This window comes from Pteropus vampyrus, unplaced genomic scaffold (genome assembly GCF_000151845.1).
Source record: "Pteropus vampyrus isolate Shadow unplaced genomic scaffold, Pvam_2.0 Scaffold723, whole genome shotgun sequence".
Lineage (NCBI taxonomy): Eukaryota > Metazoa > Chordata > Mammalia > Chiroptera > Pteropodidae > Pteropus > Pteropus vampyrus.
Genome location: NW_011889504.1, coordinates 475,237 through 539,366, shown reverse-complemented (window position 1 = coordinate 539,366; position 64,130 = coordinate 475,237). Strand labels below are relative to the sequence as shown.

Below are 64,130 nucleotides of genomic sequence, written 5' to 3'. Positions count from 1 at the left end.
ATCAAAGAAGAGTTATTTAGGAAGCACCGATTCAGGCAGAAGCTCAATAATGTTCTGTTTGGGAGACAAAGGCAATGGGTGTTTATGAGAAAGGGAAGGGGATGATGACATCCATAAAAGAAAGGCATTTCTATGGGTGCAGAAAAAGTAACATAGTGACACTAATTCTAAACAGTGTTTTAACTGTTGGTCTGGTGGTCATCAGTCTGGTAGTCCTGTCTGCTTTTTTGTTATCCCTGTAAATGGTTCTTTGGGACACGAGATTGCTTTAGGCTCCGTCCAAGGGTTATTTTCCCGTTCAAGAGTTATTTTCTCCCTGCAAATGGTTCTTTGGGACATGGAGTTGCTTTAGGCTCCGTCCAAGGGTTATTTTCCCTGTCCAAGGGTTATTTTCTCGCGTTTTAACATCACAGAGGTTTGAGGAGTAAGATGCCACAAGGCTGTCCTTGGGGGCGGCAACTCTGTGTTAAAGTGGCTTCGTTTGTATTATTTTTCACACTCAGACTCCCATACCCACAGTGGGTTCAGTGACTCTTCACCCTGGGGCTTGGGCTGTGGGTGTAGGGTGGAGCTGTGGGTCCTTACTCAGGGTTCCCAGAGTGAAGGGCCAATAGGATACATACACGTATATAGACGAATATAAATATATATCATAGCCTGAATATGCGCTCCTCCTCATCCCCCAATTCATCTGTTGAAACTGCTCTCCAGGGTGATGCTCTTGGAGGCGGGGCCTTTGGCATGTGATAGGGCCATTGGGTGAAATCTTCATTAATTTAATCAGTGTTCTTACAAAGGTCCCAAAGGAGCCCTCGCTCCTGCTGCCCTGTGAGGACAGAGGAAAATGATGGCTTTCTGTGAAGCGGCAAGAAGGCCCTCATCAGACACTGAATCTGCCTGTGACTTGACTTTGGACTTCCAGCTTTGAGAAAAGTGAGAAATAAATGTTTGTTGCCACCCACTTGATGGTGTGATATTTTTGTTATAGCAGCTTGAACAGACTGAGACTATACAGATGTATATGTTGCATATATATACATGTTATATACCTATATCTATGTCTATATCTGTCAAATCTCTGTATAGAGAGAGATGCTTTGAATAGTTAGCACACTCAGTTGTGGGGCTGGCAAGCCTGAGCACACAGGGCAGGCTGGAGACCCAGAGAACTGATACTGCACCCTGATTCTGAAGGCAGACTGCAGGCAGGATCACCTCCTCCCTGGAGACCTCAGTCTTGGCTCTTAAGGCCTTCAACTGATTGGACAAGGCCCACCACAGTACAGAGGACAGTCTGCTTCACTCAAAGTCTACTGATTTAAAGGTCAATGACATCTAAAAAACAACTTCACAGCAACATCTAGACTGGTTGTGACCAAAGGCCTGAGCACCGTGGCCTGTCCAAGTTGATGCATAAAGTTCACCACCATGGTGACTCCCGAGTACCTACTCTCCACATCTCTGACTCAGTCTCCTGTCGAAACTTTAGTGTTCTTTAAAACCGTTTTCACATCACTTTACCATCTTCCCTGCACTACAGTTTATGAGATAAAAATTAATTTCTGAGTTCCTGAACACTCATGCTATTTGGAGGTCCATAAAGCTTTTTTCTCACAGAGTCCATGTTGTCATTTAAAGCTCTTTATTCAAGGCCATTGTTCTAACTTGAAATTCAGAGTTGACTATTATTTTGTAGCCATGTGCTACAAGGAAAACTGTGATAGGCAAATGTTGAGAACTGGTACTGACTTACTGGAGGGGTCATTTCAGAAACACTTAACAACCTTTAGGGCACAATTCTCACCCATTGGCAGGAGCACAAGCCATCAGCCAAGGTGAACCTGCAGTAGTGAGTACTGGCACAGTATTTGCCCCCAGGGAAATGGTAACTCACAGAGAACAGTCAGTCGATCACGCCTCAAAAAGACACCTACAGTGTAAGTCACCTTTGGATCTAAGCAACAGAAAAGCCATGTTAAATTGCTTAAACAACAAGGCACTTCATTGTTGGGAAGGGGCACATACTTTCAGGAAATTGGGATGCTTTTAGCAAGAAAGAAGGTGGCCATTGGGAGCTGGTCTGTGGGATCTGCTCCACTCCTGTGAAATTCTATGTTCATCATAGGATAGGGTAAATACCTAGTATCTTGCAGTTTGTGACTGGAAATGAATTAGAAGGCATAGGAGAGAGGCTTGCACCTATTGAGGGAGGAGAAAAATCAGGGAGTCTTATTAGAAAAAAAGACTGATGTACTGGTGGAGGCCAGAAAAAGAGGGATGCCCAACTCTTAGGAGCATCCTACTTCAAGGCCACCAGATCCCACCGAACTGGTGCCTGGGCTAGGGAATATGTCTTTTTTTTTTTTTCCTTTATTTTAATTACAAAGTTATATGTGCTTGTTGGAAAAAAATACTATCAATAGAAAAAGTTAGATGTAGAAAATAAAAATCTTTTATATGTTCTCATTTCATATTTCTAGTTTTAAATACAGTTCTTTCAGATTTGTCTACACAGCTTTAATAGGTGCATGTGCATATATTAAAAAAGTCATACTATATATATCTTCAACAACTTGCCTAATGTCTGATAGAATAATACTCTGCAGGAAGTTTTTTAAGGTTTTCAAGCATGAGGAATTAAGGTCCAGGAAGGCATTCCAGGTGACAGGAGGGGTCAGATCAGGGATGACCCACAAAACTCAGCAGTGATGTAGTGCCTTATTTTGTGCTGCTGTGGCCACTGAGCCCTTAAAATGCCGCTAATGCAGTTAGCACTGAATTGCTTATTTTGATTAATTTTCATTTGAATTTCAGTAGCCACATGTGGTTAGCAGCCACTGTGTTGCTCGGGTTGACAAATGGAAAGTGGCAGCAATGGCAGCAGCCTAAGAGCTAGGAAAGCAATGTGCCTTCTCATGCACATAGGAGAAGTGAAACCACGTCTTCCAGCCCAGAGGGGTGATCACTACCTGGGGTGGGGTTTAAGGAAGGTGGAGTTGGGTAAAGATTCGGAGGCATTTCAGGCCCAGAGATGCATGAATGATTTAGGATTTCCAGCTCTGTTATTAGTTTTGCTTTGGGCTTTCCAGTAGAATGGTGACTTTAAATGTTTTGGGTCTTTGTCTCCACACCCAGTTTTTCATGTCTAGTATCTGGATTTTTGGATTTAGAAAACCCCTATTGTGAGTGTTCCCTCACTTCGTCCCCCTCCGGAGAACCAGGGCTTGCTCATCATGTGGACTTGGAGGTGGGTGGGGGAGCACTCTGTCCAGGCCTTTTTCTTTCCCTCTCAGCTTGTGGCAGTAAATTTGGGTCGTGGTGGGGGGAGACTTTACTCAGTGCCAACAGCATGGCTCTAGAACAGCTTGGGCAAGATGGCCCTCACATCACAGCTCTGGCGAGACAGCCTTGCTCTAGTGGGATAGCTCTGGCTCTGGCTCTGGTGACACAGGCCCAGCAGAGGTAATGGTCTCTGATGGAAACTCCAACAGAAAAAAGGGCGCTCCAGTGAGGCCGGGTCAAGCTGCTTATACAGAGAATAGTGCCTGTCCTGGTCCCTGATCAGTCCACTCCCATGCAAATGAGAACTCCAAATCTACACAGTTTGACTGGTCCAGAAAGTACTCTCCAGATTGGTTGGAGCTGCTTTGATTGGTCAGTGAAGATGTAAATAAGGACATATAGCTGCGCAGCTCTGATTGGTTGGGGAAAGTATCAGTCCTATTGGTTGAAATAGTATCCTAGGAGCTCTCTTATAAGAGTCAAAACTGCCAGCAGGAGCCCAGTGCAGGAGGCAGGCAGCTCAGTGCAGCTTTTCCCTGAAACATAGAGAGCACAGGAGGCCACTGTTTAGCAAGGACTGCTGGACTGTCTGTAAATTTGAGCCCAGTCAGCCACCAGGAGCCCTTCTTGACAGGCACATTCACTCTCAGAGTCAACAACACCTATTGGAATGACTTAAACAAGTAAAACGCAACTAGTTCTACCAAGTGCTGGCAAGGAGGCAGAGAGACTGGGATGGGACTGGGGCCCTCACCCACTCCTGGTAGGGTGCAGAGTGGCATTGCTGCTTCAAGAAACAGTTTGGCGGCTGCTTATAAAACTAATATACTCTTCCCATGTGATCCTGCTATTCCACTCTTGGTATTTACCCAATAGAAATGAAAACCAACATTCACACAAAAGTCTGTGTGCAAGTGTTTGACAGTCACCACAACTGGCAGCCACGGAAATGTGCTTTGTGTAGGGAGTGGGCATCCACCCCATGTGAGATGTCCCAGCAAGAGCCAGGAGTGAAGCGCAGACAGATGAGACTGCAGTGGTGAGCCTCACAGGTATTGTGACGAGTGAGGGGCCTGGCACAGAAGGCTGCACGGCACAGCAGTCTGTTAATGACACTCTGGAAGAGGTGCAGGTTTAGCTGCTGCACTCAGGCCCACGGGTGCCAGGCTGTGCATGGGGACAGAGGTTGATTATGAAGTGGCTTGAGGAGAAATCTGGGGGTGTTAGAAGTGTTCTGTCTCTCAGCCGTGGTGGTGTTTGTGTGACCACATGTGCTTGTGAGAACTCATAAACCCTTACATGAAAAAGGTGCAGATTTTTACTGTATGTCTAGTAACCTGATTTACTCAAGTCACCCAAATAAAAACAAACAAAAATCCCCAGTTAACAGATCTAAAGGATAAACTACAATCCAAAAGAGCCCAACCAATTGCTGTACTAGAATATATATATATGTGATTAAGAAAGAATGGAAGGTACATAATTGTTCTGGGAGGAAAACACACTTCACAATTTGTTGTTTTGATCGTTCAAAAATGAAAAATTAAATATTTCTTAGAAGTCAGAACTTTTAAGTTCAAGTATCAATCCTACCACCAACTACTTGGGTGTATCCCAAAAAAAAGGCCTAAGTCCAACCAACTCTTGTTTCTTCATCTGTGAGGCTTCATTAACACTGCCTATCTCCTTCACAGGCAGGTTCTGATAATCATTTAAACGGGAGGATTTCTTTCAGGGAGTACTCTGAAGAAGCATTGTTAGTTAATTTAACTTATTGTTCAGTTTGTTTCTCTATTCATATGAGTAACGCATGTTTATGACAACAAAATGAAGATTCAAATGTACAAGAAGGTATAAAGGAGAAAGGGGAAACCCCTCATCCTTAAAGAAAAACCCTGGTCTTGGCTAGTTTGGCCAGAGTTCCTTTCCCTGTTGTACTTGGTGGCTCTGCTGTCTTTGGAGGTTGGCATTGGCAGTCCTTGCTGCTCCTGAGGTGCCCTGGCCCCGACAACACACAGAGCTTGGGCCTGGGGCCTGTTGTCCTGCCCTGGCCCTATAGGAGTGGAGGCCTTGTCTCTGGGCATGCCACATGCCATTCGATGACAATGGTACCAGCAGAAGCTGAGCCCTGATGCCAGCTCATCTGAAGCTCTGTTCCCAAGGACGCACATTCATCCATGTGCTCGATCTTTACAACAGCTACTGTCGTCCCAGTTTACAGATGAGAAAACAGAGGCCCAGTGAGGCGTAGTCACTGTCAGGGTCCCTGCGCCGACTGGGGTGCTGAGTGCCTCTCTCCACGCTCTGCTGAACCCACGCCGTCATCATACTGTGTTCCTGCAGCCACTGCAAGAGCCGGGACAGCAGGCCGCCTCGTCCTCTCTCCTGCAGCTCCTCTGGGGAAGGGCGGGTGCCTCCGAGCCCTATGTTTGGGCCTGGCACACACCAGGCACTCCATAGGTGTCAGTCAAACCAGCGAATCAGTGCCTCAGGCAGTAGAGCTTGTGCCTAATATGTGCTCACCATGTTCATCGGAGCATGTTCACAATACCAAGAGGTGGAAAAACCTGTGTGTCCGTCGATGGAACAATAAGGACAGGTGGTACATGTGCTCAGTGGAGCAGTATTTATCCCCAAGAAAGAAGGAAATCCTACCATTTACAATGGCATGAATGGACCTGGAGGGCACTTCATTGAGTGAGGTAAGTCTGTCAAAGACAAATACTGTGTGATCTCACTTATATGTGGGATCTAAAAGAGTCAAACTCATAGAATGAGAGTAGAGCAGCAGTTACCAGGGGCTGCGGGGAGGACAAAAGGGGGCTAATAGTCAAAGGCACAGTTTCTGTTATGAAGGTGGCTAAGTCCTAGAGACCTATCACACAGCAGAGAGCCTATAGCCAATAATACTGTATTGTGTATTTAATACTTGCTGAAAGGGTGGAGTTAATGTTTGGTGTCCTTATTGCACACATACAAGATAAAATAATAATAATAATTAATAATGAAGATGATGTTGGAGTGAGGCAGGGAAGGGGCAAGAGAACTAAATGTTAAATTAAGCTACATTCAGAGACTGCAACATGCTGACTAGCCCTGCAGCCAGGCCAGGAGGACACCTGCAGAACAAAGGAAGGTTTCTGTTGGGATTGCTAACAGCCCATTCTCCAAAGCTGTGAAAGGGAAACAGGAACCAAGAGTGATTCCCTATGGGTAAAATCACAGGGACCCTCATAGGCTTGGAACTGCCAGAAGGCCTTTCATGCTTCATATTCTTACCTTTTCATGCTACATACTCTTCTCCTTCCTCACTGTATGTCCATATCAAAGAAAATGGGTTAACAAAGTCTTTGAGCTGTAACTCACAGGAACTAAAGAATGACACATAAACTGCATTCCCTGAACTCGTGTTCACTGTCTTTCTCTACGTCTTAGTCTCTTACTTTCACTGTCTTTCTCAGTGTCTTTCTCTCTCGGTTTCTCTCACTCTCTGCCTCTGAGAGAAGACCACACTCTGTCAGTGGAGTGTTACCCCTTCTTTGATAAACTTTCCTTTTGACTCTAGCTTTGGCCTGTGTGTTGATTCTTTCTACACTCTCCACCAAAAGACCCTCTTCTTCTCTCAGTGTAGGACTTGGTCTCCCCCCGACTCCAGGAAATTTGCCCCATCCTGCATCAAGAAGAAACTTTAGGAGTCAATAAATGTATTTATGGCCTTGATGGTGATGGTTGCATGGGTGTATAATTACCTCAATAAAACTACTAAACAAATAACAGGTGATAGAGGGAATCTGCCTGCCAGCCTTTCTCTATACTGAGAGAGCATTCTGTACGTGGGTCATGCTCTTGATCTTCTGCCTATCAGCTCTGGGGGGATTCCCCAACCCACGGCCCTCCTGTTGTCTCGACACTCACAGAGAGTCATTGGGCACTTGAGTGAACATCAGTGGGTCCCTCCTCCTCACCATAGAGAGGCCACACTTCTCTAGCTGCATCCAGGCTCAGCTTTGAGAACACTGTTCGGTTTGGAAAATCCAGAGATGTAACTGTCAGTCTCTGCCTTTGCCTGTGATGCAATCTTGTTCACCCCACACCATGACCACATCCTTCCTGTCCTGCTGGGCTGCGACAGCTATAAGCTCATCAAGTTTCTTCTCGGGCTATCCCTGAGACTGGTGTCTGGGTGAGTCCAGCTCTACGGAGCGTGGTGGCCAGATGGGTCTGGGGAGGCATGGGGACAGTGTTTCCAGGGCCAGAACTTGCCAGCCTCCAACTCTGTCCTTCAACAATGGTTCTGGAAGGTTCTTTTATACTTATCGTTATTTGGGCTGTATGTGTGAAGTGCATGTGTGTGGGGGAGAGTGAGGACAGGGGCAGCAATCTCAGCTTACCCCCAAGCACTCCCCAGGGAGCAGTGAGTGGGTGCATAGGAGGAAATGAGCAGCCTTAGAAACCGAGAGACAGAGGAGGCAGAGGTCAGAGTGGAGTGTGCCAGGGTTAGGGGTGGGGGGCACGAAGGAGGACGGGCACCCAGATTTGGATGGGAGGACTGGTAAAGTGGGACAGGTGTGTCTGTGAAGCTGGTGGATCTGTCTGGAGATGATCCCCCTGTTGCCAAATGCACAAAGAGTTGGACTTGGGCAGCACCGAGGCCAGACATGGAGGCAAGAATTGAAACAGAAGGCTTACGAGCATATTTGGTGTCATGAACATTAAACCCTGGTTGTTATGAGTCGTGGCTTGGAGACTTGTGCTGCTTCTCAGGGTCTCTCCCTCCCGTTAGCCTCAGTTATGGCTCCGGGCAGATGCAGTGCTCTTCCTGGTTCAGTAATATGAAGGGACCAAGCCTCAGACAAAGTCCAAGCCTGGGAGGTGTGGCAGAGTCAAAGATGTAGCAGCTGGTTTCTAGTCTTATGGGCTTGGAGTCTAACCAGGAAAACTGAGTGGGTGAGCGTGGCAGTGAAACTGTGCACACTAAGTGCTGGGAAACCACTTTTGTTATTAACCATGGGGTTCACTGTCTCTGATCACATTTGTTTGCATCTGGCTGAGATAACTAGCTAAGTGGGGGAGCCCATGGCCTCACACCTTGTTAGGCTGAGAAGAGTGCAGTGTAAAGGGCACCAGCTCAGGAATCCACGAGCCTGGTACAAATCCTGGCCTTGTCCCTTTCTGGCTCCAAAACTTTGGGCCAGCTGCTGAGCCTTGCTCAGCCTTAGCCTCGGTGTCTGCCCTTCATGCCAGTGCACACTCACCCCACATGGCCTGGTGCAGAGGGGAGCGCTGCGAAATGCTGTTGGCCAACGTGACACGCTCATAGTGTCATGGTGAATTTTACGGAGGATGGTGGTCCCCAGGCCCAACACCCTGTCACTGTGGTTTCCAAGGGCTGTCGTGGACCAGCCTTCCCGCTCACCCAAGTCCCCTCTAGCCGAAGCCACGGTTATTCATTTCCTGGCTTTCTTTTGTCTCTCATCCGTGTCTCCTTGGGCCAAAAAAGAGCAAAGAACCGGAGTCTTTCAGCGAGCAGGAACCTAGGGACTATTTTCCACACTCTGCCATTTTACAGAGGAGGAAACAGAAGTTGAGGGGTGCTGACACGCTTGCCCAAGGTCGCACAATGAAGTGGTCAAACAGGCCGAGATCTCAGGCAGCAATGGGAGGCATGATGGGTGCTCGTGTGGGCGTCTGTGACCCTGCTGGGTGTTTCTCTCCACAGGGCACCTTTTTTCATGCTCTAACACTCTCTGGGCAGAACCACGAGGGAACCCTGGGAGTGAAGAGTGCAGTGGCTCGTTTTGCAGGACAGAGTGATGATGCTTTCCCTTTCGGTCTCCGAGTTCAAGGTCGGTTAGTTCTCCCCGAGGGCAGACTTTGAAAAAGACTCCAGCCACCCCCGCCACTCCGCTACCCACCTCCCAGTGTGGCCCTATGTCCCCTTCCTGGCCAGGGCTAGTGAGCATGGCCAGTGTCCGCTGCAAGCTGGCTCGCTACCTGGAGGACCTGGAGGATGTGGACCTGAAGAAATTCAAGATGCACTTGGAGGACTACCCACCTCAGAAGGGCTGCACTGCGCTTCCCCGGGGCCAGACAGAGAAGGCGGACCCAGTGGATCTGGCCACCCTGATGATTGACTTCAACGGGGAGGAGAAGGCCTGGGCCATGGCTGTGTGGGCGTTTGCTGCCATCAACCGTAGAGACCTGTATGAGAGGGCCAAGAGGGAAGAGCCGGAGTGGGGTGAGTGCAAGGGGGAGAGCTGGAGTGGGATGAGGGATGAGCCAGAGAGTGGTGAGTTTGCGGTAGAGAGGGGTCGGGGGGAAGGGGGAGCGGCAGGCTTTAAGCTGTGATGAGACACACATGACCTGAAGTTGGCCATCCTAGCTGTTTCTAAGCATGTGGTGCAGCTGTGTGAAGCGTGGTCACATTGTGCAGCCACTCCAGCGCATTCTTTTCGTCTTGCAGAACTCCGCCCCATTAAGCAGCACTCCCCCTCAGCCCCTGGCGACCACCACTTTCTCTCTCCATGCGTTTGACCACTCTTGGAACCTCTCATAAGTGGAATCTTACAGGATTTGCCTTTTAGTGGTGACTGGTTTATTTCACTCAGTATCATGTTCTCGAGCTTCATCCATGCTGTTGCATATGACAGCACTTTATTACCTTTTAGGCATGATGGTACATATATACCGCATTTTGTTTAGCCATCCGACATCACTAGACTTTCAGATTGTTTCTAGCTTTACATTTTTGTGAATGATGTGGCTGTAACATGGGTGCACGAATCTCTTCCAAGACTCTGCTTTCAATTCTTTTGGGAGTGTGTCTGAAAGTGGAATTGCTGGGTTATATAGTAATTCTATGTTTAATTTTTTAAGGAACTGTTACACTGTTCTCTGTAGAGCCTGCACCATTTACCACCACAGTGCACAGTTTCCAGTTTCTTCACATCCTTGCCAACACTTATTTTATGGGTTTTTTTTTTTTTTTGATAGCAGCCATTCTAAGGGATGTGAGATGATGTCTCACTGTGGATTTGATTTGCATTCACTACTGACTAGTGGCATTGAGTGTCTTTTTATGTCCTTTCTGGCCATTTATCTTTGAAGCAATGTCATTCAAGCCCTTTTCCCATGTTTTAACTGAGTTGCTTGTTTTTTGTTGTTGACTTCTAGGAGCACTGTGTATATCCTATACATTAACCTCTTATAAGATGTATGATTTACAAATCTTTTTCTCCCATGCCGTGGGCTGCCTTTTTCCTCTGTTAATGATATCCTTTGATGCACCAAACTTGGTATGCTCGTTTTTAGTCATTTTTAAAATTGTTTTGGCTTCTTCCTCTTTCTTCCCGTCATGATAGTACTATGAGAAGGTGGAATAAAGCAGTTTACCATTTTCTAACTCCTTTAGAAACCAAGGTCAGGGCTCATGTAGCCCTGGGGCTCTTCCCTGGTTAGTCCCACTTGATTCAAATCTCTCCTGTGTCTAAAACTTCCTCCAGGTCTCTATCCAGCCACTCATGTGTCTGCCTGCATGGTCAACAAGCTCGAGTCTCAGCTCCCGAGGCCCTGGGGCAAGTGCTCTTCTTATAGAACAATGCGATATGCAAGGGAAGCCTCTGCCACGGCCATCACTTTGGATGTGGGGGTGGCGGGGGAGGACTTTCTCTTCATCCCTGTGGTGGGGTGAGGTCCTTCCTCCTGGCTGGTGTTCTGAGCAAGGGAGGGGCACAGGAGGGCTCCGAGGAATGCACAAGTTTACAGGTGATGAGCTGGTGGAAAGGAACCAGCAGTCAAGAGCAGCACGGTGAGAGAGGGCAGCAGTGTGGGTGTGACAAAGAAAGAGAAATGCTTTGGGGGCATGGGAAGGTGCAGCAGTGGGTGTTCTAAACATATCGTGTATAATAACATAATAATAACTGTGGCGGTACTTACATGCTCAGTAACCAACTTAAAGTATAACAATCATAGTTGCAGAAGTAGTTAGCTAAGCACTTTTTATGGATTTTATTCATTCCTCACAAGAAGTCCACTGAGGTCAGCACTTTCAAATGAATTTTCAATTTCATATACTAACTGCGGTAAGCCAGTCACAAAAAGACAAATACTGTGTGATCCCCTTTTTAAGAGGTCCCTAGAGTCATCAAATTTGCAGAGACAGAAAGTGGTGGTTAAAATGGAAAGTTATTATTTAATGGACATGGATTTTCAGTTTTACAAGATGAAAAAATTCTGGAGATTGGCTGCCCAACAATGCGAAGTGGGCTGGAAGTTATGGCTGCCTGGGGCTGCTTGCTCGGTGCCAAGGCCAGGACTCAGCACCAGGCATGTCTTTGGCTGAAGCCTGGCTCCTGGCCACTGGGACATCTTGGCTTCCGTATCTGGGTTTTGAGATCCTATTATAATAGCATTTGCACTCAGAATAAGTAGACGTCTAGTCGGAGTCCTTCATCTTGCTCTCGGGTTCCTGCCCATCTGAGTTATCTGTACCACGTACTTCCCCCAGTGCCTCTTGTTCTACTGTATGCAGATTTCTCCCAGAAAATGCTTCTCTGGGATGTGTCATTCAGTGACTGCTTAGATCTGTTGTCTTAGCTGTGAGCTCAAGTTGGAGCTTTTAAAATGAAGTAGTGCCCGGGTTCCACCTCAAATAGGTTAAAAAGGAATCACGGGGTTGGAGTACTGAGATCAGGTTACTGCACTGCTATTTAGACATGAACCAGATTGATTATTCTCACTCTTGAAGACATAGAAGGTGACTAAGATGGATTCCAGGTGTTTGTGGCCAGGGAGGGATGATCCTGCTGGCCCATGGCCATTGTGGGGAAACTGAGGAACCTGGGGATGGCCTCAGCAACAGAAGACCAGAGGGACACTGACTAAGACATACAAAGAGAAGAGAAACCTGCCTGCCGCACATGTTTACTGGTTGATTTCTGGGCCTGGGAGAGAGATTTTGAGACTGCATTCAGTGGGGATGCGATGCTCAAAGGTTAGATTGACTCCACTGCTTTAAAATTAGGGCTGCGGCACACTCCCAGTGGCCTCTGGCTACAGAGCTGTCATCCGCATCTGAGCCCTATTTTGGTTTGAGAGATGTCCAGGCAGGTGCGTTTGACCTTTGCCAGGTGTTAAGTCTCAATTATATCCCCTTAGTCAGGAGTCCTGGTTTTTAACATTCTGTGTGTTTTTTTTTTTTTCCTTTTATTTTCAGATAACTCATATGTTTCTGTGGTATGCCGGGCAGAAAGCCTTGAAGAGGAGTGGATGGGTTTGTTGGGGTACCTTTCCAGAATCTCTATTTGTAAAAAGAAGAAAGGTAAGCACAGGGGTGGTGCTCACAATTGGGTTTGGGAGGCACTGTGAGTCTGGGGACTCACATGCTCTTGCTCCTTTGTGTGAAGGCCTACCTCGGGAAATCAGCTACAGCCAAACACATGGGAACATGTGTGCCTGGCTCCCGGCAGCTCCTTGGAGATCATGGAGTGTTTTGGATTTTAAAAGTCATGGGCTGCAGACTACCTAAAGGAGTAAGGCTGAATAAGAGAGATTTCCGGCCATGGGCAGTGCACAAGAAATTTGCAGTTCTTCCACTCACTGTGCGTGGGAAGATTTTGCCACCCCAGATTCTCTGGGTCCCTCCGTACCCTGGTGGTGGGAAGGAACCGCACCTCCCACTGCTTAGTTCCAGTTGTTATTCCCCACGGAGCGTAGGCCAGGTGGCCAGGTGGATGTGCTCAGGCTTCCCCCAATGTCTAACTTCATGTCTCCACCGCAGATTACTGTAAGAAATACAGGAAACACGTGAGAAGCAGGTTCCAGTGTATCGAAGACAGGAATGCCCGTCTGGGTGAGAGCGTGAACCTCAATAAGCGCTACACCAGGCTGCGCCTCATCAAGGAGCACCAGAGCCAGCAAGAGCGAGAGCACGAGCTTTTGGCCATTGGTGGGACTTTGGCCATGACACGAGACAGCCCTGTGAGCTCTATGAGCTTGGAGCTGCTGTTCGAGCCCGAGGACCAACATGCTGAGCCTGTGCACACAGTGGTGCTCCAGGGCTCGGCGGGCATTGGGAAGACAATCCTAGCCAGGAAGATCATGCTGGACTGGGCATCAGAGAAGCTCTACCAGGACAGGTTTGACTACTTGTTTTACATCCACTGCCGGGAGGTAAGCCTTGGGACGCAGAGGAGCCTGGGGGACCTGATAGTCAGCTGCTGCCCCGACCCCAATCCACCCATCAGCAAGATTGTGAGAAAGCCAGCCAGGATCCTGTTCCTCATGGATGGCTTCGACGAGCTGCAGGGTGCCTTCGATGAGCACACGGAGGCACTCTGCACCGACTGGAGGAAGGTGGAGAGGGGAGACGTCCTGCTGAGCAGCCTCATCAGGAAGAGGTTGCTCCCCGAGGCCTCCCTCCTCATCACCACGAGACCCGTGGCGCTGGAGAAGCTGCAGCACCTGCTGGACCGTCCGCGGCATGTGGAGGTCCTGGGTTTCTCAGAAGCGAAGAAGAAAGAGTACTTCTTTAAGTATTTTGCAGATGAGCAGCAAGCCAGAGAGGCCTTCAGGTTGACGCAGGAGAATGAGGTCCTGTTCACCATGTGCTTCATCCCCCTAGTCTGCTGGATTGTGTGTACTGGGCTGAAGCAGCAGATGGACAGTGGCAAGGGCCTTCCTCAGACGTCCAAGACCACCACTGCTGTGTATACCTTCTTCCTCTCCACTTTGCTGCAGTCGCGGGGAGGCTGCCCGAAGCGCCCCATCTCTGCCAACCTGCGGGGCCTCTGCTCACTGGCCGCAGATGGGATCTGGAACCAGAAGATCCTGTTTGAGGAGGGGGACCTGAGGAGCCATGGCCTGCAGAAGGCGGATGCATCCGCATTCCTGAGGGTGAACCTGTTCCAGAAGGAGGTGGACTGCGAGAAGTTCTACAGCTTCATCCACATGACCTTCCAGGAGTTCTTCGCTGCCATGTACTACCTGCTGGAGGAGGAGCAGCATGGGGTAGGGGACGAGTCAAGGGGGCCTTTGGAGCCTCCCGACCGGGACGTGACAGTCCTTCTCGAAAACTACGGCAAATTTGAAAAAGGCTACTTGATTTTTGTTGTCCGCTTCCTCTTTGGCCTTATAAACCAGGAGAGGACGTCCTACTTGGAGAAAAAACTGAGTTGTAAGATCTCCCAGCAAATCCGGCTGGAGCTGCTGAAGTGGATTGAGGCCAAAGCCAAGGCGAGGACCCCACAGGCCCAGCCCACGCAGCTGGAGCTGTTCTACTGCCTGTACGAAATGCAGGAGGAGGGCTTTGTGCGCAGGGCCATGGGCCACTTCCCCAGGGTCGAGGTCAGCCTCTCCACCAGGATGGACCACGTAGTCTCTTCCTTCTGCATAGGGAACTGTCACAACATGGAGTCGCTGTCCCTGAGGCTGCTCCATGACTCACCCAAGGAGGAGGAGGAGGAGGAGGGGGACGGGGGCTGCCCTACTGTGGGCCAGTCCATCCTCCCAGACCCCCGCTCAGCCTCTTCTTGTAGGTAAGGAGATGGCCCAGGCAGGGGGCCCAACCCTCCGCCTTCTGGCCCCCTTCTCTCAACTCCCTGCCCTCTCCCCCCTGCTCAGCCATCTTTCAGTGCAGCTGCCACAGCTACACGGTAATGCCACCCCCATTGCTAGAGGAGCCTTCATTGTCAGAATGACTAGCAGAAGAAGGGCAGGTGGAGCAGTGGCAGGAGAGAAAAGCCAACGAAACAATAAGCAAATGTGCAGTGGACGCCAACTCAGCACAAGGTGCCAAGTGGGGTAGAAAGCTGAGTGAAATGTCTGTGAAGCCAGGTTGCTGTAACCCCCTTGGGGTTCCTATGTGTCAGCACCTGAGGAGTGGGCCCCCGGAGACTGTCTCAGGAACAGAGGACAGAGACCCTTAGTGCTGAGCCTGTGGGGTTGCCAGAGGAGTGGGTCTGAGCCTGCAGTGAGGGGCTGGCGGATGAAGTTGAGTGCAGGGGAAGGCAGGGCAGTGGAGTCTGTGAGAATAGGTCACCAGCGTAGTCTGAAGAAGATTGTGTGTAGGAGCCCACGGGAGGGACACACAACTTCATTGGCACAAACAAAACCAGGGACATCGAGGACAGTTGGGCAAGAAAGGAGAACACTCCTGTGTTTGCAGCCAGACAGTCACCCCTCAAGTTCTGTTCCCTTACTCTCTGGGGCTGGAAGCCAGCTGCCCTGGGGACAGTGAAGCAAGAAGTACCTGCAGGGAGCCACCCCAGCTACAGTGGCTGAGGGAAGATGGAGCTCTGTGGGTGCATGGGTGTGACCTCTGTGAGAGACAGCAGACATGGGGCAGAAGAAAGGAGAGCAGGGGCCAGGCCTCCTGTAAAGCAGTCTTCAGTTCTCCTCTCTGCCTCCATCTGCAGGGACGGGAGAGCCATCAAGGACACCTCTGGCTTCAGTGGTGGCTAGGAGCCCAGTTTAGTTGTAGGGAGGGCTGGGAACTCAGGCAGAGTGCCTTGACTCATGAGGGAGCTGGTCCTGGGAATGGAGTGTGGGGTGAGGAGTGAGGGCACACAGACCAGGAGCTACAGGTTCAGGGTGAGATGGGCCAGCGGGGTGGGTATCTGACAGGAATAACCCAGAATAGCGAGAAAGCAGATGGGAGAGGCGGACAGAGAGAGGGAGTGAGAGGAGGGGGCAGACCCACTCACTGGAGCCCAAAAAGCAAGGCGACAAACGAGGGGCTGGCTGCCCAACACCCAGGCTGTGAGAGGCTCACAGAGACTCCGAAGGACTCCTGATGACAGCTCTGTTTCCCTGAGGGCAGCACTAGCATTCTATGTTCTAGAGCCTTCCCAGGGCCAGTGGCATGAGCATCCACCCTGTGTCTGTTAGGAGAGCAGAATCAGCCCCAGTCCCGTGGAGTCAGAAACTGCATTTTAACAAGCGCTGAACATGGGACTCACAGAGCTGCTAGAGACACAGGCGTGCCTGGCTCTGCTCTGGCCTGGCGCTGCTCCCACTGTGGCCTGGCCTTGGGGTTCCGGGAGCACCTCTGCTGCCCATGAGTAACCAAGGTGAGAGCTAGTCTCTGGACCCCTTAGCAGAGTGTCCAGAGCCACGGGAGACGGAGGAAGACACCTGCGGGGGTGGCCAGAGGGTGTTCGTGGCCAGCCAAGGTCACAGGCTCACACTCCCTACCCTGGTGTGCAGGATGCCTTTTCCATTCCTCAGTGGTCGGTCTGCACTCTGTGACTCATTTCTTCATCCCTGGGGGCCTTTGTCTCAACTGGTACCAGCCACCCCTGGCCTTTGGCCCCTTATTGTTCTAACAGACTGACGCTTCTCCCCTTCTTCTTCCCTTCCTATTTCCAGATTGATGAACTGCTGCTACCTTCCTCCCAGCTTCTGTCAGGGCCTCCTGTCTGTCCTGAGCACCAATCAGAGCCTCACTGAGCTAAACCTCAGTGACAACACTCTGGGGGATGCAGGGATGAAGGTGTTATGTGAGATGCTCCAACATCCTGGCTGTAGGATTCAGAGACTGCGGTAAGACCCTCAGTGTGTGCGCATGTGTGCACACGTGTGTGTGTGTGTGAGAGAGAGTGAGAGTGCTGGAGGAGGACCTTGTGGGTAGCCCCAACAGCATATCATACCTTCGAGGCCCAAACAACAGAAATTTATTGTCTCACATCCAGGAGGCTGGAAGTCCAAGGTGGAGGTGTCCGCAGGGCTGGCTTCTCCTGTGGCCTCGCTCCTTAAGTGTGGATGGTCATGTTCTCTGTACCCTCATATGGTCTTTCTGTGTGTGTTGGATGTCTTCCCCTTACGAGGACATCAGTCACATTGGACCAGACCACCCTCATGGCCTCATTTTACCCTAATCCCCTCTCCATCTCCAAATACAGCCACAGCCTCGGTCCTGGCTGTTAAGCCTTCAACACGTGAATATTTATGTGAGAATCACAGTCCTGCACCTAAGGAGTGAGAAGGCAGACTGCATCAGAGGCCGGCTGTTCGGGAAGCATTGGATGGGGAAGAACAAAGGAGAACTGAAATTAAGTCACTTTTCGGCTGTGTGACAAAAACAGCGTGGCCTTCAGGGTCTCCCATTTCCCCACCGGCCATGCTTGCAGATAAGCCTCTGAGAGTGTCGCCATACATGATGAGGGCTACCTGGGCTGGGACCCATCAGAAACCTTGGTACAGATTGAATTGTCACAGGGTAGCTTTATTACGAAAAGGCTTGCTTTGAGCCACACGATGGCTGGCTGCCATCTACGTAGGGCGCTCAGTGACGGGCTCAGCAATTGTGGCCTCACTGTGAGCTGGCGAGCCTGACAGCCAGCTTCCCTGTTTGTCCTCGGCTGTTTGGGAGTCCTGATAAGAAGATGCTCTCACAGAACCTTCACCGTGGCATTCCCTCTGTAACATGTATGCACAGTGGCCTGGCTCGTGCTGAAAGCAAGCACGGGGCAGAGGGCAGCTGTAAGCTCGTGTCCTGATGCTTCCTGCTTCTGTGCTTGGCACGCAGGTTGAGGCGCTGTTGCCTTTCCCATCGGTGCTGCTTCGACGTCTCCTCCGTCCTCAGCAGCAACCAGACACTGGTGGAACTGGACCTGAGCCACAATGGCCTGGCTGACTGCGGGGTCAGACTTCTGTGTGTGGGGCTGAGGCACATCTTCTGCAACCTGAGGAAGCTCTGGTGAGTCTGACCTGAGCCCCCTCTTGAGTATGAGCTGTGGCTCCAGTGAGTCCCCATAGACTGGGTGTTACTGGGACAGTGGCTGGGGCTGCTCCACATCCCACTGTCACCTCCAGGTGTTTGTTAGTAACTCTCGCAATCAGTCTTTGCTGTGGGGAAAGCCACATCCCAAGCCCTGGAGGGGACTCAGCGAAAGAAATCAGATTGCCTTAAGGTAGTCACAGCCTACCTTAAAATAAAACCAGTGTGACAAACTCTAGAAGGGCCTGGGGTCTTTGTGACAAGCCTTTGGTCTCAACGCAAATGGGAAAAGTGGTGCTAACTTAATGCAGACACGAAAGTCTACACATTCTTCACTGAATGCTTCTGGGGGACTTGAATTTTGAAGAAGAGAAGAAAGCACTTGAAAACAATAAGGCCAATTTACACCCATTAGGATGGTTATTATAAAACAAAACAGAAAACAACAAGTGTTAGCATGTGGAGAAATTGGAACTATCATGCCCCGCTGGTGGAAGTGTAAAATGGTGTGGCTGCTGTGGAAAACAGTTTGTCAGTTTCTCAAAAAATTAGACATAGAATTACCATATGACCCAGCAATTCTACTTCTGGGTATGTATCCAAGGAGTTGAAATCAGGCACTCTAGCACTTAACCGTGTCCACAACAGCGTTATTCACAGAAGGCAAAAGGTAGAAACAACTCAAGGGTCCATCCGTGGAAGGATGGGCTAAAATATGTAGTATTTACACACATATGGCCCTTTGAGGCAATCTCGACACTCATTACTGCCTGGGAGGACCATGAGGACATTTTGCTGAGAGAAATAAGCCAGATACAACAGGACGCATCATGCGTGACCTGTTTACATAGACTAAGGCACTAGAGGGGTCAGTTTCACAGAGACAGGGAGTGGAGGGTGGTGCAGGGGCTGGAGGGGAGTGGGGACAGGGTGGGAATTACTGTTTAACCAGGACAGAGTTTCAATTTCAGATGATGAAAAAATTCTGGGGATGACTAGTGGTGATGGGTGCACAGTAGTGTGAATACATTGAATGGGCTGAACTGTGCACTTAAAACTGGCTACAATGTAAATTTTAGGTCCTGTACATTCACCACAGTACAAATCAATGTAGGGAGCCAGAAGATGCATTGCCATAGACTTAGAAGGTTTTTTACTTGCTATTACACAAGCAGAAAAGGAAATACAGTTAATGTAGAGCTTCTATGCACTCTTTCTGTGTGGGGACTGGACTAGAGGGGTGACAGGACAAGTGCTTCCTCGACCCACAGCAGAGAGGGTGAGAGAGGTGTGGTGACACTCTGCCATCTCTGTGGAAGGTTGGTCAACTGCTGCCTCACATCGGCGTGCTGTGCTCACCTTGCATCGGTCCTGAGCACTAGCCAGTCCCTGACCAGGCTCTACTTGGGGGAAAACGCCCTGGGAGACTCGGGAGTGGGAATCCTGTGTGAACCAGCAAAGCATCCTCAATGCAGCTTGCAGAAACTGGGGTAAGTCTCTTCATATCTCAGTGGAAAGACAGTGTGTTCTTGGGATGCATTGTATGGCATGCCTGGGCAGATGCTGCTCTGGGAAAGGTTACTCGGGTGGAGAACAAAGGGGACCGTATCCCAGGGGGTTGGGAGCTACTGCCTCCTGCTAGAAGCTGCTTATGGCCACTGGTTTGAAGTTTCTGCGCAGACAGAAACGGCAGACACTTGCATCCCAGCTCCCCATTGAGTAAAACTCTTGCTCCCAGACGTGATGTGCACGGGCCAGCGTTCTGCAGGGGCACTGGCAAGTTGGGCATCGCTGCACAGAGTCCTCTGCAGTGGCAGAGTTCACACCCTGACCCGGCGCCACCTTTGGCCTCTGTGCTTAGGTACTGGTTCTGCTCCCAAGAGCTGCCGGGGAAACCTATCCCCAGAGAAAACACCCTCAGGTCTTTTCACCTCCTGCCTGGACCTTGCCAAGTCCTCAGTCAGGGTGTGGCTTGGTGCCTCCACCTGTTTAGCCACCTGTCCTACGGCAGGGCTGGTCTGTCGACGTCCCCATTTGCAGTGCGGTGCCCAGACCTGAACTGGAAGCCCCTAGCAAACTCTGGTGGCATTTTGACCTTCCGTGGCTGGTGCTACTGGAGCCTCTGACTTCCTCATATTTTGGCAGTCACATCAGCTCATGAGTTCATGTTGGAATTTTGCAGTAAAAAGTCATAAAAATTCTGGAGTGTTTTCTAACCTCAACAACTAATTCTCTGCAGACACTAGCTGGGTGTCTTACAAGTCAGTTGCATTCTGACATGAACCACCCAGAGTTAGCACAGACCCCACAGGTTAAATACTCAGTCCCACAGACTGCCTTCTCCCTGCCAACATCAGATGTCAATTGCAAATGATGGATTCCTAGGTTACTCACTCTTCTTTCTCACTGTTACAAATTGGAGTTCCCATGACCCCCTCCTCAATTTGAGAATTTCCTAGGATGCCTCACAGCAATCAGAGAAACGTTCTTATGTGCATGTTTATCGTAACAGGTATAATAAAGAATACAAACAGCCAGATGAAAAGACTTGGGAGATGAGATTCACAAGGGCCCACAGCACAAGAGCATCTGTCCCCATGTAGCAGGGGTGTGCCACCCTGCCGGCACCATCCCAGAAAGTCTCCAAATCTTTGTTCAAGAGATTTCTCTAGAGATTAATCTCCAGCCTTCCTCCCTGCTCCTTCCTGGAGGTGGGTGGCTGGGGCTGTGTTCCGGCACTGGGCCTTTGTGGTGACTGGCCCCGTTCTGAGGCCATCTATAAGTCCTGTCCATAGCAAAGACTCAGTTGTGATCCAAAGGGGCTCTTTTGAATAGTAAGAGATGCCCCATCACTCAGGAAATCCTGAGGGTTTGGGGAACTCCGTGCCTCCACATACTCTACTTAAAACATTACTCTCCTTCAGCGGTATAGCTTCTGCTACTCTTGGTTTGTTCAACACACATGATCCAGGCACTCTTGGGTCATGTTTGCGGGTGCTGACAGTTACAATGAGTAAAGCAGACTGAGAATCTGTTTTCACAAACATTCTTACAGAGGATGACAGACACGAGACACTAGACAAACCAAATAATATGCAGTATGTGTAAGTAGTATAATAGAAATGGGAGTGACAGCAAAGGGTGCACCCCTGCCCAAGGGTTCAGGGAACGCCTTGCACAGGTAACATGGGAGCAGGTACTGGATGAAGTGAGGATGGAGCCATGAGGCCGTGGGAAGCACTCCATGGGAAGCAGAGAGCCTGGAGAGGCCAGGAGTGCAGCCCCGTTGGCTGTCCGTGGCTGTCCGTGGCAACGCCCTGGCCTTACAGACGCTTGCAAGGCCTCATCTTAGCTGATATCAGTTGCCTTTAGTTGTGTTCATCATCTCCTCCTTGAAGTACTTCTCCCCTGTGTTGGGGCCCCACTAAGTCTTTCCTGTTAATTTCATAGCTTCCTCTAATCTGGGTCCTGCTCTGACGCCTCTTCCTGGGGTTTAGGGATTTCACTGCTGGCTTTCTTTTTTACTAAATGTTTCTACATCCCTTGGAACACTTCATATACTCCTCAAAAACAGTTTGTGTGCAGATGGCACAGAAATTGGTCTTAAACTCAGATATTGCGCATGAGCATTTTTCTTTTTTAATTGACTTTTATTTTTTAGAGCAGTTTTAGAGTCACAGCCCAAACAAGAGGATGGTACAGAACTCTCGCTATACCCCTTGTCCTTCCACAGGCACAGCCTCCCTTACTGTCAGTACCCCACCAGGTGGCACGTTAGTTATACCTGATGAACCTACATCGACACATCATCACTACTCAAAGTCCGGAGTTTACATAATGATCCACTCTTGTGTGGTGCATTCTGAGATTCGGACAAATGGATAATGGTGCGGATCTAATACTGCAGCACCGTACAGAGTAATTTCACTGCCAGCCCTCCCCAATTTGGTGTTTGGCCTGTTCATACCTCCCACCCCCAATTCCCTGGTAACCACTGATCATTTTAAAGTTTTATAAAAAGTAAGATTTTTCCTTTTCCAGAATGTCGTATTGTTGGAATTGTACAACATGTGGCCTTTTCAGATCAGTTTTTTTTTTTTTAACTTGGTCATATGTATTTGAGTTTCCTCCGCATCTTTTCATGACTTAATAGCTCATTTCTTTCAAGCATTACTGTTCCAATGTCTGGATGTACCGGTTTATTCACGTGCTGAAAGACACCTTGGTTGTGTCCAAGTTTTGATAATTATGCATAAAAGTACATGTGCAGATTTTTGTGTAGATGTAAATTTTTAGCTCCTTTGGGTAAATACCAAGGAGCACCACTGGTGGATCGTGTAGTAAGAGCATGTTGACTTTTATAAGAAACCGCCACGTCTTCCAAAGTGACTGCATCATTGTGCATCCCCACCAGCGGGGTGAGAGGTCCTGTCACCATGCGTGCTTCCTTGCCAGTGTTTGCTGGGTCACTGCTCCAACACTGGCCACTCCATCAATGTGCAGTGGTGGCTCACTGCCTGAGGACATTTGAAGTACAGCATCTTTTCACATGCTCATTTGCCATGTGTGCATCTTCTTTGGTGTCTGACTCATTTTTCAATCAGGCTGTTTGTTTTCTTGTTAGATTTTAAGAGTTAAAAATTTTTTTTTTGGATAAGTCCTTTATCAGATATATCTTTGCAAATATTTTCTTCCAGCGTGTCTTGTCTTTTCATTCTCATTTTAATGAACTCCAGCTGTCAGTTACCTAGCTCCTAGATCATGCCTTAGTATTATATTTGAAAATTCATCACCAAACCCAAGGTTCACTGGGTTTTCTCTTTGGTTACCTTTTATAGTTTTACATCTTACATTTAGGTCTTTAAATAATGTTCTTATACTTTCTTTTTTTTTTTTGCAATTAGAGTTGACATTCAATACTATTTAATATTAATTTTAGCTGTACAGGATAGTGGTTAAACATTTATATAATTTATGCAGTAATCCTCCCAATAAATCTAGTCCCCACCTGGCACCATACACAGTTATTACAATATTTTTGACCATATTCCCTATGCTGTGCTTCACATCCCCATGATTATTTGGTAACTGCCAATTTGTACTTCTTAATCCCTTTATCCTTTTCACCCAGCCCTCCAACACTCATCCCATCTGGCAACCATCAAAACGTTCTCTGTATCATGAGTCTGTTTCTGTTTCGTTTGTTCATGTATTTTATTTTGTTCTTTAGATTCCAGGCATAAGTGAGATCATATGGTATTTGTCTTTCTCTGTCTGACTTATTTCATTTAGCATAATACTCTCTGGCTCCATTCATGTTGTCACAAATGGTAAAATTTTATTCCTCATTTATGGTTGAGTAATATTCCTTTGTATATATGTACCACCTCTTCTTTATCTATTCATCCATTGATGGACACCAAGGTTGCCTTCGTATCTTGGCTACTGTAAATAATGCTGCAGTGAACATAGGGGTGCATAGATCTTTTTGAATTAGTATTTTGGGTTTCTTCAGGTAAATACCCAGAAGTGGAATTCCTGGGTCTTTCTTTGTCTCTTGTTATAGCTTTCATTTTAAAGTCTATATTTCTCTTATAAGTCTTGCTGCTACTCTATCTCTCTGCCCCTCCATTTTCATGAAATACTTTTTTTTATCCCTTTACTTTCAGTCTGTGTGTATCTTTCCATCTGAAGTGAGTCTCATAGGCAGCATTTGTAAGGGTCTTGTTTTCTTCTCCATTTAGCCACCTTATGTTGTTTGATTGGAGAATGGAATCCATTTACATTTAAAGTAATTGCTGATAGATATGTGCTTATTGTAACTTTATTGTTCATACTCTTCTTCTTCTTCTTTCTTTTTCTTCTCAAAGAAGTCCTTTTAACATTTTTTAAAATAGTGGTTTGTTGACTGAGCTTTTTCGTGTCTGGGAAGTTCTTTACCTGTCCTTCAATTCTAAATGATAGCTTTGCTGGATAGAGTAATCTTAGTTGTAGGTCCTTATTTTTCATCACTTTGAATATTTCCTGCCAGCCCCTTCTGATTGCAATGTTTCTGTTGAGAAATCAGCTGACAGTCTTATGGGAACACCCTTGTAGATAATTAACTGCTTTTCTTTTGCTGCTTTTAAGATGCTCCCTTTGTCTTTAAACTTTGGCATTTTAATGATGATGTGTCTTGGTGTAGGACTCTTTGGATTCATCTCATTTGGGACTCTCTGCTCTTCCTAGGCATGTATGTCTATTTCTTTCACTAGGTTAGGGAACTTTTCAGTCATTATTTCTTGAAATAGGTTTTCGATTCCTTCCTCTCACTCTTCTCCTTCTGGTACCCCTATGATGCAAATGTTGGTACACTTGATGCTGCCCCAGAGGCCCCTTAGACTATCCTCATATTTTTGGATTCCTTTTTCTTGTTGCTGTTCTGATTGGGTGTTTTCTGTTACATTATCTTCTAAATCGCTGATTAAATCCTCTGCTTCATATTGTATTCTTCATTTATGACTGGTTCTTTTTATGTTTCCTATCTCCATTTTTATGTTTCCTATATCTTTGTTGATGTTCTCACTAAGATAGTTCAGCATTTTTATAACCAGTGTTTTGAACTCTGCATCTAGTAGATTTCTTGTCTCCATTTTGTTTAATTCTTTTTCTGGAGCTTTGATATGTTCTTAATATGAGATATGTTCTTTGTCTTCCCATTATGGCTGCCTCCCTGTGTTTGTTTCTATGTATTAGGTAAGTCTGCTATTCTCCCGGGCTTATGTAGTAGGTGTCCTGTGGGGCCCAGTGGCACAGTCTTTCTTGAGTTGTGTGCTCCTAGTGTGTCTTTTGTGTAGGTTGTGTGTGCCCTCTTGTAGTTGAGACTAGGTTGCTGTTTGCACATCAGTGGGAAGGACTGACCCTCGGGCTGATTAGTTGTGATGACTGGCCATGACTAGTGGAGGAGCTGTTTTACAGGGCTGGTCTCGTGGAGCAGGATTTGTTTCAGCAGGTCTCTGGTGCCTAGTGAGTCTGTCCTTTGGGTGTGTCATTTGTGGTGGTGGTTGGGTGATGCTCTAGTTTGATCTGAAGCTGGCCACCAGGTGTATAGGTTTTGGAGCCTCTTGGGAGGAATTCTGGTGTAGGCCAAGATCAGCTGCTGCCTGTGCCCTGCCTGGAGTCACTTGGTATGAGTTACAAAGTGATCTTCAAATAGTTACCACTTGTGTTGGGCTTGAAGGTGCCTGAAAAAGGCTAAGCTATGAACCAAGGCTGGCTGCAACTAGTGTAGGGCTTGCAGCTGCTCAGCAAGAGGTACGGGGCACACTGAGGTCAGATGCTACTTATTTGGTTTTTGTGAACTTTTGAGAGATTTTAAGAAAGTCGGCAGCATAAGTCAAGACAGGCCATTTGTATGGAAAATCCACTGGAAGTAGCTTGGGTGGCCCACCCTTTGGGAGGGGCAAGTTCTCACGGAATCACCGGGGAGGGGCTAACAGTGTTAACCAGGTTGATGGAGACCCAGATATGGTGCCAGCCAATGTGTGCAGGCTGGATAGGGGAAGGGCTCAACAAAAGAGCAATGGCCTCTACTAGCACTTGTGTCTGGGAAAAAGCTGCTCTTTCAGCCCTCACCCAGAAGCCAGGCAATACAGTTCCTCCCTGTATATTCCTGGCACCTTCTTAGCTGCTGCTCCAGAGCTGGAGCTCAGAGCGAGTGAGTCCCTCAGTGAGTAAGTCTGCATACTGGCCCTTTAAGAGGAATACCTGGGACTTTAGCTGTCCTTCCTCTCACTCAACCAAAATACCCACTGATTTTCATAGCTAGAAGTTGTGGAGACTCCTCTTTCTGGCATTGAAGTCCTGAGATGGGGAGCCTGGTACTGGGGCTGGGACCCCTCACTCCTCAGGGAAGACCTCAGCAGCTGAGAGATCACTCCTGATTCTCAAGCGCCACACGTGGGTGTGGGACTAGATCATTTTGAGCCTCTGCCCCTCCTACCAATCTTGACATGGCTTCTATGTGTCCTTAGTTGTAGGACTTCTGGTTAGCTAGACTTCAGGTGGTTCTCAATGATGTTTGTTCTGTAGTTGTAATTCTGATGTGGTCATGGAAGGGTAGCGATGAGCACAGCATTTATTTATCTGCTTTGCCATCTCAATTGGAACTTGTGTATGATCTTTTTAATATATTGCTGAATTTAGTTTGCTAATAGTTGAAGATTTTTGAATATATGTTCATTAAGGATATTAGCCTATAATTTTCTGTTTTTCTAATGTCTTTGTCTGGTTTTGGAAGCGGGCAATGATGGCCTTGTAAAAGGAGCTTAGGAGCTTTCTTTCCTCTTGAGTTTTTTGCAATAGTTTGAGAAGAATAGCATTTAAGTCTGTTTTGAGTTATTTTTTTCCAAGTTATTTTTCTGTGAACAGTATAAGATCAGTGTCTAGATTCTTCTTCTACTTCTTTTTTTTTTTTTTGTTTGCATGTGGATGTTGTTACATCACCATTTGTTGAAAAGACTGTCATTTGTCCATTATATTGCCCTTGCTCCTTTGTTGAAGATTAGTTGACTATATGTGGATCTATTGCTAGGCTCTCTGTTCTGTTCCATTAATCAATTTATCTATTCTTTTACCCATCCCACAGTGTCATCATTACTGTTGCTTTATAACAAGTCTTAGATTTGGATAGTGTCAGTCCTCCAAATTCATTCTCCTTCAATAATGTGTTGGTAATTCTGTTTCTTTTGCCCTTCATTCTTTTGAATGAATTTGTCAAAACACATGCATGCACACACAAACTTTCTGGGATTTTGATTGTGATTGCATTAAACTTATAGATCAAGTTCAGCAGTACTGACATCTTGACAATATGGTCTTCCTATCCATGAACATGGAATATCTGTGCATTTATTTACTTCTTCTTTGAATTCTTTGCATTTATTTACTTCTTCTTTGAATTCCTTATGTAGATCTTGTACATATTTTGTTAGATTATACCTAAGTATTTTATGTTTTGGGGGTGCTGATAAAAATGGCATTGTGTTTTATTTCAGATCCCACTTGCTTATATATAAAAAGTGATTAATTTTTGCATATAAATCTTGTATCCTACAACCTTGCTATAACAGCCTTTTTATTCTATGAATATTTTTTGTCAATTTTTTCAGATTTTCTACATAAAAGTTTATGCCATCTGCAAAAAAAAGACAATTTTATTTCTTCCTTACCAATCTTTATGCCTTGTATTAGTGTTCCTGTTTTTGTCATATTGTATTAGTTAAGACTTCCAGTCTGATGAAGAAAAGGAGTGGTGAGGGCAGACTTCCTTGACTTGTTCCTGATCTTAGTGAGAAGCTTTGGGTTTCTTACCACTAAGTATTCTCTTAGCAGTAGGTTTTTTGTTGATAAACAGTATCAACTTGAAGAAATTCCCCTCTATTCCTAGTTTGCTGAGTGCTTCCATCATAAATGGGTATTGGTTTATCAAAGCTTTTTCTACTTTTATTGATATGATCATGTGATTTTTTTTCTATAGTTCATTGATGTGATAGATTCTAGTTATTTGTTTATTTTTAAATTAAATTTATTAGGGTAATATTGGTTAATAAAATCATAGAAGTTTCAAGGGTACGATTTAATATGTCATCTGTATATTATCTCCCAAAGTCAAATCTTCTTCTGTCACCATATATTTGACCCCCTTTACCCCTAACTCCTCTCACCCCCACTTCCCTCTGGTATCCTCTAAACTGTTGTCTGTATCCATGAGTCTCTGTTAGTTTGTCTTGTTTGTTGCCTTCAGTTTTATATCTAACATATGAGTGAAATCATATGGTTCTCAACTTGTTCTGACTTACTTTGCTTAACATGGTAATCTCAAGATCCATCTGTATTGTCACAAATGGCAGTATTTTGTTTTTTTTTTTTAATGCCCAGCACCATTTATTGATGGATGAGGCTTTCCTTTCTCCATTGCAGGTTTTTGGCTCTTTTGTCAAAAATTATTTTCCCATGTATATGGGGGTTTTCATTGGTCTGTGTATCTGTTGTTCAGCCACTACAATGATGTTTTGATTATTATCACTTTGTAGTATAACTTGAAGTCAGGCAGAGTGTTACCTCCGGCCTTGTTCTTTTTTCTCAAGATAGCTTTGGCTATTCAGGGTCTTTTGTGATTCCATACAAATCTGATGACTTTTCGTTCTATTTCTTTAAAAAATGCCATTGGGATTTTGATGGAGATTGTGTTAACATTGCTTTGTGTAATATGACCATGTTAAATATATTGATTCTTCCAATCCATAAATATGAAATATCTTTCCATTTCTTGTGTCTTCTTCAATTTCTTTTAATAATATCTTATAGTTTTCAGTGTCTAGGTCCTTTACATGCTTTGTTAGGTTTATTCTTAGGTATTTCATTCTTTTTATTGCAATTGCAAAATAAAATTTTAAATTTCTTTTCCTGAGATTTATTTATTTGTTAATGTGGCATATCATATTAATTGATTTGTAGATATTCAGCCAACCTTGCCTTCCAGGAATAAATTCCACTTGATCGAGGTGTATGAGCTTTCTAACATATTGCTAAATTCAGTTTGCTAATATTTTGTTGAGGATTTTTGCATCTATGTTTGGCAGGGATATTGGCTTATAATTTTTATCTTTTGTAATATCTTTGTCTGGTTTGGAATCAGGGCAATTTTGGCCTCATAAAATGAGTTTGGGAGTCTTCCCTCTTGAATTTTTTGGAATAGTTTGAGAAAAAAGAGGTGTTAAGTCTTCTTTGAATATTTGGTAAAATTCACCTGTAAAGCCATCTTGTTTAGGACTTTGTTAGGAGTTTTTTGATATTTGATTCGATTTTGTTAGTAGTAATAGGTCACTTCAGATTTTCTGTTCCTTCTTGACTGAGGCTTGGAAGATGGTATGTTACTAATAATGTATCCATTTTTTTTCATATTGTCCAATTTGTTGGAATGTAATTTGCTTATGGTATTTTTTTATAATCCTTTGTGTTTCTGTGGAGTCAGTTGTCACTTCTCTTTCATTTCTGATTTTATTTATTTGGATCCTCTCTTTTTTTTCTTAGTGAGTCTGGTTAAAGGTTTATCAATTTTATCTTTTCAAAGAACAAGCTCTTGGTTTTATTGAACTTTTATATTGTTTTTGAGACTCTGTTTTATTTATTTCCATTCTGATTTTATTATTTCCTTCTTTCAAGTCACTTTAGGCTTTGTTTGCTGTTCTTTTACAGTTTCTTTAGGTGTAAGGTTATATTGTTTATTTGAGATTTTTCTTGTTTCTTGATGTAGGCCTGTATTGCTATTAATTTTCCTCTTAGGACTGCTCTTCCTGTGTCCCATAGATTTGAGTCATTGTGTTTTCAATTCCATTTGTCTCAAGATATCTGTCGATTTCTTCCTTGATCTCATTGTTAACCTATTCATTGTTTAGTAATATGTTGTTTTGTTTCTATATGTTTGTGTCCTTTTCAGGTTTTTTTTTTTTGGTAATTGATTTTTAGTTTTATACCATTGTGGTCAGAGAAGATGCTTGATATGATTACGATCTTAAATTTATTGAGATTTGTTTTGTGGCCCAACATGTGGTTTGTCCTGGAAAATGTTCTGTGTGCTCTTGAGAAGAATGTATATTCTACTGCTTTGGGGTGAAATGCTCTAAAAATATCAATTAAATCCATTTAGTCTAGTATGTCATTTAAGGCCACTATTTCCTTTGTTGATTTTCTGTCTGGAAGCTCTGTCTATTGTTGTTAATGGGGTGTTAAAGTACCTTACTATGAGTGTATTATTGTCGATTTCTCCCTTTATGTTGGCCAATATTTGCTTTATCTGTGTAGGTACCCCTATGTTGAGTATATAAACATTTTCTAGTGTTATATTCTCTTGTTGAATTGATTCCTTTATCATTATGTAATGTCCTTCTGTGTCTCATAGTATTGCCTTTGTTTTGAAGCCCACTTTGCCTAAAATATTTTTTTTCATACCTTTACTTTCAGTATGTGTGTCTTTTGATCTGAAGTGGTTCCCTCGTAGGCAGTATATGGTTCTTTTTTTTTTTTTAATCCGTTTAGCTATGCTATGTCTTTTATTATTATTATTTATGCCTATATAAATAATATGTCATCCTAGGTAGTCTCCCATCCAAATACTGACCAGGCCCAACCCTGCTTAGCTTCCAAGATCAGACATTGGGCTTGTTCAGGGTGGCATGGCCATAGACCATGGACCATGGCTCCACTGGGGCATGAACCCAGGACCTTCTGTGTGTAAAGCAGATGTGTTAACTGCTACACTATGCAACCACATCTGCTATGCTATGTCTTTTGATTGGAGCATTTAATACATTTCCATTTAAAGTGGTTATTGATAGGTACATAGTTATTGACATTTTATTATTTATATTATGTTTTTCTTTCTTTCTTCTTCTTACAGAAGTCCCTTTAACATTTCTTGTTATACTGGTTTGGTGGCGTTGAACTTGTTTTACTTTTTCCTCTTTGAGAAAATGTTTATCTCCTCTTCAATTTTAGTCGATAGCCTTGTTGGGTAGAGTAATCTTGGTTTTAGGTCCTCCCTTTTCATCACTTTGAATATTTCATGACATTCTCTTCTGGCCTGCATATGGGAGCTTCCTTGTAGGTAACTAACTTCTTTCCTCTTGCTGCTTTAAGATTCTGTCTTTATATTTAACCTTTGGCATTTTAATGATGTGTCTTGGTGTGGGCCTCTTTGGGTTCCTCTTGTTTGGGACTCTTTGCGCTTCCTGGGTTTGTATGTCTATTTTCCTCGCCAGGTTAGGGATGTTATCTATCATTATTTCTTGAAATAGGTTTTCAATTCCTTACTCTCTCTCTCTTCTCCTACTGGTACCCTTATAATGTGAATGTTGGTATGCTTGACACTGTCCCAGAGGCTCCTTAAACTATCCTTATTTTTTTTTTAGTTCTGTGTGTGTGTGTGTGTGTGTGTGTGTGTGTGTGTGTGTGTGTGTGTGTGTTGCTGTCTGATTGGGTATTTTCTGCTACTTTATCTTCCAAATCGCGAATTCAGTCCTCTGCTTCGTCTAATTTATTGCCAATTCCTTCTAGTGCATTCTTTATTTCAGATATTGCATACTTCATTTCTGACTATTTATTATGGTTTCTTTATATTTCTTTATGCTTCCTATCCTTCTGTTGAAGTTCTCACTGAGATATCTATTCTTTCCTTAAGTTCATTATGTAGTGTTTTGAGCTCAGGATCTGGTAGGTTGCTTGCCTTCATTTTTTAAAATTCTTTTTCTGGACTTTTTTTCTGTGCTTTCTTTTGAGACTCGTTACTTTGTCTCCTGATTTTTCTGCCTCTCTGTGTTCATTTCTACGTATTAGGTAGATTTGCTACATCTCCCAGTCTTGCCAGGTGGCCTTGTGCTGCTCAGTGGTGCTGTCTCCTGTGCTGCTCAGTGGTGCAGTGCCCTGTGCTGCTCAGTGGTTCAGTCTCCCTAATGACCTGCACCTGGTGCTCCAATTGTGTCTCTGGTGTGGGTTGTGTGTGCACTCCTGTTGTAGTTTAGCCTGGCTTGCTGTTAGCATGCCAATAGGTGGGATTCACTCTCAGGCTGACTGGTTGTGGGGACAGCCTATGAGCTGTGGTGTGGGGCTGACCCCGGTAAATGACATTTGCCCCAGCAGGCTCATGTGCCTGTTGAGACCACCCTTTGGGTGTGCGGCTTGTGGGGCTAATCAGGTAGTGTTATGTTGTGGCCTGAAGCCAGCCTCTGTGTGTGTGTCAGTTCTGGGGCCACTTGGGAGGGGCTCCCACTCAGGCCAAGGTCACCCCTTACCTGTGAGATACCCAGGGCTACCTGTTAGGAGCTACAAAGCCATCCATTGTCACTACCTGTGTTGGACTTACAGGCCATGCTGCCAACTGAGGCTGGCTGGCACTGGTATCAGGCCTGGGGCAGCTTAGCAAAAGGCTCAGGGCATTTTAAGGGCTGAGGATCCCTGCTAGCTGCCTGTAAGGCTCAACAGGTGAAAGAGCCTCAGGTGATATGTGAGTTGGGTGAAGAGGAATCCAGGGAGTGACCAATGTTGTGCAAGCTGTGTCTCTCAGGTTAGTGCAGATTCAGATTTGGTGCCACTGCTGTGCCTTTGGCCACTCTCAAAAGTCTCAGCTCACACCGAGGCCAGGTCCTGACCAATTTGGTCCCACAGAACTCTGAGATTTGTTCAAGAAATACTGCAGTTCATATGGGGGCTTGTTGTCTGCCACTGAAAGTGATTTTGGGTGCATGAGAGCTGAGGCCTATTGGTGCTGATAAAGGAGCCCCCTGCCGATAGTGTGGGGTGGGGCAGGGTCCCAGGAAGTTACCGGGGTGGAGTGAGCATATCTCACCAGGCAAATACAGATTCATATTTGGCTAGCTGGGGAAAGGACTCAACACGAGGACATTGGTAGCTGTTACTTCAGCTCTCATCCTGAAGCCAGACCCTCCTTGTATGTTTCTGGCACCTCCTGAGCTTCTATCCCTCTGCTGGAGCCCAGAGTGAGTCCTGCGAGTGAGTGTGTCTATGCACGGGCCCTTTAAGGGATGTCTAGGTTTTCAACTGCTCTCTGTCTCAGCCAGATTGTTGGAATCCGCACTGATTTTTACAGCTGGATTTTGTTGGGGTTCCTCTTCCTGGCACTGGAATCCTGGGCAGGGACATCCTAGTGTGGGGTTTGGGCCCCTCACTCATCTAGGGGGACCTCCACAGCTCAGTTATCTTTGCCAATTCTCAACCATCACTTGTGGATGTGGGGCCAGCCTGTGTGTCATCTTCACCCACTACCAGCCTCCAAGTAGCCTCTTCTTTATACTCTTATTTGTAGGAATTATGGTTAGCTAGACTTCAGGTTGTTCTCCAGGTCGATCATTCTATAATTAGTTGTAATTTTAATATGGTCATGGGAGGAGGAGAGTGCTGTGTTTCCCTATTCCACCATATGACCAGAAACATTTCTTTTAGCTGTGAAATGACTTTTTAATTTTTATTTAATTTTTTTAATTTTTCTGCTAGAGTCAATGTTAAATATTATTTTCTAGTAATTTCATGTTTACAAAATAGTGGTTAGACATTTATATAATTTATGAAGTGATACTCCTGATAAATCTAGTTCCCACCTGGCACCATACACAGCTATTACAATATTATCTACTGTATTCCCTGTGCTGTACTTCACATCCCTGTGACTATTTTGTAACTACCAATTTGTACTTCTTAATCCCTTCCCCTTTTTCACCCATCCCCCCCAACCTTCCTTCCATCTGGTAACTATTAGTTTGTTCTCTGTATCTATGAGTCTGTTTTTGTTTAGTTTGTATTTATTTATTTGTTTTGTTCTTTAGATTCTACATATAAGTGAAATCATATGGCATTTCTCTTTCTCTGTCTGACTTACTCCACTCAGCACAATACCCTCTAGGTTCATCCATGTTGTTGCAAACGGTAAGATTTCATTTTTTTTTCCTGGCTGACTAATATCCATTGTATATATGTATCACCTCTTCTTTATCCAGTTGTCCATTGATGGGCACTTAGGTTGCTTTCACATCTTAGCTATTGTAAGTAGCATTGCAGTGAATTTAAGGGTGCATATATCTTTTCAAATAAGTGTTTTGGTTTTCTATGGATAAATACCCAGAAGTGAAACTGCTGAGTCATAAGGTAGTTCTGTTTTTAATTTTTTGAGGAAACTCCAAACTGTTTTCCATGGCATTCCCACCAACAGTGCACAAGGGTGAAACCTCATTTTTGATGGATAATTTCATAGGTTACAGAATTTCAGTTTTTTTCTCTTAACACTTTCTTCTTTTTTGATCAATTTCTGAGGGAAAATCATGTAATTAACTCCTCAATAGTTAAGGTGTTATTTTTCTCTTCTGGTTTCTCAGGATTTTTCTTTATATTTTATTTTTGTTATTCTAAAAATGTTATGCTATAGTTTTTTGTTTGTTCGTTTGGGCTTTTCTTTCTGCATTTTGCATTTTGCATTTTGCACTTTGTGTTTTGTCCTACTTGGTATTCTTGACCTTCCTGGATCAATGGTTTGGAGTCCAACATTAATTTGGGGAAAATTCTTGGTCATTTTTGTTTTTACATACTTCCTCTGTTCCTTTTTTTCTTTTCCTCCTGGAATTCCCATATGTTAGACTCATACAACACTTTTATAGTAGTTTTGAAGTTCTTTTTTATTTTGTGCTTTTTTTTCCTGTTCATTTTTTTAGTTTTGGAAGTTTTTGTTGAAATGTCCTCAAGCTCAGAGACTTTTTTCTCAGTCATTTCCTGTATACTAACCATCCCATCAAAGGCATTCTTTATTTCTGTTGCAGTAAGTTTGATCTCTAGCATTTGTTTTTGGTTCTTTCTTAGAATTTCCATCTCTCTGCTTATATTGTCTCTCTGTTTTTGCATATTGTCTGCTTTATCCATTAGAGCTTTAGTTTATTAATCATAGTTGTTTTAAATTCTTGGTCTGATAGTTTTAATATTCCTGTAATATTCGAATCTGGTTTTGATGTTTTCTCTGTCTATTCAAACTCTGGTTTTTGCATTTTAAAATATCTTGTGATTTTTTTCTTGATAGCTGGATGTGCTTCACTGGGTAAATGGAAGAGCTGTAACTTGGCCACTGGGGCTGTAGTATCGTGGGGTGGGGGTGGAAAGCCTTCTATAAGCCCGTGATTGGGCCTCAGTTTTTACCGAGCCTGAGCCTCTGCACTGTGCCTTCTCCACATTTTGAATGTGCTGCTCAGTATTTTCCTTGCCTCTGTGAAACAGGACGGCTGGAGTCCAGAGATTCCCTCCCTGGGGTCAGTTGGGCTCTGATAATGGCTGTGCTCTGGTGTACTTTAAAAGGCTTCTTTCCCCTCTCCCTGCTAAAAACATGAAGGATTTTTCTCTAATATTTACTTCAAGGACCTGGTTGAGCTCCTGGAGGAAAAACTTGCCTCATATAGTTACAAAAAATGTTTATTTCCCTTTGATGAGAACTTTTAGGGTTTACTCTTTTAACTTTCAAATACATCATGCAGCAGTAAAAACCATAGTGATCATGCTGTATATTACATTCCTTGTACCTATTTATCTTACAACTGGAGGTTTGTACCTTCGACCACCTTCATCCAATTTCCCCACCTCCACCCCCACCTGCACCTATCTTAATCATAAATATGATTTTTTTTTCTACTCTGTGAGTCTGGTTTAAGTTTTTTTTTTTTTTTTAATCCCACATGTAAGTGAGATCATATGATATTTGTCTTTCTTTGTCTGACTTATTTCACTTAGCATAATGCCTGCAAGGTCCATCCATGTTGTCACAAATGGCAGAGTTTTTTTCTTTTCTTTTCTTTTCTTTTTTTTATGGCTGAATAGTATTTCTGTGTGTGTATACGTGTATGTGTGAGAGACATCTTTATCCATTCATCTATCGATGTAACTTGAGTTATTTCCATATCTTGGCTATTGTAAAAAATGTAACGATGAACATAAGGTTTCTCTTCAATATAGTAATTTTATTTCATTCAGCTATGTACCCAGAAGTGCAATTACTGAATCATATGGTAGTTCTATTTTAAAATTTTGAGGAACCACCACAGTGGTTTCCACTGGCTGCACTGATTTATAATCCCATTAGCAATGCGCGAGGGTACCTTTTCTCTACTTCCTCACCGGCATTTATTCGCTTCTCTTTTTGATGGCAGTCAATTTTAATAAGTGTGAGTTGATATCTCATTGTAGTTTTAATTTGCTTTTTCCTAATGGTTAGAGATGTTGAACATCTTTTTATGTTCCTGTTGGCTATTTACGTATCTTCTTTGGAAAGATGTCTGTTTAGGTCCTTTGCCCATTTTTAAATGGAATTATCTGTTTGATTTTTTTTTTCCTTTCTTTTTGTTATTGAGTTGTATGAGTTTTTTAAAAATATATTTTGGATAGTAATTCTTTGTCAGATATATAGTTTACAAATATTTTTTCCATTCCACAGGTTGTATTTTCATTTCATTGATTACTCTTTTTGCTGTATAGAAATTTCTTAGTTTGATGTAGTCCCACTTGATTATTTTTGACTTTATTGCTTCTGCTTTAGGTGTCATCATCAAAAAATCATTGCTAAGACCCATGTCAAGGAGGTTTTTTCCTTTTTTAAAGTCTTTAATCCATTTTGGATTAAAGTCTTTAATCCATTTTGAGTTAATTTTTTTTTTGTGAGTGGTATAATATAGGGGTCTAGTTTCATTCTTTTTTTTTTTTTACTTTTTAAATTGAAGTATAATAGATAATTAGTTGCTCATATTTACAGTGTACTATTCAATGAGGTTTTTTTCCAATTATAGTTAGCATACAATAATATATTAGTTTCAGTTGTATAGCATAGTGACAAACAGAAAAACTCATAGTTACAAAGAATATTTTGAGGGTTTCTGTCTTTTACATGTGAATATCCAGTTTCCCCAGCACAATTTATTGAAGAGACTGTCTTTTTTTCCATTGTATAATCTTGGCTCTCTTTTCAAATATTAGGCATGGATTTATTTCTGGACCTCTTGATTCCATTCCATTGGTCTGTATCTGTTTTTATGCCAGTATGATATTGTTTTAATTATTATGGTATAGCTTGGAACCAGGAAGTGTGAGGCATCTAACTTTGTTCTTTTTTCTCAGGAATACTTTGGTTATTCAGGATCTTCAAGAATTTTAGGATCGTTTTCTACACTTCTGTGAAAAATGCCATTGGAGTCTTGTTAGGGATTGCATTGAATCTAGATTGCTTTGGGTAGTACAGACATTTTAGCAATGTTAATTCTTCCTATCCATGAGCACAGTATACGTTTCTATTTGTACCTTCTTCAATGTCTATTATCAAAGTCTTATAGTTTTCAGGGTAGAGATTTTTCACCTCCTTGGTTAAATTTATTCTAGATATTTTATTATTTTTGATGCTCTTATAAGTGGGATAATTTCCTTTATTTCATTTTCAGATAATTTATTATTTGTATAGAGAAATACCACTAACTTTTGCATGTTGATTTAATGTCCTCCAAGTTTACTAAATTCATTGGTTAAATCTAACAGGTTTTCTTTTTTAAAATAATTTATTATTATTATTATTTTTGGTGACATTGATTAAAGAAATTCAGTAAATTTCAGGTGTACAATTTAACAGTAAGAAGTATATATATTGCATTGTGTTTTCCCCTCCCATAGTTAGATTTCTTTCTGTCACCACATATTTGACCCCTTTTACCCCATCTACCTCCCTCTCCCAATTCCCTCACTACCCTCTGGTAATCACTAGTCTATTTTTTTGTCTTATTTTTGAGTCTCTGTTTGTTTGTCCTGTTTGTTTGTTGTTTTTATGTTTATGTCCCACATATAAGTGATATCATGTGATTTTCAACTTTTTCTGTCTGGATTATTTTGCTTAGCATTATTATCTCGAGGTCTATCCATGTTGTCACAAATGGCAATATTTCATCTATTCTTATGGCTGAATAATATTCCATTGTATATATGTACCACAGTTTCTTTATCCAATCATTTATAGAAGGACACTTTGGTTACTTCCATGTTCTGGCTACTACAAATAATTCTGCTATGAACATCAGTGTGCAAATATCTTTTCAGATATGGGTTTTCAAGTCTTTGGGGTAAATACCTAGTAGAGGGATTGCTGAATCATATAGTAGATCATTTCTTAGTTTTTTGAGGAACCTCCATACTGTTTTCCAATTTGCAGTCCCACCAGCACTGTATGAGGGTTCCTTTTTCTCTGCTTCCTCTCCAACATTTGTTATTACTTGTCTAACAAGTTTTCTTTTGGTTGAGTCTTTAGGATTTTCTCTATATAAAATTATATCATCTGTAAATAGAGACAATTTTATTTCTTTCTCTCCAAATCTGATTATTGCTCCAAATTTTATTTCTCTTTCTTGTCTGATTGCTCTGGCTAAGACTTCTAGTACTATGTTGAATAGGAGTGGTGAGAATAGATACTCATCATGTTATTGTTCATTAAGAAAAGCTTTCAAGCTTTCACCACTGAATATGGTGTTTAACTGTGGTCTTGTCATACGTGGTTTTTATTATGTTGAGGTGTGTTCCTTTTATACCAGATTTATTGATTGTTACAAATGGATGCTGAATTTTGTTAAATGTTTTTCTGCATCTATTGAGATGATCACATAATCTTTATCTATTGCTGTATTAATGTGATGTATTGTATTTATGTATTCGTATATTTTGAAACATCCTTGCATCCCAGGGATAAATTTTACTTTATTGTGGTAAATTATCCTCTTCATGTGCTGTTAAATTTGGTTTACTAATATTTTCTTGAGAATATTTTCATGTATATTTATCAAGGATATCAACCTATAGTGTTCTTTTTAAAAAAATCTTATTTATTTATTTATTTATTTATTTATTTATTTATTTATTTATTTATTTATAGAATAGTTTTATTTTAATGTTTTTGTCTGGGTTTGATACCAGGGTAATGCTGGCTTCATAAAATAAGTTTGGGAGTGTTCCTTCTTTTTTGATTTTTTTGGTAGAGTTCGAGAAGGACTTGCATTAATTTCTTTTTAAAAGTTTGATAAAATTTATCATTAAAACCATCTTGTTTTGGGTTTTCTTTGTTGTGAGTTTTTTGATTATTGCTTCAAATTTTAAAAATAATTATTTTATTAGTTTCAAGTATAAAGTACATTGGTTAGACATTTATATAATTTATAAAACGATCCCTCTAATTGCTCTTTCTCTCCTCTGGCTCTACACCTAGCCATTACATTAAAGCTAACTGCATTCTTTATGCTGCGCTCCCCATCCCCATGACAATCTATCAACTACTAACTTGTACTTCTTTAACCCTTCACCCCTTTTTCCCAGCTCCCAACTCCCCTCCCCTCTGGCTGTCCCCAGATTGTTCTCTGTATTTGTGAGTCTGTTTTTGATTAGTTTGTTCTTTTTGTTCCTTAGATTCTGCATTTAAGTGAAATTGTATGGTATTTATCTCTGTGTGACTGATGATTCAATTTTTTTTACTAGTAAATTAGTCTGATCAGATTTTTTATTTATTGTTGATTCAGTCCTGGTAGATTGTATGTTTCTAAGAATTTTTCTATTTCTTTTTGGATGCCCAGTTTTTTGGTTGTAGTTGTTCATAGTAGCCTCTTAAAATCCTTCATATTTCTCTGGTATCAATTGTGATGTTTCTCTTTCATTTATAGTTTTATTGATTAGGGTCTTGTCTCTCTCTCTCTCTCTCTTTTAATTGATTTGTCTGGCTAAATATTTGTCAGTTTTGTTTATCTTTTCAAAAAAGCTACTCTTAGTTTGTTAATCTTTTCATTACATGCTCCATGTACCTATCAGTGGTTACCAAAATTTTGATGATTCAGGTGTGACTTATTCTTAACAACCTCTCTTTCTGCTTGTAACTGCTGCTACTTCACTGTGCTCCTCGAATGTCTGTCTCATCATCCTCTCTAGTTCTTTTCTGGAAAGAGTGGTGATGCTTGCCATTCTGTAACTTTCAAAATATTCTTTTTTTTTTTTTCCTTTTGGATGTCTGTCTCCAGTCTTCTGGAATGTTCTTCATCTTTGCCAGTGTCTCAGTCTGTTTGAGGTGCTATAATAAAAAATACCATTGACTGGGTGGCTTAAAGAACAGACATTTATTTCTCACAGTTCTGGAGGCTGGAAGTCCAAGATCAAGTTTTTTATAGAAGATCTAGTTCTTGGTGAGGACTGTCTTCCTGGTTTTCAGGCAGTTGCCTTTTTGCTGTGTCCTCCAATGGCAATGGAGTGAGGAGGGCTCTCTGGGGTCTCTGTTATAAGGGCACTAATTCCATGATAAGGGCTCCACCCTCAAGACCTTATTAAGAACTTCCAAATGTTCCACCTCCTAATACCATCACTTTGAGGGTTAAGATTTTAACAAATGAATTTGATGGGGGAGGGGACACAAACATTAGGTTCATAACAGCCAGTAATCCTGAAAATCCCTCTTGCATGTTTGGTAAGGACCCCTCTGATAAGATTCTTTGTAGCTGGAAACAAAAACTTCCTAAGAGCCACTCAGAACTTGTTTTGGTTTTTGCTCGTCCCTCTTGAGCTTCACATCCCTCTTGGTCTTGCTTACTCTATGCTTTTCATTCTGATTCATGCTTGACTGGGAAGATGGAGACGAATGGGTGAGTACGTACTCCTGCTTACTTTAGATCATATGTTCATACCACATTGTCGGAAGGACTTCTTTCTGTGTTTCTATCTTTCTTGATTCGAGGACATTTTAGAGCTTAAAAACATGTGCTTGCTAAGGATTCTGGCAGGAAGAAATGTAATTGCATGAGATGCTCTTAAGTCAAGGCCCATTGAAGGCCTAGCATGTTTGCCTTTCTGTAGTCTGTGAATTATCCTCTGAAGTTCTATGTGAGGGTGACTCAGCTCTCTATTTTGGAGCTCTCATGCTCTTGTTGGGTAAGAAAATATGCTCAACTTGGCCCAAGAATAGTATATCCAAAAATCTTAACTACACTGAGTGTAATGCATAGCTGGGGCTCTATGCTCTGAGAGGTGACTTACAGTTGGGGTGCAAGAGTCAAAAGGAAGTGCAGAAGGAAGAATGACATGGACAGAAGGGGCAGCAGAGGGGGTGATAGAGGCTTAAGTCTGGGTCCCTGCTGCACCACATGCTTTTTCTTTGGCCTTAAGAAAAACACATAATTTGGTGTGCCTCAGATTTCTAATCTGTAAAAGGTATGTCATGGTTACAGTTTGCACTACCCCTTGCTTGGTGGTGCAAGGATCAAATAAGGTAGGTTCCTGCAATGTTGTGAGAGTTATTGGTCAGGAATAACCTGGGTGTCTTTCTGGAAGAAGTGGTTGTGAGGGGTGTGCATGGCCAGAGAGAACACGTGTAGAAGGAGGAGGGCCATGGAGGGAGTCTTGATTCTATTCTGCCTTGTCTCCTGATCCCAGCATAGCATCTGCTGAGGCCATCGTTTGTCTCTCTCTTGAGACCAGAGACAGGGAATTATGATCTCCTTAGGTTGCTGGCTCCTGACTTTTGAGTTGAAGGGTGCAGCTTTCAGGTAAGATGAGGTCCCTGCAGTTAGATAGCTGTGCTGTGTCTGAGGAAGGCTGGACACTGAGGACTCTTTGCTCTGTTCCTTCTACAGGTTGGTGAGTTCTGGCCTCACGTCAGATTGTTGTTCAGCTCTGTCCTCAGTGCTCAGTGCTAACCAGAATCTCACGCACCTTTACCTACGCGGCAATGCTCTGGGAGACATGGGGGTCAAGCTGCTCTGTAAGGGACTCTTGCACCCCAACTGCAAGCTTCAGATGTTGGAGTAAGTCCCCTCACTTATCATGATGATGAGAATACATGGTGGCCAGGGGTGGGGGGAGGACTGGGGAAGTGATGATGAGATAATCTGTATCAAAGAACTGATGGTGTCCTCCAAGGGTTTGGCTTGTTTTAGGGTCATGGAGCTGGGAGGAGTCTACTTCTAGATGGTGTGAAGGTGAATATAGGAGGTTCTATGACCAAAAATCCCTCTCCTGCGCAAATGAGGGTGGTATGGCTCTCGTGTTCTAAAGAAATTTAGAGGGAGATATAGAATTTGGAAAAAAAAAAAACAGTTCACAAACTGCTATTACTAGTTTCATCTGCATAACCCAGTAGACTGCACAAAATCACTCTCATCTGCACCATGGGCACATACAGTGGTCCCATGCTCCTTGATCCTGTCACTCCTATGCTTTTCTGCAGTTGAAGTGTTACAGGCTAAAATCTGGGAGACCTGGGGGGTGGGAGGGAGCATTTTCTTTAAATCACCCTCCTTCTTGCAGACTAGACAACTGCAGTCTCACCTCACACTGCTGCTGGGACCTGTCCAGGCTTCTGACCTCCAGCCAGAGCCTGCGGCAACTGAATCTGGACAGCAACGACCTGGGTGACCTGGGAGTCATGCTCTTCTGCGAGGTGCTGAAGCAGCAGGGCTGCCTCCTAAGAAGCCTGCAGTAAGTGTGCTCTGCAGAGGTGTGGGTGGTGAGGCTCATAATTCTAGGGAAAAGGAGGCCAGTGACCAAAATCCAAGATGGGTCTTTGCACTCAGGGTGAGAGTGGGCCTGGGTTAGGTGTTGCAGATATTTTTAGTATGGTGGATGAATCATAAGCTACACATTCACTTCATCCAGACATGTAGAATATTTAAGTTTCAGCTGGGTGTGAAAAGATTTTTCATGCATATTCCTAAAATAAACATTAGTTCCAATTACAGTAGCCAAGTGGAATTCTATTTCTGTGTGAGGGCTTCTAGTTTGTAGAATTAGACCAGGTTCATTCTGATCACAAAGGTCTTGGCATTGGGGGAGGGGGGTCGTTGGTCTTCTATTTGAGGATTTCTAAATGGAAAGGTAGTGCTCCAGAAACCCCAGGATAAGAAATTAATTAGTCAGCCAGTGCAGTGTGTTGGGACTACTGGCCCCCTTCTGCCATCGGTGATGCTACTGAGGTATCCCATGTCTCATGGCTTCAGCCTGCCCAGGGGCCACACTTCGCAACGTGCTCTTCTCCAGAGTTTCTCCTACTTAATCAGCTGTTTCTGCTTGGTCTCCTTTCAGCTTTTCATTGTCCAGTTTTACATGTCAAGTCCCTGGGACTCTCTACACTCTCCCCCCTGTTTATATTGTCTGCCTTCCAGCCTTACCAGGTATATATCCTGCCCCTCAACTCATATCCCTGTGAACCCCACGTCCAAATGCTTCTCTACCTCTCCTCATAGATGTCTCACAAGCCTCAAACTTTACAAGTCCAAGTCCAAACCTGTGCTGTCCCCACTCTGTTCAAAACCTGCTTCTTCCGCATCTCAATCAGTGGTGACTATCTGATTTGCTCAGGCCAAAAAACCCTGGTCTCACCCTGGTGCCTCCCCTTCCTTCTGCATACAGCTAATACACTGCATGCCTTGCTTGTTCTGCTTTCACAGCAGGCCCACTCACCAACCACTTCTTGCCAGCCTCATGGCTTTTCTCTTGTTTTAAGCCACCGTCATCTCTTGTCTGGTTTGTTTTGGTGGCATTCTGCCAGACTACTCTGCATCTACTTTTCTTGCCATAGCAGATAGGAGAGTGCAGCTAAAACATGAGCCAGCATGCTCCTGTGACTTCCCATCACATTCAGAGTCGGAGCTATAATGCTCATGGCAGAGTCAAAATCCCATGTGATAATTCCTGCTGCTTCTGCAAATCCATCTTCTACTAACCTTTGCTCCTTTGTTCCACTCATACTGGTCTCCTTGTTTCACAAAAAACACTGTCATCTCTGGAACTTTGCACTTGCTGTTTGCTCTGCCTGAAATTCTCTCCCCTTTAATATCTGCATGTTTTGTTCCTGCATATGCTTAAATTATCTGCGTTAAGATCTTCTGTGTGAGTGTCTTACCGTTCCACTGAAAAGCGTGCTCTTTCCTCTTCTCTTCATATTTCCCTCTATACTGTTGGCCACTATCATACATGCTGTGTCATTTTCTTGCTTATTTATTATCTATAGCCTACCCCAAGAATATAAATTCTGTTAGCCCTGGGACTTCTGTCCTTGTCCATGTCAAGGCCAAGAACCAACTAGAATGGAGGTTTGAACAAATAAAAATTTGAATCAGTATTGCATCCTTGTGCAGACACAGTGGAGCGTATTTGCTGCAGGAAAAGCCCAAATTCCCAGAGCTAGGAGAAATAGAGGAACAAAAGAAGGAATTAGTCAGGATGAAGCTGGAGACACTGCTGTATGAGGGGTCACCGACGCAGCCTTGAAGAGCACTCTGGAGATGAAGGACAGGCTCACTGCAGACTGGGGGTCCATGGAGCAGCCACCGTGTCCTGTTGGCTTGGCTGCTACAACATGACAGCACAGACTGGGCACCCTGCCCAACAGACATTTGTTTCTCACAGTTCTGGAGGATGGAAAGTCTGGGATCACAGTGCCAGCTAATTGGGTTTCTGGTGAAATTCTCTTCTGAGCTAGCAGAAGAGCTGGCCCATGTCCTCAGATGGCCTCTAGAGGTGTACAGAGTGTGCATTCGGGGTTTTCCTATGAGAATACCAGTCCCATCATGAGGACCCCCCCTCCGCTCCCCGCCTGCCATGACCCTATCTCAGCCCAACCACTTCCCAAAGGCCTTGCCTCCAAATGCCAGCACAGGAAAGGCTGGGCCTTCAACATAGGAATTTTGGAGGAAGATAAACTTTAAATCCATAATACAATCAAGTCAAACTTCTTAGAAATTATTCAGGGCAAATAATGTGATTTCTCAGTTAAGTTGGAAGGGAAATTTTTTAAAAAGAGAAAGAGGAGGAACATATATCAAAGAAGACTTGAGAGGCACACAAAGCAATCTCACTCTGTGGACCTCATGTGGCTCTTGAGTAAATGAACATAATATTAAAAACATCAGATGGTTGAAGAAATTTAAACGTCCAATTAAACATTGATTGGACATATGTTGATATTGAGGAATTGTTAATTGCTTCAGCTGTAATAATGGCATTGTGGTAACACTTCTAAAAAGGCTTCATTTAGATTCATATAGTGAAATATTTATAGATGTATGACATGCTGTGTTTAAAACAATCCATTGATGTGAGGCTTGTGTGGGGGACAGATGACATAAGACTGGCCATGAGCTATGGTGTATACATACAATGGGTTACGACTCAGCCATAAGAAGAGATGAAATACTGCCATTTGTGACAACATGGATGGATCTTGAGATAATCATGCTAAGTAAAATAAATCAGATGGAAAAGTTGAGAACCATATGATTTCACTCAATGTGGTATATAAAACTGAAAGCAACAAATGAACATGACAAATAGAGACTCATGGACGTGGGCAGTGGATTAGTGGTTATCAGAAGGAAGGAAAGGGGGGAAGTAGAAAGGGGTAAAGGGGTCAAATATGTGGTGACATAAGGAAATTTAACTTTGAGTGGTGAATGCACAATGCAATATACATATGACGTATTATTGAATTGTGCACTTGAAACCTATAAGATTTTATTAAACAATGTCACCCCAATAAATTTAATAAGAAATGGTCAAACCTGAGAATGAACATTTGGGAGTTCATTACACCATTCTCTCTATATTTACATATATTTAAACATTTTTTCAAACTCGTTGGTTAGAACATAACAGAAACTACATTCTGGATGAAGGCAGTCAGGGGGCTTAGAAGTTGTGAGTGAGATAGCTTCCCAAGGCTGACAGCTCTGCGTGTTGGTTGAGTGTAATCCAAGGCCCTCTATTTGCTTTTACAGGTTGTGTAAAATGTATTTTAATCATGATACAATCTGCGCGTTAGAAGCACTTCAAGAAGAAAAGCCGGAGCTGACCATCGTCTTTGAGCGTGCCCAGCCAGTGATGGAAGCTCGGTGCCAGAACCCCCTGCTGTGCCGCCCCACCACCCGGTGCAGACGCCGAGAGCCTACCACCCGGGCTGGTGTGCGTGGGGGAGCTCACTTGCAGGAGGCGCCTCGGAGATGGGCTGGGGGCCAGGGCACCGAGGCCAACCATGCAGCATGGGTCTCATTAGAGGATGTGTTCCTCTAGGTGACCTCATGTAACTAACTCTTCATTGAAGCACTTTCTCGTTTTCTGTTTTCTCTTTTTACTCTCTCTAAATTTCTTTTCCTTCATACCTTTTCTCCTTCTTTGCTGTTTTCTCCCACTGGTCTGTCTCTTAACTGACAGTAACAGAATGCGTTAACTATATATTATGTTGCAATTTTGTGGCAGCAACTTATTTATTTCTAATTTTTGTAAGAGTTATATTTTCTAATAAAATAATTCCTGTTTATTGTACCTTGTTGTAAATTCAGAGAATATAAAAGCTCAGCTGTATTTATTGAGTTAAATTGTTTTCTTTCATTAGTTTTTAAAAAGTGTGCCTAGAAATAGTTTTACTTATTTATCTAAACCACTAAAGATAAATTAAATTGCTTTATGCATTTAAAAAATTTCTTTGCCAAATGATTCAATTGTAATGAATGGAGAGGAAAATCGCCTCACCCTAAGGGTTGAAATATCAACTGTGGTGGGACAGGAGTTTGAAAATAACGCAAAGGCAGGTTTTGGAGTAGAAAAGCCTATAATTTTTTATAACTGAAGGCAAAACGCATTTTTTGCATAATACAAACAGAAGTATTATGCAGAAAATGCGTTTTGCCTTCAGTTATAAAAAATTATCTTTGATTTATCTCATCCTAGGAGCATTTCAGTTCCTGCACTTCACATAGCATTTAATCATTTAATCATTAATGAATATTGATTAAGTGCTTCTCTACACGTGGGGCAACTCTTCCATGCAAGCATTCGGGGTACAAATACTACTTCCTCTGTCAGATGAACCATTTAGACCCCTGCTGCTCAAGTGTGGCCTTGGGATTGCCGACATAAGGAGCTTGTGAAGAATGTAAGTCAATCACACGTTAGGTATGCTTTTCAGATGAGCTGACTTTCACCATGGTAAGATTTTCTCAGTAAAAACGCTGTATGTAATTTATATTCTTGTGCAAACTCTTTGTTTTGTCTACCACCAGCACTTTGAGTAACTCTGATCTAGATATTGCTTTTTGCATCTTGGTGAAGTGATTGCAGACTGCCCCCTTGGTACAAACACCTTTACATGCAGGTGTTAAAATGTAATTAAAAACATATAACTGTGCTGCAAAGAGAGAAAGAAAACTCCTGGGCACTAGGAACTTAAAATGGGAGTAAGAATTTCTCCCTCAGTGACCCAGAGGAATATCTAAATAGATAAAGACCCCACAATGTAAATATTAATATGGAAAGATTAATGAAGATTTCCACACTAGTAGAACTAAAAATTGAGTGAAGTTGATGTATATAAGATCAATACACAAATGTCAGTGGAATGCAGTTGGAAAAGAAATCATTTATTTCAACCAGCACAGCAAAGATCGGGTTGGGGTAGGAGGAATGGTTGCTAAAACCTAGAAGGGAATTTAAGAAGAGCTGGATATTAGTCTAGTCTGAAAGTCTCCACAGTTGGATCATCAGTTGCAGAAGAAAAATGGTAACTACATAAAGAGCAGAAATTGGACAGTATCCTTACTATCTAATAAAAATATCAGTGGGGGCAGATAGATATCTGCTTTCAAGTAAGATAACTTGAGAAGAAACCAACATCATATATGCACCCCTGAATCTCATCACCAGGAAGCACCAGGCAAACTCCATAAGAGGAAATTCTATTAAAAAGGGGGAGAAAATGTCAAAGTCAAAGTCACTGTCGGTGCTGGGTGACTCTGAAGGGGGAGTAGGGGCACAGAGTGCTCTTACCTGTTCTTATCCTTGCATTTTTACTGTACATGTGGCAACGTGTGCAAATCAGTCAATTTGATATGCCACATGGACAAAAAAGGATAAAAATCATATCAATAGATGCAGAAAAAGCATTTGACATGATACAGCATTCATTTATGATTAAAACACTTAATAAAATGGATATAGAAGGAAAGGGCCTCAATATAATAAATGCCATATGCAGCAAACCCTCAACCAACATCATACTTAATGGTGAAAAACTAACAAACAATCTTCCCTCTAAGATCAGGAACAAGACCAGCTGTCTGCTATCACCACTGTTATTCAATATACTGTTGGAAGTTCTAGCCAGACCAATCAGGCAAGAGGAAGAAATGAAAGGCATCCAAACTGGGAATGAAGGAGTCAAACTATCACTTTTTGCTGATGACATGATTCTCTATATAGGAAACTCTAAAGATTTCACTAAAAAACTATTAGAAACAATAAACAAATAAAGTTTCAGGATAAAGAAATCAACATACAAAAATCTATAACACATCTATACATTAACAATTAATTTTCAGGAAAAGAAATGAAAGAGACAATTCTTTTGCAATTGTAACAAAAAGAATGAAATACCTAGGAATAAACCTAACAAAGTATGTGAAGGACCTATACACTAAAAACTATATGACATTATTAAAATAAATTGAAGAAGACAAAGAAATGGAAAGATATTCCATGTTCATGGATTGGAAGAATCAACATAGTTAAAATGACCTAAAACAATATATAGATTTAATGCAATCTCCATCAAAATCTGAAAGGCATTTTTTAAGAAATAGAAAAAAAAGTCATCAGATTTGTATGGAATCACAAAAGGCCCCAAACTGCCAAAGCCAACCTGAGAAAAAAGAACAAAGGTGGGAGTATCACTCTGTCTGACTTCAAATTATACTACAAAGTGACAATAATTAAAACAGTATGGTATTGGCAGAAAGACACAGACCAGTGGAACAGAACAAAGAGTCCATGTGTAGGGGCAAATAATTTTGACAAAGGAGCCAAAAACATACAGTGGAGAAAGAAAAGTCTCTTTAATAAATGGTGCTGGGAAAACTGGAAAGCCACTTACAAAAGAATGAAAGTAGACTGTTGTCTATCACCACATACCAAAATTAACTCAAAATGGATTAGAGACCTGAATATAAGACCTGAAACAATAAATTGCATAGAAGAAAACTTAAGTATTAAATTCATGGACCTTGGATTCAGAGAGAATTTTATGAATTTGGCCTCAACGACAAAGGAAGTACAAGTAAAAGTAAATGAATGGACCTGTATTAAACTAAAAGCTTCTGCACAGCAAAAGTAACCTTCAGCAAGACAAAGAGATAGCCAACTAAATGAGAGAAGATATCTGCAAACAGTGCCTATGATAAGGGGCTAATATCCAAAATATACAAAAAACTCATACAACTCAACAACAAAAATCCGAACAATCCAATTGAAAAATGGGCAGAGGATCTGAACAGATACTTCTCCCACGAAGACATGCAAATGGCCAACAGACATATGAAAAGATGCTCAACTTCGCTAGCTATTAGGGAAATGCAAATCAAAACCACAATGAGATACCTACCATCTCACACCCGTTGGAATAGCTATAATCAACAGGACAAGTAATAACAAGTTTTGGAGATGATGTGGAAATAAAGCAACCCTCATACACTGCTGGTGAGACTGCAAATTGGTATAGCCACTATGGAATACAGTATGGAGGTTCCTCAAAAAACTGAGAATAGAATTACCATATGACCCAGCAGTCCTTCTTCTGGGTATTTACCCCCCAAATTTGAAAACATTTATTCGTAAAGATATATGCACCCCAATGTCCATAGCAGCATTATTCACGGTGGCCAAGACATGGAAACAATTCGTGTCTTTTGATAGATGATTGGATAAAGAAGATGTGTTACATACATACAATGGAAAATTCCTCAGGCATAAGAAAAGATGAAATACTGCCATTTGTGACAACATGGATAGATCTTGAGAATATCACGCTAAGCGAAATAAGTGAGAAAGAAAAGGTTAAGAACCATATGATTTCACTCATATGTGGGATATAAAACTAAAAGCAACAAACAAGACAAACAAACAGACTTATGGACACGTACAACAGTTTAGTGGTTGCCAGAAGGAAGGGATGAGGGGGGAAATAGAGAGGAATAAAGGGAGTAAAATATTTAGTGACAGAAAGAGACATAACTTGGGTGGCGAACACACAATATACATATGACGTTTATTGAATTATACACTGGAAACATATAATTTTATTAACCAATGTCACTCCAATAAAATTAATTAAAAATTAAAATAGTTAACAGCACTTCTAAGCACCTGCAATTTAAAATGTAATAAAAATGATATTAATCGTGGTAATAAAATATATCAGGTGCCTGAAATAAATCTGTGAGAAATTATACAAAAATCATAAAAAGACCCAAATATGTGGACATGTGTCACATTAGTGGACAGGAAGCTTCACTAGCTGGCAATACAAGTCTCCTGTTTGCTCCCACCGTCCCCCAGTAGACTAAAACCCAGCACAATTGCAATTGATATGTTAACAGGAATTTTCATAGAAGTGAGCTGTGGACTTCGTTGTCATCACCGTTAATGTTCATATCCTTATTGTAATGGAGGTGTGTTACAAATCTCTATGTGCTTGCACTGCACTTGCACTGCACTTGCACTGTGTTCTCTACGGTGTTACAGATGAATTCTATGCCCACTCCCAGTTTCTATGTTGAAGCCCTAAACCTCCAGGACTGCAGAATGTGACTGCATTTGAAGATGGCGTCTTTAGCAAGGTAATTAAGATAAAAGGAGGTCACTAGGGTGGAATCTAATCTTACTGGTGTCCTTCTAAGAAAAGGACACTGAGTTACATACCAGTACAGACGGATGATCATGTGACGATGCAGGGAGAGGATAGCCCTGCGCCCTGGTGTTGTCTAAGTGCTCAGCAGAAGTGTGGGTGGGCAGCAGGCATGCCCTGCAATGCTGATCTTGGTGTCAAGAACATACAAATATCCCAGTGAGCATGGGGCAAACAGACACACCCAATGGCCAAACACAGAATCACGAAATCTTAGTATTAAGCATATATAGTGAATAATTGGGATTATAGGACTCAAGTAAGCTTTAAAGCCTTCCTCCCTTTCTCAAGGCAGACTTCACTTGTATGGGGTTTAGGGTTCAACATAGGAAGGGGCGTGTCTAGTGAACTGGGTCCGCTGGGGGCAGACTGAGGTACCTTATAGCTACATTTCGAGTCTGCTGCTTATTTAACAGATTTCTGAGGTGGGCAGGAAGCTAGGGGTAGAGACAGGGTAAAAATAAGGCATCCCCAATGCTGGCAAGCAGGAACACTGACTTTCTTTATTCGAAACTAGATTGTCACTCTTTCCTTAAGTGTCCTGATGCTACTGACAGCACACTTTGGAAGGAGCCTGGGAACAGAGATTGCCACTGGAACATTATGCATACCAGTGGCTCTGGTCAGCAGGGCACACAGCAGGGACAAGAGGCCATGCAGCTACAGAGTGGTGTAAAGTGAAACTGACAGGGAAGGAATGGGGCCAACAGGAAGAAAAGTACTCGGCCTAAAGTCTGGACCTCCTCAGCAGTAGCCCAGTGGCCTGGAGCACAGCCTCTAAAGGGAACAGCTTTCACTTCAGAATCTTTAAATGGAGATAACAACAGTGACTGACATCACAGTTTGTTGTGAGAATTAAATGAGCCAGTGGATATGCTGAACCTTACAAAATGCCTGGCCCATAACAGACGGTCTGCACAATCATATTTATTTAATGCTTCACCAGAACTTTCATGGGTAACAAACCCTCAAGTAGTGCTCAGGCACATGCACCACAGGGCAAGGAGGCTGTGTTTCTGGGGCTGTACCACCAAGCAAGCCCTCCTGACATCACCATTCTGCCTTTCCACCTCCGTCTCAGGACAAGTCAATATCTGTTTGTTTGTTTATTTGATTTTGACATTTTTGCTTTTTTTCAATTATAGTTGGCATACAATATTATATTAGTTGCAGGTGTGCAACACAGTGATTAGACATTTATATAATTTATGAAGTGATCACTCCGATAAATCCAGTACCCATCTGACACCATATAGTTATTACAATACTACTGACTATATTCCCCATGCTGTACTCTACATCCAGGTGACTATTTTGTAACTACCAATTTGTGCCTCTTAATCCCCTCCCTCTTCTGCTATCCCCTAACACCCCAATCTGACAACCATCAAAATACTCTCTGTATCTATGAGCTTGTTTCTGTTGTTTGTTTATCCTGTTCTCTAGATTCCACTTCTGACATTTCTCTTTCTCTGTCTGACTTACTCCACTCAGCACAATACTCTCTAAGTCCATCCATGTTGCTGCAGATGGCGAGATTTCATTATTTTAATGGCTGAGTAATATTTCATTGTATATATGTACCACCTGTCTTTATCCATTCATTTGGGTGTTGATGGACACCCAAGATGCCTCCATATCTTGGCTACATAAATAATGCTGCAACGAACATATGAATTCACATGTTCCTTCAAAGTAGTGTTTTGGGTTTCTTTGGATGAATATCCAGAAGTGAGATTACTGGGTCCCTCTTCATCTCTTGCTATAGCCTTTGTTTTAAAGTCTATTTTGTCTGGTATAAGTATTACCACCTCAGCTTTTTTTTGTTATTGTTTCCATTTTCATGAAATATCTTCTTCTATTTCTTTACTTTCAGTCTGTGTGTGCCTTTCTATCTGAAGTGAGTCTCTGTAGGCAGCATATGTAAGGGGCTTGTTTTCTTATCTATTTAGACACCCTATGCCTTTTGATTGGAGCATTTAATCCATTTACATTTTAACTAGTTTTCACTAGACATACAGTTATTGCAATTTTCTTATTCATATTTTTTATTGTTTTTTTTTCTCCTTATTCTTCTTAAAGAAAACCTTTCGACATTTCCTGTAGTACTGACTTGGTCGTGATGAACTTCTTTATCATTTTCTTGTCTAGGAAGTTCTTTATCTCTCCTTTGATTCTAAATGAGAGCTTAATATTTCATGTGTGTGGCAGGGAGAAGTAAAGACTGTGGAGGAAGTGGGATTTTAGGTGCTGTGACAATGCAGGGGGCGAGATATTTTGGATGGGGGATTTAGAGGGATCCTGAAATTTCTCAAAACATTTCCACTGTTTGCTAATTGGCTCTTTAAATGAAAGGTTCTCTGGGTCTGGTGCTCTGTGACCAGTGGGGGTTGGCACATTGCAGGTCTTCATCCCCCGCGGAGCCTCCAGACCCTTGCCAGAAGTCTTCTCAGCGCTCCCTTCACTTCCTTATTCCTCAGGGTGTAGATGAAGGGATTGAGGGTGGGGGTGATTATGGAATAGAAGAGGGAGATAAACTTGCCCTGCTCTTGGGAGTAGCTGGAAGGGGGCTGCAGGTACATGTAGATGGCAGGGAGGTAGAAGAGGGAGACCACCACCAGGTGGGAAGAGCAGGTCCCGAAGGCCTTGTGCCGTCCCTTGGAGGACTGGATCCTGAGTACTGCACGGACAATGAAGCCATAGGAGAGAAGGATGAGAGCTAGAGGGACCAGAATGAAGAAGGCCACCAGCACAGCCAGTGTGGCGTCATTCACAGCTGTGTCAGCACATGAGAGTTTGATCATAGCTGGCACCTCACAGAAGAAGTTGTTTAGCACCTGCCGCCCACAGAAAGGCAATTGCACGGTCAAGACTACCTGAACTAGGGAGTTGCCAAAGCCACTGAGCCAGGCCACAGCCACGAGCTGCTGGCAGAGAGGGCGGTGCATGATGAGGACATAGCGCAGTGGCTCGCAGATGGCCACGTAGCGGTCCAGGGCCATGGCGGCCAGGATGATGCACTCGGTGCAACCCAACCAGTGAAAAATTGCATATTGCACTGTGCAGCCACCATAGCTGATGGTCTTCCTGGAGCTGCTCATGTTGACCAGCATCTGAGGGACAGTGGTGGTGGTGTAGCAGAGTTCCAGGAAGGAGAGGTGGCTGAGGAAGATGTACATGGGGCCGTGCAGCTGGGGGTCCAGTCGGGACAGCAGGATGATGGCGATGTTCCCCAGTGTGGCAAGGACATAGGACACCAGGAGCACTGCAAAGAGAGGGAGTTCCAGCCATGGCCTGTCGGAAACACCTAGAAGGATGAAGTCTGCAGGGGCTCCCCGCAGGAAGCTCTGGTTGTTAGTTCTCATGCCGAAGCATTTCTTGTCACCTGTCATGAATCAAGAAAGTCAAAATGAGTGGAACCTGAGAGGAGAAATTAGTTCTTCAATTCGTGCTTGTGCTTTCCTGTATAGGTTTCACCCGTCTTACCTCTGTGGAGACACCGCGCCGTGCGGGAGTCAGGACCAGGAGGCAGAGCAGCTGCACATGTGTCTAGCTCTCCCTCCTATTATATGCCATTGACTATGCCATTTAATCTTTCCAAACTTCAATTTCTGCATCTGTAAGAAGGGGAGAGAATATCCGCCTCAACTACAGAGTCTTGGGGATGGTAAAGGGGCATTACATTTGTGAAGGCATTCCATATGGACAGTTTTCTTGCAATTTGGTCCAAGCCTGCCATATCTCCTATCACATTAGAAAGTCTGACTTCTCTCTACAAACTCATTGACAAGGAATTGAGCACTTTCTTAGGTTTTCTTGTTTTGCATTTTGGAGGAGGTGGTGGGAGGGAGATGAGAGGGGCATAAAGCAAGCATAAGGGCTTTGTAAACAGCTGGGGGAGTCATTCATACAAACACACCTACTCACCTTCTACGGTTCTCTGGGTCTCTGCACCAGTGCTGGTCTCCCCTCTCCTCATGGCTACTCACACACAGGCAGTGCTATCAGGAGCATAATCCAGCACCCTTCATGGGCTTGGGGTCAAGGAGCTAAGTCACTCCCACCCATGACTTGATCATGACGCCCAATAAGACCTCGGAGCATAGGATTTGAGCATGGGGACAAAGATCTTGACCTGAGTAAGAAACAGAGCCCTTGGTGCTGCCCACCAAAGGGCCAGGCTGCCACCAGAGCTAACACATATCGGGCAGTTTGAATGACGGCTGAATTTCTTGTACAAGTTTTCCAAGCAGCTGCTTCCTCTTGGAGCTGAAAAATACAGTGCTTTGATTTCTGGATTCCTCTGCTGTTAGAGAACAACTGTGTTGTCCCCTGCTGATTCACAGGGCCTCTCCACTGAGCCCACCAGCCTCCACCTCCTACCCTCTCCCCAGGATGGACAGCCTCAAATTCACGATGGGATCATGCAGTCCACATAGGGCTGGACTGGAAATAAGTTTAAAAAAATAAGTCACTGACAAAGGATTCATTTTTCATTTTTAGTTTCTTATTTGGTGCTTTATGAATTAACTATAAAATTCATGGAGATTTGTTCAGGTTGGATGCTGCACTAAAGAATCACCCTTCCACCCCACCAAAGTCTTACATTCTAATGAAATCTGATATTATTGAAAACAACTCAAACTCTGGGGTTTAAATAGGTAAATAAGCACAAATCACCTTTCTTCTTCTGCTATTTCAGAAGTACGTACTATTTGCTCTAAATTTCCTAATATTTTTGCGGAACACCCAATTATTAAACTTCTTCCCACTATTCTATCAAAAATATGTCTAGGATAAATCTTATAGAATTTGGTTATTTTACCTCTAACGGGAGCTCAGGACCCCAGTTTTGATGCCATGAGCTGGGCAGGGCAAAATAGGCTTGCACACTTTTTAAAATAAAAATAGAATCATGCCACTTCTCTTTCTTAGATTTCTGATTCTAAGATTTCTTCTCAGAGTCTAAACTGGACAAGAAAGGTTGACTTGCAGGGATAGTGAAGAAAGATTTAAACAAAATGAAATAAACTAAGAAAAAGAGACGGGTAGATAGGGGCTGCACTTAGTCTATACGGATTGTTAAGCACTTGCCATGAGCCAGGCGCTGTGATAATTCTATATGATGGCACCTTAGAGCCTTGACGCCGGGGCAAGTGTATGCCTGTACCTGCTTCACCATGAGCAGAGTGGTGTGGAGGATGGCTGGTCTACCTGCGATTGTCTGCCTAGCTGCATGTGGAAAGCAAAACTGAAACCTAGAGTCTTGCTCTTGGCCTTTATTCTCTCCAGCACTTTGCTGGTGACTTGGGAAGCAGTAAAGCATTAGTGCAAATGACTGAGACAGAAAAGAAGGCTGGAGAAAGGACAGGAATGTCAAAGGGAAAGGGGTGAGGGGATTGAGAGGCTGGACAGGCTTTCTGAAATTTCCAGTTCAGTGTACTGAGCACATATGGGTATGTGTGAATATACACACACATGCACACACACCTGCACACATGCACACACAGACATGTGAATGAACATACACACAGACACACACAGACACACAGACACACAGACACACACACACTGCACTCCCTAATGGCCTGACCAGTCCACCTTTGCATCTGACCTTGCTGAGCAATGCTTTCTGCTGGGAGCTTTGCTTCAGCTAGCCCTCTACGTCCCCCTACTCCGACTCTCTTCCATCTTCATCCTCCCTAAAAGATGCCTCCTCACTCTTCCTGTGAGCACAGTAATTCCCAAGTCTGCCATGATGACCCTTGGCAGTGCCCTTCCAGACCTGTGCCTCCAGCTGCCAACCCTCACTGACTTCCCGCTGACTTTCTGGTCTTAACAAAAGCTTCTGCATTTCACCTGCCAGCCCCTCCTCCAGCCTCTAGCCAGCCCCTCCCTCTAATCTCCACTGCCTCTGCTCATTCTCCTTGACTTGGAGCATTCAGGTGATTTCTAACCATACCCTGTTGCCTACTCACCTCATTTTATCCGTGACCGTGTCCTCCTGGTTGCGCCAGCACACTGTCACAGGCATGGGGCTGTCCGCATCCTCGCCACTGCCATCCTGGGCCAGTGCAGGCATCCGGTCCTCTTAGAGGTCGCTAATTGCCCTCCCGTGGCAGTCCCTTCCCTGCCCAGCCCGTCACTCACACTCACACAGAGTCATCTTTCTAAGACTAGAATATTAAGAACAGATACATCTTTAGTTCTTCCAGTTGCCTGAAAAATAAGAACCAACTCCTTAAATTGTCACCTGGTAAGAGTAGGATTGTATTCTCACACCAAGCCCCTGCAGTTTGTTCTGACCGCCATCACATCCCATGCAATAGTTCAGTGATGGTCCCTGTGCCACGCCCACTGGCAGGCAGGCCCAGAATACGTGCGTGACCCTGCTATATGCAGTACACAACCCTTGTGATGCATGCGACATGTCGTCAAATGCCTGACATGCCATGAGAAGCCTCCTGGGGTTGACAGAACACGTGTCCTGCTCCAATAGCAAGAGGGACAGTCTGGGGATGAGCCCATGAAGGCGACAATGACGAGGCCCCGGGCATTCACTGCTAGGAGCCCTTTTACCTAAGACCCAGCCTGAGCCTTGCCTCCCGCAGGCTGGTGCACTGTAGCTGCCGCTGCCCAACTGGGTTGGATAATGCTTTCCTTCAGAGATTTAACAGGTGCTCTTCCATCAGAAATGAGAGAAGCACTTTTCTCCCAATTGCTGTGTATCTCCTGTCCAGAGGACTGCTCATTCATGGGCAGAAGATCAGATCAGAGTAAAATCAAGAAGCAGCGTGGGGCGGCAGGGTCGGGCGGTGGGGGTTGTGGCGGGGGTGGGGAGGTGGGGGGCCGGGCTCTGAAAGAACTTTCCACTGTGTTCTTTTCCCCTTGCCCTGTGCCAGGTTGTGCCTGCCGGTCCTCTCGCTAGGGGGCTACCACCCCACATAGCACCTGGGGCCACCCGCACCTCTGTCCCCTCCATGCCTGCCTTGTGTGTGCTGACTGCTGACGTCCCATAAGCTCAACATGAGCTCCCAGGGTTTGGGAAGCATTGACAATCATCTTTTCACAAGGGGCTGAGCTATAATTTTTCATAAAGCTTTAATTTTAGAGATTAAAAAGTATTTCCTAACAAGTAGTGAGAGAAGGGAAGTGCATCAGCACTAGGTGGGTGCAGCCACTCTCTGTCTGTGTACCAGGCCCTGGGTGCCTGCTGTCCCCTGTTCCCCTTCCACAAGGACAGACTCAGCCCCTCATCAGGATTAAGGACATCCTCCTCCTAAAGTCATACTGCAACATGACCTGGTGGTTCAAGCCCCTTACTGCTGGCTCACACTGAGGGTCACTACCTTTTGACAGACCCCCAGATGTTGTGACTCCTGACCCAGGACCCCCTGCCCCTGTGTATCCACGACCCTATATTTGGCATGACTCTGCATTGAACACTCTGCAAAGCCAAAGAGTGTTGAAGACCTTGCCTAGTGGAAAACGTAATGTGTTGTGTTGTTTGCTGATGTCCAATATGTTAGTCTCTACTTTTTGTGGTGGTTGTCATTTCTTTAAAAACAAGAAGCTATCTTGCATAGTGTGTCATTCCCAGCACTTAGAAGGCACGAGTAATGTAATCAGACCTGCGCAGGGAGGATGCCAGTCCTGGATCACAGAGGGAGGACACAGACCCACACGGGGAGGACACCAGCCTTGTAACCCTTGTTGTGACAGTGACAATCCTCTTTTGTGCATGTCTGTTCCCCTCCATACTCCATTGCATTTTTTTTGGTGTTGTTCTCTAAATATTTCAATTTGCTGCTAAAATTCAGCTGAAAGCTTGCTTTCTCTAGGGATTAGTGCTGCTTGCTTTACTTGCTCTGTCCCCTTCTTTACTCAGCCATACTGAGCTTAATATTGTTTTTGTGATTATGACTTAGCACTACAAGAATACTGAGGAGCAGCAGAAATAAGGCTCAGGGCCCTCACACCCTCTGGATGATACCCACCCTCATAATGAATATTAAACAGTTGGTCTCCCTAGAGGCAGGGGCAGTCTGCTCTGTTCCTGGCTGTCACTTTTTAGCTAAGCACACAATTTTACACATGCTGTTTCATGTATGGCCATCATTCTTTGACCCACTTGTCCTCTGTCCCATGTCCCCTTGCTCTCCACATGGACCAGTGCTCACACTGCTACAGCCTAACATACCTCTGCCGCATTCTGCAGGCTTTCATCTCTGAAGTGTTGAGAACTCACCACTCACCTCCGTGGCTCCAGGCTTCTGAGGAGGGCTTGTTTAGGGAACGGCAGTTGGATTAGCAGACTGTGGGAGTCTTAGCTGGGGAGGGACTTTCAGGGTTGGAGCCATTGGAAGACATGACCTGCTCTCTCTGACAAGGCTGCTAAGACCTTGCCCTGCCTGGGTCTCACCTTCTGAGAAGGTGTGGAAAGAGTCTCAGTTTAGAAGATTCTGTATTCCATCACAACACGCTTGCTGGGGAGACTCAGTGCTGTCTGGACTTTGTCAGGGCAATGGGCGAGCCCTGCAGCCTGCCCTAGCCTTGGTTCCTGGAGCACCTGCAGAGACTGACGGGCTGAGTGAGCTTATGCGTTTATGTAGTAGAGGTTACTTCTGAGGTTAAGTTTCTTGGACCACAGGCCATCCTCCTGTTATGATTCCTGGTCCTTGCAAGTTTATTCCTCAGATTAAACTTGACCTCATTCTCTCCATTCATTTATATAAAGGCTCTGATCTTTGTCCCCAGACATTGAGAGTAAAACCTTGTTCTCCTCTGGCTAGGAAGTTATCCCTGATGTTTTGTTTAATTAGTGTCTGAGGGTTAGCTGGTAATTGATGTGTGAGCCTGGAGTACTTCCAATTAATAGTAAATCCTAGAAGACCAGAGAAAATAGACCAATAATGGGGAATGAAGACTCTGTACTTTTAACTCTCTGGGTTAGGTGGGGATTGCCACAAAGTCAGAGTGGAACAGCAACTCGCCTAGCAAGTGATTCAGAGTGTGGGCGCTGCACAGACTCAGCACCAAGCTCAGCCATGCATGTCTGTGTCTTCGAGTGGGTTACCTAGCCTCTCTGTGCCTTGCTTACTCCTTTATCTCCAGTACAGACCAGGGAAGTATAGTACTGCTCTCCATAGGCTGCAAAACGGGTTGGTTTTTGTAAAGTGCTCAGAACAATGACTGGCACAGAATAATAACCTTATATTTTTTTCTGACCACATGGTCTCAGTTGTCTGTTCTGTGTGTCACATGGAAAAGATAGACAGACGAGTCTTCTAGTAAACAGCTAGCATGAGTGATACAGGTCTTAAGTGGTGAACCGTGATTCATGTGATCAAAGCTAGTCCTAGGAACACATGTGGATGCTGCGTCTCAGGACAGTTGAACCTGGCCACCTGATCTCTCATTCCAGATGTCCAAGTGGGCATGGGCTGATGTCACAGGAGTAGTGGTTTGATTTTTACATTCTGGGAGTATAAGAAGACTTTCATCTGGGGTGAGGGAGGAGAGAGGGCCTGGGTGATGCTTGGGTGATAATGTGGAAAAATCCTCTGATTCTAAGCCCTGCTCCACTCTGTTGTCTCCCACTAAGCTAGATGTGGGACATGAGACATCTCAGGAACTGTCCTGACATCCAGCTGAGATAATTTCCAGAGGTGTGGAGGCTTAAATATCTTGAAGGTTTTTTTTTTTTTTTTTTTTTTTTTTTTTATGGAATGAACAGTTGCACACTGAGAAATTGCTGGTTTATTGTAGATGGAAACTCTCACACTGAAGATGACACAGGGCTTCTTTTGTGTCATGCTAATCATCAGCTTCCTCACACCCGTCAGATGCTCGTTCTGTCACTCTTACTGTCTGCAGTCTCTGTGACTCCAGGTAACAAGACTCCCATGAGCTTTATTTTGCCATTTCCCTGACAGATAAGGAAAGAGGATGAGATGAATGAGATACTGAGAGCTTGCAGAATTATGTGTCCATCCTCCTTTCTCCATTTTCATTGTGCCACATAGACTGGATGGCTGGAGCTCCAGCAGCCACATTCAACCTGGAAGCAAACTTGAAGATGAAAGCTGCACACTGGGAGTGGTGGGACACCCAGAGGAGCCGGGGTACCTGATGGTCACAGAGGCGACCTGAACTATCAGCTTCCAGCTGCTTTGACATGATAGTGATCACCTTCTATCTTGGTCATAGCACTGATTTGGGTTTTATGTTTTAGGAAGCTGAACTTAATCCCAACAGAACTTTCAAGAAAATGTTCTAAAATTTATTACTTAAAATTACTATATCATGGGCTGTGATAAAGCTGTTGACATGAATAACAGCCTCTGGGAGAATGCAACCCAAAGCGGTCTTCGTTGGTGTCGACATGAGATAGATAAATGAACTAACTGTGAGCAAATAAATACATTTAATGATCAAATAAATGGTAATGAATACTTAATGTGGGGAATAGAGAGGACTTGTTTTGCTTAGAATAAACTGGAAGATTTTCTTGTAAAAGGAGAGTGTGTGATTTGGATTGTTTATATTTCTGCAATTCATGTTATTTCAGCCATGGTTAAGATTAAAGGAGAGAAAGATTTATGCTGATAACCATAAGAAACATCTCTAGACAATATTTCTTTAACATGAGACCAGTAGAAGGTAGTGGTTAGAAATGGACTTTTGTAGTCAAATGAACTGAGTTTAAGCCCCAGCACCCACTTATTAACCATTAGACCTTGAATGAGTTACATAAGTTTTCTGAGGCTCAGTCTCCCATCTATAAAATAGAAATAACAGTATTTGACCATTAGGTTTTTATGGGAAAAACTGAAACGATATATGCAAATATCTCAGTATAGTTCCTGGTACAAAATTAAATAGGTGGTAGCTTACACGTCCCTCTCTTCCTTCCTGCTTTCCTTCCTTCCATCGACCAATCACTAAATATTGAAGGAATACTTACTATGTGTCATGTAGTATGAGAGTGGTGATAAATGAAGTGTGAATAGAATTATTTGGCCCTCAAGAAAGCTTTTGGGATTCTGGCCTCGTTCTGTGTCTAGATGGGGATGGTAGCCATGCAACTGCCTATGTTTAAGAAAACTTGTCAGATTACATATTAAAATGGGTGAATTTTGTTGTCCGTGAATTATGCCTCGACAAAACTAAAAATTTATGTGGGCCCATGTGACACCGCCAGAATGGTGTAAGAAAACAGACCTTAAGCAAATAATTAATTGTGTGATGATAAAAATACAATTGCGAGAAGTTTTGGGGTGGGAGAGAGAGGACACTGAAATGATGCTTCGAAAAGACCAAACCCCGATGGGGAGATGTGCTGGGTGGAGAGCAGCTCTCCTGGACTTGATGCTCACCCTGCCGAGTGCATGCGGGCCAAAAGCCCCTGGGGTGCCCTCTGCTAACGCGGACTAGGACGGCGTGTGGCCACTCCTCCAAGCTGGAGCCACGTCTGCTTTGAGCCGAGGATGATGCAGTCAGCACTGGTCGCGTCGGCAGGGCGGCGTCGGTGGGGCCATGGTGTGCTGTTGGCCCTGGGCACCTTCACCTGCCCTAGTGAGTGGCAGTGCCTGTGTCCCTGTGCCATAGTCCAAGGTTGGTATAATGAAACTTTTACTAGACATGTGGACACTATCTTTGATTAGGAATAAGTGGAAGATGATTCGATCGCAATAGACTAGCATCCGTGATTTGTCTCTTCAGTGTCTACACTAATGAATTAAAAAAATAATGGTTTCCTTTTCAGATCACTTGTGTTTCAATAAAAACTACATAATTACTAAAGTCATTAGATATCGCGCATAGATTAGTAATCATTTTTCAGGCCACCCCATGCCAGTCACTTGGACGTGAATCAATGGCTACGTTTACATTTCTGCAAGGTATTGTAAACATGAAACGTGGTTAGCTACTAATGAGAGAAAAATAAAGGATTGTTTAAGTGGAAAAACATTTCAGAGATTTAATTTGATTTATAAGGCCTCCATTTTCAGATTAATCAAATAAGGAAAACCAAATGGAAAAAAAATAAAAGATTATAATGTAAAATTTGGGAATGAAGAAATATAAATTTTAAAAAGGTAACTACTCAGATCTGAAAATAAAGAAGGGACGAAGAGAGGACTGATAGAAAAGAAACGAGAATAATTAAATAGCATCCTTCAGAAGAAACACAGTGTGAAAGATACCTTTTCATAACCGATTTTAATTTGTGTCAGTGAAACATGCTACTTTTAGAAAGATTTTCAGATCATTGGAGAGTATGACCCTGAATTATGACACTTTGTTTGCTGACGGGTTATATCTACTAGAGGTTTTTCTAGAATAATTTATTTATAACTGCTTCCAGATAGTTGCTGCAATTTTTCACAAACCTGACAAAGTCCCGAGCTAACGGGCTGTATAGAAACAGTCAAATGCTTTATGAGAACTTTAGGAAAAGAAAAATGCAGATGATGATCATCTTATTCACTTTAGGGTGCAGTTACTGGACCAGATGGTCTGTCATTTTTCCTGCTGAGAATCAAGTTAAGCAGGGAACCGAATTAAAATAAAAATGTCAGATAGGTGAAAAGTCCTTTAAATAAGAAGCCCTATTTTTACAATGTGCTTGTTCTGGCTTCAATGAGAGGCAGGAAGCAATGAAGAGTGTTGTACTGGGGCTGGACAAAGAGCAGGAAGAGCTCTGAGCAAAACCAGGGGCTCTCCAGACCCTCAGACTTGTCTTCCTCCATCACGGCACACCTTCCATCTCTCCAGAACATTCTGCCCTCTGTGGCCCTGACAATCTGCATGTACTGGCATGTTCTTCACTATCATTCTCTGTGCTCATGGAATTCTAGACATATGCACATGTAAAATATATACTTGTTCTTATTATACATTATATTATGCATTATAAATATACATTACATAAATATATACATATAAATATACAAAAGGTTTAGTTGTCCTCTGTTTGTTATCTCTTTGCAATAACTATTTCAGGATTAGAATCCAGACTGAGAAGGCATATTTAACATATGTATTTAATCAAAAAGATACTAAGCAGATTCTTCAAATAAAAAGTAAATTATGTAGTTATGTAAGTTATACGACTATATGCTACACATATCAGGGCCAGAAATCTCTGTGGATGCACACTGCTGGTTTCACAAATGAGCTGTGGCTTGTGCTGAAAAACTGGACAGAGGTGAACCTATTGATAGGTGAGTTTACTCTTCACTGTTAATTTTTCTCCCAATTAAGAGGGAGACGAATGCACTTTTTTTTTAAATCTCAGAAAGGGATCATTTTCAGTCAATGCCAGGATTTATCAAGAAGTGGTGTAAGTTATATACTTATATAATTTATATAACTTATGTTATATAAATTATACACTTGACCCTTGAACAGCATGGGTTTGAACTGTGTGGGTCCACTTACAGATGGAGTTTTTTCAATAAATACCGTGCCGTTTTCATCAGCCTTTACTGTCCGTGGGTGTGGGGACTGGCCACGTGCACTGACCTAGGCATTTCATGTGGGGCCCACGGGGTCCTGGGAGTTCCCCGCTCCCCCGCCGCGGATACCGAGGGACGACTACGTTTTGAGGAGTTGAAAGTTACACGTGGGGTTCCCACTATGCGGGGTCATTGTCCCAATCCCCCATTGTTCAAGGGTCGGCTGCGCACCATGTATTTTTGTCAGCTTGCTGACAAACCGTCCCCGCCGTGCGGTTTCTGTGCGCTTTGCTTCGCCGCCAAGCTCATGGGAATTCCTTCACGTAAGCTGGTCACGACCTCTTTTTTCCATGCGTGTTGT

At 43.6% G+C, this 64,130-nt stretch overlaps 2 protein-coding genes across 2 annotated transcripts; one reads left to right on the top strand and one right to left on the bottom strand.

Moving 5' to 3' along the window:
• The first annotated feature begins 7,419 nt into the window (after window positions 1-7,419).
• NLRP3 (NLR family pyrin domain containing 3) lies at window positions 7,420-45,665 on the top strand. Its single transcript, XM_011385469.1, has 10 exons — window positions 7,420-7,465; window positions 9,002-9,520; window positions 12,497-12,601; window positions 13,061-14,816; window positions 16,648-16,821; window positions 17,807-17,977; window positions 19,318-19,488; window positions 41,212-41,382; window positions 41,885-42,055; window positions 45,352-45,665. Exons 2-10 carry the CDS (start codon window positions 9,214-9,216, stop codon window positions 45,641-45,643), a joined length of 3,318 nt encoding a protein of 1,105 aa, XP_011383771.1. The 5' UTR covers window positions 7,420-7,465; window positions 9,002-9,213; the 3' UTR covers window positions 45,644-45,665.
• Window positions 45,666-52,698: 7,033 nt separating this feature from the next.
• Window positions 52,699-53,689, bottom strand: LOC105309342 (olfactory receptor 2B11). The gene has a single exon (XM_011385468.1). It carries the CDS (start codon window positions 53,669-53,671, stop codon window positions 52,715-52,717), a length of 957 nt encoding a protein of 318 aa, XP_011383770.1. The 5' UTR covers window positions 53,672-53,689; the 3' UTR covers window positions 52,699-52,714.
• Window positions 53,690-64,130: the final 10,441 nt, after the last annotated feature.

What these genes read in the sequence shown, in the direction of transcription:
- NLRP3 (XM_011385469.1), top strand. Translation starts at nt 9,214, where the DNA reads ATGTCCCCTTCCTGGCCAGGGCTAGTGAGCATGGCCAGTGTCCGCTGC. An exon ending in TGCAGCTTGCAGAAACTGGG is followed by an intron (nt 19,489 to 41,211) that starts GTAAGTCTCTTC and finishes TTCCTTCTACAG; the next exon opens with GTTGGTGAGTTCTGGCCTCA. An exon ending in TGCAAGCTTCAGATGTTGGA is followed by an intron (nt 41,383 to 41,884) that starts GTAAGTCCCCTC and finishes TCCTTCTTGCAG; the next exon opens with ACTAGACAACTGCAGTCTCA.
- LOC105309342 (XM_011385468.1), bottom strand. Translation starts at nt 53,671, where the DNA reads ATGAGAACTAACAACCAGAGCTTCCTGCGGGGAGCCCCTGCAGACTTC.